General features: G+C 44.2%; 2 long non-coding RNA genes across 2 annotated transcripts; one reads left to right on the forward strand and one right to left on the reverse strand.

Annotated features, from left to right (window-relative positions):
• Positions 1-17,703: 17,703 nt before the first annotated feature.
• LOC122475522 lies at positions 17,704-30,020 on the forward strand. Its single transcript, XR_006295221.1, has 3 exons — positions 17,704-17,925; positions 18,232-18,379; positions 29,572-30,020. It is a non-coding gene; the product is annotated as an uncharacterized LOC122475522 (long non-coding RNA).
• A 22,960-nt stretch (positions 30,021-52,980) lies between these two features.
• LOC122467837 lies at positions 52,981-56,930 on the reverse strand. Its single transcript, XR_006293090.1, has 2 exons — positions 56,363-56,930; positions 52,981-53,210 (listed from the first exon to the last, which is right to left on the reverse strand). It is a non-coding gene; the product is annotated as an uncharacterized LOC122467837 (long non-coding RNA).
• Between the last annotated feature and the right edge of the window lie 15,159 nt (positions 56,931-72,089).

A 72,089-nucleotide genomic window follows, 5' to 3' on the forward strand; every position in this document is an offset into this window, starting at 1 on the left:
AAACATACGTACCGTTGACCCTTGAACTGTACACAGGGGTTAAGGGGCCTGACCCCCCACCAAGCAATAGAAAATCTATGTATAACTTTTGACCCCCCAAAACCTAACTATTAATAGCCTACTGTTGACTGGAAGCCTTACTGATAATATACAATAATGACACCAATGACAGTTCATTAATACATATTTTGTATGTTATGTGTGTATTATACACTGTATTTTTACAGTACAGTAAGCTGGAGAAAAGAAAACATTACTTAGAAAATCACACGAAAGACAAACTACATTGATGATACTGTACTGTAGTTCAAAAACTTCATGTATAAGTGGACCTACAAAATTCAACCTGTGTTGTCAAAGGGTCAGCTGTAGTTAGCTATTTTCCATGCACATATGTAGTACTATGTATACCAGGAACTATTCTATGCACTCTACAAACATGAACCCACGGAATTCTCATAACAGCCCTATGTGTATTCAAAAAAAAACATAACAAGGGCACTATTGCTATCACTGAGGAACAGAGACATTGCCTAACTCATCCTTTACATATTCTAGGGTGCACAGAGGAGTGGGAAGAACTCGTGGCTGGCAGTCAGCCAACTGTAGAAAAATCTGGCTCTGCTGTAATAATTGTGCGACCTCGGTCAAGTCACTAAACCTTTCTGGGATTCATTTCATTTATCTGCAAAATGAGAGGATTGGAACAAGCAGACCCCTAGGTCCTGACCAATTTGAATAGTCTGCGATTCTGCAAGCGTGAAACGTACAATCAAGTTAGTTCAATAAATGTGTTTGTATGTCTACAAATTCTAGTGGGGCCTATAGTCCTTTAGACATTGCCTATATTTTAGGAAATTATAATTTTTTTTAAACCTTCACACTGGTTTATTTTTAATTATATTTTCTTTTTTCCCCCCAGTGAACATTTCAGTTGCATGAATCAAAAACAAAACCAAGAAGCCTCACTTCTTATCATGATGAACACTGAGCAATGTGTAGAATTATTGAATCACTATATTGTACACTTGAAACTAATATTAACAGTATATGTTAACTCTACTGGAATTTTAAAAAGTCTCGCTTCTATCCCTGTTTCTCACCATTCAATTAGGTAACTATTTTTATTGGTGTCTTATCCATCCTTACAATTGTTCTTCATGCTACCAATTAATATCTTGAATTCTCTCTTTTTCTTATATAAAAGATAACATTATATATATGTGTTCATTCCTTGTTTGCTTTTCTCACCTCAGAAAACATGCTGGGAATCTTCCCATATTAAGACACAGAGGGCTTCCTCATTTTTTATTGCTGCATATTATTCCATTGTATTATGGACTATAATTTATTTAAACAGCTCCCCAACAATAAATATTTGGAGTGTTTCCAATATTTTATATTTATATTTTATATTTCATTTCTGTAATATAAATATGTATATATACGTATATATATACATAAAGCATGTAGAAGAGATTTCTAGAAGTAGGATTGCTGACTGGATGCATAAATGCTGCTATGTTGCAGTAGCTATGGACAGATCCCCTGTCATAGAGTAGCTCCATGCTGCATTCGCACCAAATGTAGGACATGTCTGCTCCCCCACGGCCTCACCAACAGAGGATGGGCCCATACTTGGACTTTTGCTAATCTGATGGGTGAGAAATGGTATTTTTTTGAGTAGTTTTTCATGTATATTATCTTGTCAGTGAAGTTGAGCACCTTTTCGTATATTTCAGGGCACTTTGCAATTTGTCTTTAGTGTCATATCCTAGGCTCATTTTTCTGTTGAGTTTTTGGCCTTCTGCATTTTTAGAAGCTCTTTATTCATTAGAAAGATTAATGAACTAAAAACATTTTCACGCTTCTTCTTTTGTCTTTTTATGGTTTTGAAATTATTTTAAAGGACTAATAACTGTTGAATAATTTGTTTGATAAATAAAAATCATGAATTCTACTGGAGGTCTCACCAGACACTGAATTTGTTGGCATCTTGATCTTGGACTCCCCAGCTTCTAGAACAATGAGAAATAAATGCTTGTTGTTTAAGCTACCCAGTCTGTAGTATGACTAAGACTATCACCCTACACCTGAAATATCTGAATAGGTATAGCATATGTAAATGAAACAGGATGCTAAGGAAAAGAACAATCAGAAACCAAGATAGAATTCTCAGAAATTAAAACATTTGATTGTAAAACATTAAAGTTTAATAGCAATGATAGAATTTAAAGTTGAGAAAATCTAGAACATAGAGGAAAAAGAGAATAATGTGGAAAATATGAAGGGAAAAGGCACGGAATATCAATTCCAAAGTTCTGACATCTGCTTTTATTTAAGAGTTCAAAACCGAGAACAATGAAAAAACAAAGGAAAAATAATAAAGGAAATAATAGAAGAAATGGTTCCGAATTTTCCAAACTAAAGGGCTACCAAATGCCTAGGTGGATGAAGAAGAAAAAATGGGGGAAGAAGGAGAAGGAGGAGGAGGAGGAGGAGGAGGAGGAAGAAGAAGAGGAGAAGGAGGAGAAGGAGAAGAAAGAAATAATGTTTCTAGAACACCAAGGATCAGGAGACTCTAAGAGATACCAAAGAAAAAAAATAAGTCCCTTGTTTTTCCAATCCAACTGTCATCAGGTTTTGAATCCAAACCCACAGATGCCAAAATGCCTTAGAATAAAATTGTTTAAAGTTCTCAGAGCCAAATTATTTTAAAACTAGAATTCTATATCAAACCAAATATTTAAATGTGAATGTCTAATGAACTCTGTTTCAGATATTCAAGAATGAAAGAAGTTACTCCCACATATGCTTACTGAGGGAGTTACTTAGTGTGTCAACTCCAGCAAAACTAAAGCAAAACTCCCAGAAAATGGGACATTTTCAAATAGAAGAAATAATACAGTTTTCTAAAAAAATTCCCGAATACCAACTGTCAGTGACCTAGCAAGCAATTAGTCTAAATTCAAAGAGTATCAATGGACCCTAAAGAAAAATGTTTTCAAGAAGAATGGAATGGGTTAAAATTAAAAAGTAAAGTGAGTAAAGGCTGGATATGATAAAGAAGGCATATGTTTCTTCTACCAAAAAAGATTACCAAAAAAAAAACCCCACTCAGAAACTCCAGGAAAAACAAAAAAAAAATGTACAAATAGAAACTAAAGGTGTAGTATTATTTTGAGCAATTGGATGAGTGTGAGAAAGAAAACTCTATTTGTTCTTGACACATTTTTCTCTGAGTGGTAGTCGGGTCACGACACTGGAACCATAGAAAAGAAATGTAATCATGGCGCACTATTTAGCTAGGTAACAATATTTACACAGCCATACTGTAAGCAGTGTTTTCTGGTTTTCAGTTTTTAGAATTGACTACAAACAAAGCAGGGGAAACTTCATTGTGGTTACAGAATAGACAGAATTGGGGAGGGAGAAGAGGGTAGGGAGGTGGAAGAAAGAGACGTTTGACTTCCATCTTCATTTTACTGAATGAGCAGTCAAAGGTATCATTGACTGTCGATGGAGCGAGAATTAGAGGTTTGTCTATAGTTACAAGAGTAACAGGGAAACCAAAATAGCTAAGGCTTTCAAAACTTAGGAGGGAGTGGAGCGACATAAATTAAAACCTTATCTACCCTAAAAGGAAGTGGATAGATAATGTCTACTCAGGCTGTTGATCAAGGCACAGCAGTGTAAACATATTATTTGAAGATTCAGAAGAAACCACAAGCAGAACTAAAAATGGTTAAAGTCTGTCATCTATGGGATGTGAATGAGGGTGAAGAGAGGTGGGTCAGGGTACCGTTTCTTCACATTTACAAAATCTTTTGGACCACGCGATGTTTGAATCGTGTGCATGAATCATTCTGATAAAATTTGAATGTGAGTCCTGGAGACCTGTTTCACTGCCACATCATTAAAAAACTAAAATTGATTATGAAATAAATGAAATATTCACAATAAAGTGAGAGAAAGCAGAGAAACTCAGACAGGTTAAGTGATTTTTCCAACTCACACTGGCCCGTGGCTGATAAGTAGGAGAGCTGGAATTTGAAAAGTGACTGTAGGCCCACTGGTCAAGCCACCACTGGGCCTGTATGAGAAAGATGCCGTCTCTGCCATCCAAGAACATAGAGTCTAAATGAGGTATTACCAGCCCTTCGAGGACCTTCCTTTTCTACACATCTGGTCCAGCTAAGCCCCCAGGCTCAGTCCTGAGCCTTGCACAGATTGAACCTCTTGTCTCCTTCCTCCTCCTGGACAAGATAGGCAGTCGCCAGTAGAAGTTGATCCTTCCTCCATCCTTTGGTGGTTTTGCCTATTAAAAGGGATCATTCTCATCCTGGACCCAGCCTCTCATCTGCGTTTATTGCTTCCTTGTTAAGCAAGAAGAATTAGAATATTGAGAATTTTTACTTCCAATGGGGAGCTTGACAGAACGCCTTAAAGACTATAATCTAGAAACATAAATCAAATATGTATTTAACTAGCTAGGAGGCCATTAGAGAAGAAATCCAAGTTCTTAGGAGGTAACATACAACCACCTAGTTGAGCCCTAAGAAAGAAAATACAGACTGACAACGTCAGAGTTTGGAGGGAGGGAGCCTCTTTCCTGAATGTTGGAAAGACTTGATGAAGTTTTTGAATGTTGGGTTTAATGTAGATCAGACGGGCCTGGAGGTAAATAAGCTTTGCCAGGTGGCAGGAACGTGGTCGCACTTCTGGGCGGGAGACTCATGTACGGTCATTAGCTGATGGGTGTTTTGGGCTCTGGGCAGGAGGGAGGTGACCTGGCCTTCCCTGAGTGTTGATGCGAAGCCTGATTGGAAAACCATCTGTTTTTCTTTAAGATCTCTCCTGAGGAGCCCTGCACATTGCCAGTAGATCCAGTGGGAGACGAGGGGTACTCTGGTAGAATGGTCCTCAGTCTCCTGCGAGGTTGCAGAATTTGTAGGATGCCAGGTGTTCGTGTACACATTCACGTGCAAAGCAGGCATGGATTCTGTCTTAGACAAACTACCTTTTCCCACATGTATATACATGCTCTTGTGATTAGTAAGATACAATAGTTTTATTTATTTATTTTTAAACACAATTTTTTTTTACTGTTTATTTTTGAGAGAGAGAGAGACAGAGACAGAGACAGAGACAGAGAGTGAGTGGGGGCGGGGGAGGGGGGTGGGCAGAGAGAGGGAGACACAGAATCCGAAGCAGGCTCCAGGCTCCGAGCTGTCAGCACAGAGCCCTGACACAGGGCTAGAACTCATGAGCCACGAGATCATGACCTGAGCTGAAGTTGGGTGCTTAATTGACTGAGCCACCCAGGGGTCCTTAAATACAAATAATTTTAAAGAATTATTCAATGGACAGCAATGTTTTACATTATGTGGTTTCACAAAGGACATTAAAAATACAACCATAGGTCTTTTCTCTGCTTCCCCTGCCCCTCATTAGTTTTCCATGTCACGCTCAGATGGCTATGCTTTCTTTTAAAGCACTTAACACAATTTCTAATTGTATTTTTATTTTCTTGGCCATTTATTTTATGTCAGTCTCCTACTAGACTATAAGCTTCATGAGGGCAAAGAATGCATCCGTTTTTCTCACAAATTGTATTCCTAATTCCTAGTAGAATGCCCGGCACGTAGTAAGTGCTCAGTAAATATTTGTTAAGCAAATGAATGAGGTGACAGGGCTGGGGAAGGGTGTTCAAAAATTTTTTTGTTTGATTATTAAAAAGTTTGGAGAGCAACAATCTGGTTATTTTATAAATATAACCAATACCCAGAGGAGCCAAGAGACTCACCAAAGAGACATGTTGTTTCGTTGCAAATATGGAGGCAAGCCCAGCGTAGTGATCTGTCCAACATCATTGCCAATTTCTGATAACATTTATTTTTGAGCTTATTTGCAAGTAATGTGATGCTGGACATGATTCAAAGCACATCAAGCAGAGGCTCAGCCTCTTTAGTGATTATAATCAAAAGAGTGTCCGGTGGATATTTTGGGTTGACAGTTTCTCCGAAGGTTTACCATAAACTGTATACTTAGTCTCCCTGACCCCAGGATATATAATGGTGTCAGTTACAAACAATTGTTTGCTAAAAGAGGGGACTCCATTTTTTGCGGCCCCCTCCCCACTCCATTTACCCTTGAGTCCCTTCTTGGACCCGAAATTAGACTGTGCTATTTATGGAATAACTAACACTAGAGAGAATTATTCTAGGTGCTGTGGGGAAATACACAGAACTTACTAGGCATGATACCTGCTTTAGAGGTGAAAACAAGCAAGTCTACATTTATTTTCCTTTGTAGCTGGCGTTCTTTCTCTCCAAAGGTCTATTCTGGGTACTCAGCTGCTGCAGAATTGACCTGCAAATAAATTCAACCACACTCACAGTTCCTAAAAATGACTGTGACCAGTTCACTCACAGAGGTGAGATGAGAAGAAAATGTTTTCAGAGAGAGCAGAGGTACATAAGAAAAAGTTGCAAAAAAGAAGTAAAAAAAAAAAAAAGAAAAGAAAAAAAAAGTCTCGAGATTGCATTGCCTAAACCCAACACAAATTCTTGGAGAAAAATCTCAACAGGCATCCTACATGGGGCCCTGGCAGCAGCCTGCAGGGTGTATCATTCCCCTTCTCCATTTATGGCCATCTGCTGCCATTGCTTGACAAGGAAAGTAGGTGGGAATACTTAAAGACTCAACACTCTGGTCCCCATGAACTGGGCCTCCCAGCTCTGGAGTCAAGGCTGAGAAATAGGGTGACCAAAACAAATTTTTTAAAGAAAAAATTTCCTTCCACTTTGATAATTGACAGCAGTATCTGAATTTCCCTTTTTTTAATGTTTATTTATTTTGAGAGACAGAGAGAGAGCATGCAAATGAGTGGGGAAGGGACAGAAAGGGACGGAGAGAGAGAATCCCAAGTAGACTACACATTGTCAGTGCAGAGCCCGACACAGGGCTTGAACCCATGAACCGTGAGATCGTGACCTGAGCCGAAATCAAGAGTCGGATGCTTAACTGACTGAGCCAGACAGGGCCCCTCTGGATTTCTAAAATACCTTTCCTCAGGTCATTTAGGTTGGCGTACTCAGAGAAGACGTCAGGGCAGAGAGTGGTATAAATAGCTAGGTTACTGGTGATGGCAAGGGGCCTGCAGCTTGCTTGGGTATGGGCTGCAAGACCGTGCATTTTGGCTACCTTTCATGTCCCCACACCCTGAGGACCCTGGCAGATGACACTGGAGAGGAGGAAGAATAATTTCAAAAGGAATTTTTCTTCTACCATTCTAAATTCTTAGCTGAGACCCCCTATCATAAAAAGGCCGATTAACAAATATAATTACATACATATATACATACATACATATGCCCCACAAAGATATGAGATTCAAAGGCGGCCTGGCAATTGAGGCTTATATACCATCCTGAGATGAGGAAAGGCATAGGGGGTCAACCTCTCTCTTTCTGTCTTCTTGGCTATTTGGGAGGGAAACAAGGTTCATGGGAGATCTGCCATGTGCCAGGAGCGGTCCTGGGCATTTTACGTATAATAAGCCACTTAATCTACGCAACCACTCAGTGAGGGGTTTAACATTCTCTTCGTCTCACAGATATTAAGAATAAACAAGTTCAGAAACATTAAGTTCCTCGCCCAAGGTCACACAGCTAATACATGGTGGAGGCAAGATTGGAAGCCATAGTTTTTTTTATCACAAAGCTAAGATTTACTTACAGGCAGGAACTGTGCTTACATCTACAAAGAAGCCCTCCAGACACCGTGGACACAGTAGCATTGTGACAGACTTTAGGGAGAACTGGGACCTTCGTGGACCCCCGTCTTTTGCACTTGAGGATTTGCTGCTTCCTGCCTTGCAGGGTAAGAGGGCAGAGCCCTGCTTTGGTTCCTCTGCAGAAACAAGCAGGTGCATGACAGATACAGCAAGTTCACTCTTCAGACCTTTCTGTGAAACTGCAGTATGTTCTGTTTCATGTTTCCTAAATTATTTGCAACAGGCAGCTGTGCTTGGTCAAAATCTCAGAGGTGCTGTGGGATTCCAGACAGGGTGGGGGCTGCTGCCCTGCTCCCTCTGGCTGGGAATAATACAATTCACAAATGTGGAGCATCTGGGGAATTTACGGGCTAAAAAGAGAAGCTCCTGGCTGGAAGTGGCTAAGATTCCTGGACCTTCGTGGTGTCGGGGAATCGTTTCAGGGATGTTTTGCTTCTGCTGTGGAGCTAATAATAAAGCAGCCATGTATTGACAGTCACTGTGCGCAGGCACTGTACGAAAGGACCTTTTACAGGTACTATCTGCATCCATTCCATCCATCCTGACTGCATTCAGCCTCTCAACTACCTTGAGAGGTAGACGTTAGCAAGGACACATTGCAGATAAGTAAATGGAGGCTTGGAGATCATCAAGAACTCGTTCAAGTTTTCACAGCTTTAAGGCCAAGTTGGGATTCAAACCCAGGCTGCTTGACCTGAATGTTCGTGTATTTTTTTAATTTTTTAACGTTGATTTATTTTGAGAGAGAGATGGTGGAGGAGCAGAGAGAGAGAGAGAGAGAGAGAGGGAGAGAGAGAATCCCAAGCAGGCTCTGTGCTGTCAGCAGAGTTCCCCCGCACCACCCCCCACCATGGGGCTCCATCCCAGGAACCGGGAGATCATGACCTGAGCCAAAACCAAGAGTTGGACGCTTAACCAACTGAACCACCCAGGCACCCCCTGAATGTTCGCATTTTTAACAACAGTAAATTGCTGCCAATGAATTTATTGTGAAGTTAACAAATACATCAGACAGGCTTTTCTCTATTTCATACTCTACCCAGCGAATGTTTGGGCAATTAAGATAGTTTGAGTTCACTTATGAGGGGAATGGAAAAACAACACTTGGGCTTGTCCCAGTTACATGAATTAATTCTGTCTTGGGGTTCTGATGGCAGCATAAACCAAAGAGCCCAGAATCCCATGATGAAATTATATCGTTAAAGTCCTTGGCAGCCTAGCTATTATTTTATGTAAAATATATGCATGGCTTCTGAGAATTCCTCTCCACCAGCAGACAGGATGAAAAAAATATTAGCAATGATAGGATTCTTTGCTATCGTGCCGGTATTTATGTGCCATTATTGATAGGAATGTTGCTTGTTTGGAATCTGGAAGGTAAACAGAGTTTCAAATTCCAACCCTCTATTGTGGAAAGTAATAACCCTGCAGCATGGCCATGCAAATTAAGGAACTCTGAAACCCCAAACCTCCAATCATAGCACCGGCACACCAACATTCCAAACACGCCTCTCTCCCCAAAGAGAGCCTGGCTCATGCCACGGAATCTTTTCAGAGCCAGCATCAAAGGCTGTGTGAGGCTCAGTATTTGGGACATCTCGTCGCAGCAGCAGTCCCAACGTGGGGTGAGGTCAGTGAGGGCAAATAACTAAATAGTTTTCTCCAAAACGCCATAGTTGGAATTCCCTCTCCTGGCTTGGGTTCCCTTGCCCCCCCCCGCCCCCCCGTCCCCCCCCCCCGTCCTTGCTCTCACACATCTCTGAGCCTTACAAAGTCTTTCGGGCACAGTGCCTGGCTGGTCCCCCACCCCACCCACCTGCCACACAGGGCATTGCCCAGCTCAGGCATAAAAGCACTTTCCTCCCACAGCGAGGGACCAAGCTCAGTGCTCAAGACACGCCCAGGCTATCTATAGAAAATCCCTCTGGGGGTTCTGCTGACAAGTCACTCGAGATCCCTCCTTGGGCTTTATTATGTCACAGGAACCCTGAATGGAATGCAGAGGATTAAATTCCAAGCCCTTCCCAGTCGGCTGGGTCTCCAAGGAGGGGAGCCAGCAGCTTTTAGCCTGGTTTAGTGGCCATCTGGGCTCTCAGGTGCCCCCTACTGAATGTTTTCGTACCTCTGGTCCTGACGACTGCAGAGGCTCAGTGCAACAATAGTCCAGGGCTCCTGAAGGAAAGCCTGGGGTCTGCCGGCAGCTAGACCCTCTGCTCTCTTATAGCCTCCCACATACATGGGCAGTAGGATAAGAGTGTAGTTTTGACCCTCAGAGCTCACTGAGTGGGTTTGAGCAAGTCACTACTCTCCCCCGAGCTTTGTTTTCCAAAAGAACCCCTGGCCCATGAAACTGTCAACATCACGACCTTGTGGAAGTTGGGGAGTGTATGCAGGCAAAGGGGAGATCTCAGCAAGTGCGGAGAGGGAGTTTGGAGACCCCAGTGGCAGGTACAGGTCCACACGCATTGAAAGATGACAATAAGATGCCAGAGCAAGGAAACACTTCAAGCTTGGGCTAATTCTTTTAAAAGGCAAGGGTATTGGTAGGTTACTTAAATCTAACAGCCCTGTGTATTCCTCATCTGTAATATGGGAGTACTAATGATACCTGCTAGATAGGTCTGTGGTGATGAATATATGAGTTAATTCATCAAAAGTGCTTCAAATGGGTGCCTGGCATGTACTAAGACACCTTAGTGTCTTATTATTCTATAATAAGAATAGATTATTATATTCTATAATAATAAGAATAAGATTATTATTATAATAATAATTTATTATCTTTATAATAAGAATAGATTATTATATTCTATAATAATAAGTTCTTCTTATTATTCTATAAGTGACTTATTGTTGTTGTTATTATTACAAGATCCCAGAGCTTTTATAGACTACAATACTTTGGAAAGTTCGCTAGTTTTGGTAACATTTATTGCACAATTATGGCATGTCAGTCATTCTGCTGAGCATTTAAAATAATCTACCATTCCAGAACAGCCCCGTCCAGTAAATACTATCATTTCCATTTTTTAACTGTGAAGAACCTGAGGTGTTAGTGACTTGCCCTAGGTCAGAGAGCTGGGAAGTGACTGGGCAAATGCGGTCATTCCTGTCCCATCAGAGCTTGCCCAGGATGGATTCCTCTCTGGCTGTTTGAACTTGAACACTCCCCTGACCTTGCTGGGTCTCCTATGCAGATAACAGGTCAGACATTAATACCTGCTTTCTTGCCTTCACACGGTTGTCTCCAGGAAAGTGCTGCACAAACACACGTTCTGCCCAAGAGTGGGAGGAATTTAATCTTCATACAGGAAGGTAAGTCAAAGGAGGAAGGAGAGAACTTGAATAGTCACAGGGGGCCTGTATTTTCATAGGCCTGTCCTGTTCCTTCTCAGAGAACAAAAAAAGAAACTAAGGGGACATAGTGCACATTTGATCGAAGCCAGAAGCCCAGGGAGGCTCCTGTAGTCCTGGGGAGGCCACTTGTGCTATGAAAAGTAGATGGTTCATCACTGTCAGAATCTGTCAGATCTTGAATCTTTCGATGTGTGCGCACGCACACAGGCACACACACACACTGACGTTCTCGGTAATAATGCATCACTGGCTTCCACCTTTAGCAGAGTATATGAAACATGTAAACAAATAATAAATTATGCCTGTGCCAACGGGGCATAGAAGCAGTAACTATAAAATACTACCCAGGGGAGAGAAAGTTTATTGAGACTGTGATAGAACACCCCAATCTCATTGCCAATGGCATTATTTCACACCCAGAGTAAGCTGGCAGGGTTGTTACTTCTTGAAGGAGAGCTTTGTCTTTTTCTTTTTTCTTAAACATCAGATTTTTTTTCCCCCTTTTAACAATGCAAATCTTTCCTTCTGCAAGGATCTTGAAGAGCAGATTCCTTCCATTGTTATAAAAGGGATGCAGGTTGCAAAGGATGGAGAAATTCCTGAGAGGAAGTTTTTAAGTACTGCTAATTTGGCAAGGTGGGTGTTATGGTGTCTTTCTTTTACATTAAAGGCAGACCTTGCTTGGTTCTTAGGGGGAAAAGAAAAGATCATGTCCCTGTTGGACTCTGGGTTGAGAGATGATGCCACATAGACTAGAGCAATGGATTCCACGGTGGGGTGTCATACCCAGAGGTGTGCTATCCCCAAATAATCCATTTGAAGTAAAGAAAGCATTGAATTTTTTAGATTTATTTGTATGCTATCAATACAAAACAATTTCTGAGGGGGGCTGTTTAGGTTTAAATATATATAAAGCATAGGGCACCTGGGCGGTTCAGTTGGTTAAGCATGTGACTTCAGCTCAGTTCATGATCTCGCAGTTTGTGAGTTCAAGCCCGGCGTCGGGCTCCATGCTGACAGCTCGGGGCCTGGAGCCAGCTTCTGATTCTGCGTCCCCCCCTCTCTCTCTGCCCCTCCACAGCTCATGCTCTGTCTCTCTTTCTCAAAAATAAATAAACATTTAAAAAAAATTGTTTAATAATAAATAAATAAATACATATAAAGCATAATGAACTTCCCATGTACCCATATGACCATCATCCAATTTCAAAAATTATCAATTCGTGGCTAGTCTGTTTTCCTCTATTCATCCACCTACCTGTTCCACCCCCTTCTCCACCCACATTATTTGAAGCAAATGCCACCCGATAGGTTGGGAAAGGCAGTCTTGCACATGCAGTCATTGGGCACCCCTCACCACCTCCCAGAACACTTCTTTATCAAGAGATAAAGTGCCCACCCAGCCTATGCTGGGGTTATTGCCTTGTGTGGGAGTATCTTTCCCTATTTTAGGCTCAGTGAATGTTCCTTTGTTCTAAGCATGCACATCAGTGGCCCTCAGGCCTCCAGTCTTCAGTATTTCAGACCTCATGGGGGAGAAGTCAGGGTCCTTCCACAGGATCTATGTGATCTATGATCACAGCTCAGAGCCTGGAGACTGCTTTGGATTCTTTGTCTCCCTCTCTCTCTCTGCCCCTCCCCACCTCCGCTCTGTCTCTCTCTCAAAAATAAATAAACACTAAAAAATTAAAAAAAAATTCTTCCCTCTTTAAAAATGTAACCACAATACCATATTTACATTCTAGAAGGATCAATGATAATTTCTCCATATAATTTAATATCTAGTCAGTGTTTACATTTCTTCAGTCATCCTATATATATTTTTTACAGTTTGAATTGGGATCCAAACCAAGACTGTATGTTGTGATGGAGAAAATATGTTCCTTATATCCCTTTTAATCCCAATCCCTATTGGTTCTTCGCTCAACCTCTTATTCTCTAATTTTGCAAATATTTGTTGAAAAACTTGGATTATTTTTCCTGGTTAACCTTGCAGAGGCTGGATTCTGCTGATTATACTCCCATGGTATCACTTACCATGTGTTTTTATCCCTTGTATTTCCTATAAATGAAAAATCAAGAGACTCCCTCAGGTTCAAATTAAATATTTCTGGCAAGAACACTTTGTTGAGGGTGCTATGGGCAACTGTTGGGAGAACATAATACTTGCTTGTCGTGTGTGTGTGTGTGTGTGTGTGTTTGTGTGTGTGTGATATCAGCAATCTGTGATGATCATTGCCAAATCCTGTAATTCACTAGGGATTTCAAAATGTGGTATTCTGATTCTATCTAGCTGTCCTCATTTATTAGCTGGAATACTTCGTAAGGAGAATCTTCTCATTAGCTTTTTGTTAACCCTGAGGCACAGTTCTGATAGGAAAGGCAGGACAAATGATTCTTTTGCTTTACTGGTTTTCAAAATAATTAGTTCCTTACCTAGTATTTTCTAAAAGTGATTACCACGGTATTTTTTAAGTATTGCTATAAACGTATGAATTTACATATATATAATGTGGTCTAAGCCATTGTGGTCCCTGCAAGTGTCCTAATTTTTGGCCAGTGGAAACCTATTCAAGTTGGCTCCTGAGTCCTTTTGGCATGACCCCAATAATAATTGACATCTTCCTTGCTTTCTCGTATGACAAGATGCTCCAGGAGCACTTCCCAGACTTTTCCAAGGAGCAGATTCCTTTTAATGGGAGATGGTATTTAGAAACCACAGTCTGTACTTAGAGTTAGATTGTCCTTTTATTTTAAATTCGAATGTACATAATATATTAATACTATGGTAGATACATATAATTTATAAATGACAAAGAAACACATATACCCAGTAGAGAGAGTTTAGAGACTACTTGTTTCATGTATATCTCTGGTAAAAGTGCTTGAATTCTGATACTGAGCTCTCTTCCTTTCTAGCTGTTTAGACTTAGTCAAGTTCGTTTTTCTTTCTGAATCAATTTCTTCAAGTGCAAAATGAACAACATAGTCATAGCCACTTCAGAGGATATTGTGATGACCAAATAAGATAGATAGTAGATAAAGATAGAGAGATAAGCAGATGACAGGTTAATAGATAGATGATAGATAGATGATAGATAGATAGATAGATAGATAGATATAGATACATACATACATACATGCCCTGACCTCACTCAACAAATGAAAGCTATTCATAATGTATCAACTAAGACCAATATTGATAGAGCCCCTCTATTACAGAAGATACTCTGTGTGCCCTCAAGGACCTTGCGAACCAGAGGACTAGAGAAGCACTACACACAAGGAAACTCATGCAGCATCCATTCTCCCAAAGACATATTGAGGAATATGAAGGTTAAGTCTTTTGGAAGGTCAGAGGAGAAACCCCTGGGGCCTGGAGAGGTCTGGAAGTCTTTGTGAGAAACATAGGGTTTTAGCTGTGCCCTGAACGCTCACCTGAAAAGGTGGGAGCGGGATGAGGTTGCAGGGAGGGCATGCTGGGGTGGGGGAGATGGTCAGGTGCACAAAGAAGGGGAGGCAACGAAACAGCAGTAGGTAGAGAAGCTGTGGGAAGAAATAGTCCCAGGAAGGAATGAGTGCTCCAAGGTCCCAACCCTCCACAGAGGTGAGCCAGGGGAGGACAGGAAACAGGACCCTGTTGGCTATAAGAGCACATTTTATCTCTCAGTGATGGAGGGAAGCCAGGCTGCATCTAAGAGGTAGAAAGGGGACATGGTGTGCACAGAAGGGCTCCTGGTGGTCGGTCTGTAGAAGGACAAAGCAGCCCATGCACAAGACAGCCACAGTGCCATCTAGAATCACATACACTGCCCTGGTATGTGGCTGGCATCCCCTGCCAGAAAGGAGATGCTGCAGGAAAATAGAGACTTTCAAAGTGGCTTTGATGACCCTAGCCCCAGGAACACCAAAGACGAGGCTCTCATCCGCAAAACCAATACCAGGAACAACTGAAACACAGCGCCTGCCTTTAAAAACCCTGGTAGGAATCTGGCTCCCATCTGCTGGGCGATGTCAGGAGCTCACATTCTCACGATTTCCTGCCAGGCACTGTGTTAAGCACTTAACGTGCGTTCTCCCATTTAGTCCTCATCGTCAGCCTCCAAGATAGATAAAGTGTTCCCATCTAACAGATGAAAACACTGAGGGTACCAGAAGTCCAGCAATTTATTGCAAGTTAAGTACAAACTGAAGGTTGGATTCAAAATCAAGTCTGCCTCTAAAACCCTTTCCCCTACACTTTCCACTTTCCACTATTACTGACTGGCCCTTAGAATGATGATCCAATTCATTCAGTACAGAATCTATGGTCCCTCATGTTATAAGCTGCTGTTTATTGAACATGTGCCCGGCCCAATCCACATATCTTGCATATCTTAACTCTGTCGGTTCTCTCACGCCTTATGAGAGACTCTTCTGTTAGTCTTATGTTGGGAATTGAGGCCCAGAGAGGTTAAATAACCTATCCCAGGTCACATAGTGTGTGCGGACAGTGCAAGGATTCAAACCCATCTGGATCCAGAGCCTGCATACTTGACCTTGTGCTGTACTCTGCCACACAGTGGGCGCCCACGTGGGCCAGGTGTCTTCTCCATCCCGTTTCCTTTCTAATGCAATCATGTGCCCACCCAGGAAGCACCGTGGGTGAGTAAGCAGGAAGGCTGGCTTCACTGAAATAGCCTGGGAACAAGATGTCAGAGGTGGCAGGTGGCGGTTCTATGCTAACGACATCTGTTTCCTTGCAGTGTCAGCTCCGATGCTAACGTGAGGTTAGTTCCATTCCTTTTGGCACTTGGTTTTGGGAATCTGAAAAGTCTGAGTATTTGGGGTAACAGTGCACATACCAGGGAGAGGGCCCATCCAACTACTCTGGCCTCAGAATTTTCTTTTTTTAATTAAAAATTCTTCTTGGGAAATTTCATAGGGAGAGTACGAGCAGGTGGTGTTAAGAGTGGGGGGAAAAAAATCTTCTTTGTCCCTTGGGGACTAAGAGCAACGCCTGTTCTACTGAGATTTGCGGTCCAATTTATCTTCCTTAAATGACCACATAGGAAAATGATGACAGCAGCGAAGCGACATTAGAAATGTGAAATGGATAAATAAAACGTGGGTGAGCACTCTGGCTGTTGAACCCACTTGAAAAATGGAGATCTAAATAGCACACAAACCAAACTAGAAGAGGCCTTTAGAAGGAAGGCACCGGAACAAATGTCAAATGTTTATCGGAACAAAAAGAGAAACTGATGTGCACAAGCCCTCAGGCCCCTTGCAGGGTCCTTTCTTCTTGAGCAAGGCTGAACATTTCCACAGGTCATTTCCCCGCAGTGGTTCTAGCTGCTTCTAGTAATGACGGAGCAGCGCGTAGCGATCGGAGCGGAAGGGGCCTTCGAGGTCACACTTTATAGTCCGACCACTTCACGCTGCAAATGAGAAGCCAGGCCCAGAGAGATGAAGTGACATGGCCTGATATTTGATGTGTGTTTTCTTGGGGGATGTTTACAGAAATCAAATCATCTCCCAGATCGGCGTGCGGGCTGAAGCAGCGGCAACCACCGACATCCGCGAACCCTACTACGGTCCGGACACCGGAGAGGGGCCAACATGATGTCATCCAGTCTTCACAGCAGCCGGTGAGACTGGTACTGCACAGCCCGCACTTTCAGAGGGCACTGAGGCCTGGAGGGAGATTAAGGGTCTTGCCCACGGTCACAAATGCTAGAAAGCGTCAAAACCGCATCTCAACCCGGCCCTGGCGCCCAATCCCCTGCTCCGGCTCTATTGCCTTCTGAGAAAATAGGCAAATAGTAGAATAAGCCACGACAGGGGCGCCTGGGTGGCTCAGTCGGTTAAGGGGCCGACTTCAGCTCAGGTCACGATCTCGCGGTCCGTGAGTTCGAGCCCCGCGTCGGGCTCTGTGCTGACAGCTCAGAGCCTGGAGCCTGTTTCGGATTCTGTGTCTCCCTCTCTCTGACCCTCCCCCGTTCATGCTCTGTCTCTCTCTGTCTCAAAAATAAATAAACGTTAAAAAAATTAAAAAAAAAAAAAAGAATAAGCCACGACATACCTCCTGGGATATTATTTTACAATTAAAAGTTATTACGAACTTTATGTTGTAACATGGTAAATGCTCATTATATGGTGTTTAGTGAAAGCTGTAATACTCAGTGTAAAAACATGCAGAAGAAAAGTGGAAGTAGAATGTTTAAATGCTAACAGTGGCTGCGTAGTACGATAGGCTGCTTCTTTTCCCTGCTTTTTACCCATTCTAATTTTTTTGTGATGTGGTAGAGATCCTTTGTAATGAAAGAAAGAATATAATGCTTTTTTTCTCAAAGAACTAGTATTATACTCTTAGAGCCGATAAGGAAAAGGCTAAAAGGAATAGTAATATATTTTTCTTTCCTTGGCAATAAAAGTTAATAAGTAATTGATTTGCAGTGTGAGATAGAAGACCATTGTACGAAGTCCATACATAACACAATTCTCTTTGCACATTTCTTCGGATGCAACAAAAACTAGAACTCGAAGAACTTAAAATGTGGAGCTACCCTATTTTTATGGCGTGCGTAGCCTAGTCTATTAATAAAACGAGATGATAACCTTCCTATGTTTACCGGGGTGGTGACTAATCATTCTTTCCTCTGTCTGTAATTGTGTTCCAGCCAACAGCGAGACTCATGGACACGCTGGGGGAGAAGATTCCTTCCCGTCCACTCCTTCCTTCCACATGTGGAAGCTCAGGCAGAGAGAAGTCAAGTCGCTTGCCCAAGGTCTGTGAGTCTTAATATTTAAATGCTGAAGATAAACTCCAAGCCCTTCGAAGCACTGCCCTTTTGATTTTGCGCCAACCCCCGGTGCAGCCAGTGAAGAACTTGTCCTTCACTCGATGAGTTAGAGCTTCACTGAGGGCACAGGTTGAAAAGTCCAGTTTAGTAAACACGGGCATTAGCAGTAACCCAATTCCCTGCGTGCTTCCTGGGTTCCAAACACTATGCTGAATGCTTTACAGGGGCGATTTAGCCTCCACCGTAAGCCTGCGGTACAGGTAATAGCATCAATCTTATTTCTGTTCTAAGGAATAGGAGCTCCAGAGGACTGAGCCTCGTGCCCCTAGATGCACAGCCAGCTGGCAAGCGGCTGAGTCTTAGCACTGGAAAGGACTCACAGCGCCAACTCACCCACAGGCAGAATTTTATTCCCAGAGAGTCAAGAAACTTGCCTGAGGTAAGAAGGGAGAGCCAAACTATAACAGACTCTTAAAAACTGAGAACAAATGGAGGGTTGATGGGGGGTGAGAGGGAGGGGGGGGGTGGGTTGATGGGCATTGAGAAGGGCACCTGTTGGGATGAGCACTGGGTGTTGTATGGAAACCAATCTGACAATAAATTTCATATTAAAAAAAAAAAAAAAGAAGAAGGGGAACTCAAATGAAAGCCAAAAGTCTGTAGTCCTGAAACATGGCCAAAGCCATTTTGTAGCAATCCGGTAAAAGCCTTGAAATGACCATCTCATAAAGCAACCAGCCAGACCCTCCTTCCTCCCACCCGAGGGTGCCTCCTGGTCACCTGGCCCTGACTTACTCAGCATGCACGCCCATTTTGAATAGAAACCATCATCAAATGCAAACTTGGCAACTCATTCAGCATTAATTCAACAAACACATGTCAGGTCTCAGGCCTCTGCAAGGCACGAGGTGAGGATGGAAGTGCAAAGATCCGTAGCGTGGAACGTGCCCTCCGGGTCCCTCAAGTGCACCAGCACTCTTACTTCACCAGACAGACATGGAGGAGCCTGAGAGGTGATGGCTTTTGCTGTTCCTCTTTAACAGTAAGCAGTGCGAGCTCATGTTTGCCAGAAGAACTATGCAAACATTTATATATCCTAATACCCATCAAGGCCGCCCCGAAGCAACCTGCCCTGAATGGCTTGAGTTCTATTTCCTCTGTTAAAATCAAGTGTCCCTGGCTGCATTCAGGGTACACTGTGTTAACCAGTCAATGAGCAGAGCCAGGAAACTCAGTTTCGAAGGAAAGGAGAAAAAAGGAATGAGCAGACATTTAAGGTGAGCAACTGGAAAGCACATACTTGGAAAGCAAATGCATCAAGAATGGCCTTTGGAGCCAGTTATGTCTGATTTGGATCTTGGCTCCCACCAATCACAGGCTGTGTGACGTTGATTAGTCCTGTAGTTGTTCTCAGGTTCCGCTCAAAATCACTAAACGTTGTACTAACACCCACCTTGCAGGGTTATTAGATTCATGATAATGTGTGCAAAATGCCTAGCACGGTGTCTGCTATCTTGCATTGTCCAATGCATGGCAACTGCCATTATTATTCACAATCACTGGAGATTTCCACTAACACTTGATTTGTCCCAGTTGTCAATTAAGTTGAAGACTTCCAAAAGTGAGGAAAAATAATTTCTTAAGGCAAAATTTAATAATCAGCTGAGTAAGTATCTGCTCTGGACTTCAGTGGGGGGTGAGGAAAGCAGGGAACACTGATTTTTCAATGACCCTGAGAAAATAAAATCACAAATTACAATGAAAACCGAGCTAAGAAAACTTATTTTCAAAACACTAGGATAAGCCTCTGTGTAGGCAGTGAATGAACTCAACAATTTGTTTCAGATCAAAAGGCAAACTGTAATGAACATGGATATCCCTTTGTCACCAGGGTTGACCATCTAAGTCTGTGCCAGAACCAGGTGAAGTGGATCAGGTAATAGTAGCTGCAATAACAGATAAACCCCAAAAGAAAATCTTGCTTTCTCATTTGCATAAAGTCCAACAAAGTGGGGATAGGAGAGATGTGAAAGGGGTCCTTCAGGCTAATCTTCAACATGAGGCTCCCAAGTCTGCCCTGGCATCAACATCCAGCCTACAGACGGAAAAACAGGAAGGCACTTATCACCTCTGCATCCACACTCCATTGGCTAGAATTTAGTCACATGGTCATACCTAACTGCAAAGGAGGCTGGGAAAACTCAGCCTGTTGGCTGTTTGCTCAGCAGGAACTGGGAATGGGTTTTCAGAATAGCAATCAGTTTCTGCTACACGGCACCTGCAAACACCAGGGATTCCATGTTTGGGAAATCTAAGACCCATTCTTTCTTGTTTTCATTCTTGCAACCCAACCCAAGTATTTAGTCCCCACATTCATAGTACTACAGGCAAATTTCACACAACACAGTGACAAAATAGGAGAACAAAAGAGAGGGTGGTAGATTATAAGGGCTCTAAAAGGGGAAAGTCAAATGAAATTTACATTCAGAGGCAAAATTCAACATTCACCCTCTCTGCTTATACAAGACCCTGAAGGTGAAGGCCCTAAGAAACTATAGCAGCATTCACAGAGCTGCATCAGCAGATTCTGCTGTGTTTTGACAGAGCTAAATTTAAGCTAGAACTTGAGTCTTTCTCAAAATGAGAGCCTTTGATTGGTTGTTTGAGTGTTATGACTCCTGGATATTGTGACTCAAATCTACATCCCCAAATAATACCATCTGTAATGATCACACCTTGTTCTGGAGAGTTCACCTCTTAGAGCTTCCAGACTTTGGAGAAATGGCTTCCTTTATTGGCATGTCCAAACCAAGTACTCACAACTTGGGCAGCTCTATCTCTGGATCACTGCCCATTTTCCCGGACTCCATGTGGCTCTGGCCCAGGCCACAAGACGCTCAGGCTGAAGCTTCCTGTCTCTTCTTCCACACCCTTCCACCTTCTTGCAAAAACTGTGTTTTGGAGCTTGTATCATCTCAGCTTTAATTTTTGTATCATGACCCACAACAATAAATAAATTTTATATTTTGACCCAGTACACACACACACACACACACACACACACAATTAAATCAAAAATTTCTTGAAACATTCGTATTTTATTAAGAATGATGCACTCTTGGGGCGCCTGGGTGGCGCAGTTGGTTAAGCGTCCGACTTCAGCCAGGTCATGATCTCGCGGTCTGTGAGTTCCAGCCCCGCGTCAGGCTCTGGGCTGATGGCTCGGAGCCTGGAGCCTGTCTCCGATTCTGTGTCTCCCTCTCTCTCTGCCCCTCCCCCGTTCATGCTCTGTCTCTCTCTGTCCCAAAAAAAAAACCAAAAAAAAAAACAAAAAAAAAAAAACGTTGAAGAATGATGCACTCTGATACTTTTTGTTCACTTCTGTTTCAATCCATTAAAAAATGCTTCTTGGGACTCACTAAATGTTTTAGACAAACCATCTTCTGTAGATTGTCTTGTCTGTAATCTACTAGCCTACAGTCACTGGCCTACATTAGCAGAACTGTTTTTTCTCTCCTTGAGGCCAGTGAACTTCATCTCTGCTGCACTTTTCCCATATTCTCCTAGAACCACACTCTCAGCTTTTCCCCTCATCACCTTTAAAATCTTTACCTCCAGTATCTCCTTGGACTTCCACCCTTGGACTTCCTGTTACACCCACTTTACCTACATTTCAAGCTTAATCAGGAGCTTTAGACCCTTACTCTTTCATTGACTCTTCTTTATCAGAATCTTCCTGGTTTTATATTTTCTGCAATCTACACAGACTCCATGATTACAGCCTCCTGATTTGTCCACCAGTCTACTACTTGGCATGAGATATTTTGGTTCTGTCCTCCTGATAACCAAGCCTACAGCTTGGCCATCAGCCCAATGCACATGGCCAAGAAAATGTAGGCACTAAAGTATCTGAGCCAGGCCTATCAATTAGGGTTGATGTCTACATGGAGTCACCACTGCTTATTTATTTATTTATTTATTTATTCCTTAGCCCACTATAATTTTTCCACCTCCAATCCTTCTGTACTGTTATATAGACTGAGGAATGCAAAGCATACTCTTTGGGCCTTATTTTATTCTCTCTGCATCATCTGAGACTATCAACCTTCAAAATCTCTCCCCATCACTTTGAGAGCTCCCTCTTCCCCAATTTTTTACATTCTCTTTTGCCACTCCTTTTCAAGCTTCTTTATAAATTCTTTCTCCTCTCTCTACCCCTTAACTTCTGGTGTTCTCAAGTTCCTCCCCTTTCAGCACACTCTACAACATTCCAAGGCAAAGCCATCCACACCCATGATTTCCACTTCCATCTGTATAATGATGATTCTCACAAATATTCTAAATCTTCAGCCCTCTGTGGCTTCATATCCAATGTCTACCGCATCCCTTCACCTGGATGTCTCACAGAGCCTTTCAAATTCAACATGTCCCAAACTGAAGTTGGATGTTTCTTCCTACTTAGTATTTTCCAATGGTTTTCCATTGCACTTAGAAGAAAAATCCATGAGGAGCGCCTGGGTGGCTCAATCGGTTAAGCATCCAACTTCAGCTCTGGTCATGATCTCACAGTTTGTGAGTTCAAGCCCCACGTTGGGCTCTGTGCTGACAGCTCAGAGCCTGGAGTCTGCTTTGGATTCTGTGTCTTCCTCTCTCTCTCTGTTCTTCCCCCACTCATGCTCTGTCTCTCTTTCCCTCAAAAATAAACATTAAAAAAATTTTTTTAAGAAAGAAAGAAAAAAAATCCATGATTATTGCCATGATCTTTCAAGTCCAGGGGTCTAAATGGTCTAACTTCTAGCTCCCTTGTCTACCTCATTATTTAGACTTTTTTCATGACTTACTCTGCTCAAGTCAAACTGGCTTCATTGCTGTTCTTCCAATAAGCCAAGGATACACTTATCGTAGGGTCTTTGTCCTGTTACTCTTTCTGCCTGAAATGCTATTGCCCCACATCAGATAGCCACGAAACTCTCTTCCTCATCTCACTCAAGCTTCTGTTGAAATACCAGCTGCTCATAGAATCCTCTCTGACTAATCTATCAAAATAGCATCCTCATCACTCTTGATGCCCTTACCCAGGTTTATTTCTCTTCAGAGAAGCTACCATCATATTACATGAATGTGTTTATTGTCTGTTTACCCAGTTCACTAGAATATAAAGTTTCTTTATTTAGCTGAATCCTCACCACCTAGAACAGGACTTGAGACAATGTAAGAACTCAATAAATAATTGATGAGTAAATGATTAATTTATTTCCTTCTCCTCTCTTACTTCATGCCCCCAAACTGTGTTTTCTCCGGGATTCTAGGTAAAAGGTACACGATTTTCCCAATCCTAGCCTAACGCAGAAACTTGATCTTTAGCCTCAACCTCTTCCTCTTCTTTCCACCCACATGCCATTTGTCATGCATCTTAGTGTATCTTCCTAAGTCTCTCTCCTATCACATCTGATTTCTCTATCTTTGCTGCTGTGGCCTTGTTTTCAGTGTAATGGATCCCTTTGTAAATTTGATAAAACCTAGGGGTCTTCTCAGGAAAATATTCATGGAAACATCATATTCTTCATAAAAGGGTTTCTAGATTTTCCAAAGCCCAGTGTGGACTTCCCTCCTCGGGTGCTACAATGTCCAAGGGTAAAAATCTCTGCCTTAAAGATTCCTTATTTCTTATCTGAATAATTGTGATGTCTGCTATGCTCTGAATGTTTGTACCCCGCCACACCACACCAGAAAATGCGTATGTTCAAATTCCAATGTGTTTCTATTATGAGGTAGTCTTTGGGGGTGATTAGGTCATGAGAGGAGAGCCCATATGAATGGGATTAGTGACATAGATAGACTCACCTCTTTATCCATGCGAGGTTATGTGGAGAAGGCAGTGGTCAATGAAGGAGCAAGCTGTCGTCAGACACTAAATCTGCTGGCACCTTGGTCTTGGACATCCAGCCTCCAGACCTGTAAGAAATAAATGTTTGTTATTTGTAAACCATCCTGTTTGCGGTATTCTGTTATAGTAGCCCAAATGGACTAAAACAATGTCCTCTGACAGGTGTCCCTGCCACCAATCCTACCCTTCCTTTCATCCACTTTCCACAAGAGCCACCTAAGTAATCTTTTAACAGTGTAGCTTTGTCCATGGCCTCCTATGTGTCCCCTGTAACGCCTGTTAATGGTCCTCCATCACCTTAAGAGCAATCTCCTCCATGTGGGTGCATGCTGCTCCTTATTCCTCCAGCCTCAGCCCTTTAGTGTTCCACACCCACCCTCAGCTGGAACTATCCTGAAAAACTCCTCTCTCATACCTCTGTGCCTTTGAATGTGAAGGTTCTTTGCCCTACCTGGCCCCTCACTTCCATCTGCTTGGCTACCTGCTACTCATCTTCTCCCAAACAGTTCAAGGATTATCATGAAGGCACTCTCTCATCTCTTGGGGCTTAACTAGAGGCTCTTTCCTCATATCAGACTGTTGTGTGATCATCATCTTGTCCATTTCCCCTGTCAGATGGTGCAACATTGAGAACAGGAGCCATTTTGTTAATCTCTGTGCACATAGTGGGTGCTCGATGAAGGTGTATTGAATGACCAGATGGAATAATCAGGTAAAAGAAGGGAGAGGAGGAAGCAGCACATTTTAGATTCATATAAATGGGGCAGGTGTAGCCAACACGGCTTCCAAAATAGGAAAATCCATATTTACAGAGGAGATAAAGCTGATAGTTCTTCCATTTACAAAAAGGATTCACCACAAGGGGCCTCTAAATAGCGGGCATTTTAACCACCCTATGTAAGTGTTTGTTTACAGATCATTAATCATTTCACAAAGAAGCCAAAAGCTCAAGTGCACCCAATCAGAGCCTTTAGAACTGGATCACAAGGCTTCTGAAATTACAAGTTAATGATTCAATGTTAAGCTATACAATTAACACATGACTTATCAGGAACAAGCCAGAGAGAGAGAGAAGGAGAGGAAGGGACGGAGGGATAAAGAGGAGAAATAATTTTGAGAAGTCTGAAAGACCCACGAATTGTCTTAAAGCAGGACATCTCCCCTCTTGTGTGGCAGGTGGATGGTTGAGGGTAGGTGGAGGGGGGGGTTCCAAAATGATTAGACACCTACAAGTAGGCCTTCATAGCAACAGGAGAAATAGCAACAGGAGAAATAATTTTGAGAAGTCTGAAAGACCCACAAATTGTCTTAAAGCAGGACATCTCCCCTCTTGTGTGGCAGGTGGATGGTTGAGAGTAGGTGGGGGGGGGGGGTCCCAAATAATTAGACACCTACAAGTAGGCCTTCATAGTAGTCAGTAAAGACAAATTTCTCAACTTCTAGTGAAGACTAGGATACAGAGAGATATTGTCTTGGCCGTCAGTGTGCACTTAACAAGTCAAATAGATTTACTCTGGCACAAACCCTAAAGTTCACTCATCTATTCACCAAATATCAGTTGAACATCAGTCGAGCACTTGTCACATGTCAAGCAATGTGAGATAAAATGCTGACCAAATTCTAGGCAATCCCTTGCTCTCAAGGAACTTGCATTTTAGAGGGAGGAGCAAGTGATCAATTAACACATGAGGTAATTTACTACAGTGAAAGTAGTAGCAAAGGAGTAAGAAAGTGATGTGACACTGAGGGTGGGGATACCATGAGATTCTCTAGACAAGGAAGGCTCTCTGGGAGCACATTATCAGGGCTGAGCCTGATGGACGAGGAGGCAGCCACAGAAAGATCTGGAGAAAGGCACTTCTGGAAAAGGGACCATCAAGGTCCAAAGCCTCAGATGGGAAAGATCTAAGGGCCAAAAAGCCCTTAAACCAAAACAGGCCACTGTAACTGCAGTTCAATGAAGGAACAAGGCTTGGATGAGGTTGGGAGGCAGACTTTGCAGAGCTTTGTAAAATGAATAAGGACTACGGAATTATTCTAAATGCAATGGGAGACCATTATTTCATCAGGAGATGATGTACTTAGAAATAATCACTCTGGTGGCTATGTGGAGAATAGGGAAGAAGGAATAAACTAGAACACTAGTTAGGGGCTGTTGCAGCAGTACAGATAGAAGACGACAGTGGCATGGAGCAGGGTAGTGGTAGAAGCAGACAGATGTGGACAGATTGCAGATCTAGCTCATATGGGGCACAGAGATATTGTGAGCGATGACAGGTGGGGCCTCTCTAAGTTCCTTTGCCACTCAAACATCCTGTGACTATTACTTGGCTACCATGGCCATCAAAATGGAGCTCCTTGTTGAGGAAATCTGCCTGTCATGAAAGCTGGGCAGAGCCATAGTTGGGTCACACTGTGATCATCACAGGCCCATGACTTTGGGGTAAGAATTCCTATAAACCCATCACTTGAGAAACCCAGAAGAAATCCATTCTTTGCATTCTAGAAGTTCTTCGTCCCGGAGCTAGCACTGCTGCATCTTCCTTCTTGCCCTGAGCCACTTACAGTCTCTTGGGAATTCTCTATTTCAGGGAATGGTGTCACCCATCCAACCAGAAGACAGCAAACCATTTTTGACAATTCTGTTGCAAACTGACCAAAGTCAGGGTGGTTGGTCACAATTACTCTGCATTGGGTAGCTAATGGCATCTCTCAAATATTAGAATATAGAGGCTATATGTCTCTTCCCCAACAACCTCACAATCAGAGCATGCCTCAGACCAGATTCTGCCTCACGGACAGACATTTATTAGCAGACAAGCAGAAAAATGAGCACACAGCTAGGTTTGTGATCCCAAGCTAACCCAGCTTCCTATCATCTAAGCACGCAAAAGCACTTTGCATTAAAAGTTCACCTTGAGACAAATGCGACCATACCCCATTGCAGGATTCAGTTAACTGGGACTAGTTAACTGGACATCTGGGTTCTCAACCAGAGCAGATTTTGTCCCTCAGTTTTTTTCTTCCAGGAAATTTATGGAGATATTTTTGTCTTTAACAACTGGGGAAATGCTCCTAGCATCTAATGAGTAGAGGACAGGGATGCGGCTAACCATCCCCAGGGTCTATATGTATACCTTTCTAAATAGGTATAGAATCCATCTCTTGCCTCTGCCTTCTACTGCCCTACTTTGGATCTTCAGCATTTCAGACAAAGACTTCCTCCCACCTGCTTCCCAGCCCCCCTGTTTCTTCTGGCCCAATCTCCCACCCTGCTGTCAGACTGATCTTCCCAAACTAGGACTGGTATCCTCCTTTTTTTTAATTTTCCAGTGTCTCTTCCATGTACAATAAACTAACTCTTTGCTTTCTTTCCTGCCTCTTCTCCCCTGGGCATTTTATTTCAACCTGCTACAGTTGCTTTAGTATACCAAATTCTTCCAAATCTCTGTGCCTTTGTACATGCTATTCCTCTGCCTGGAAGGCCTTCCTGTCTCTCTTTCTTACTCCCTTCCACCTTTCTATGTACCCAGAGCTTGAGCCTAAACTCAAATACTGCCTCGTCCTTTGGCAACTCCAGGCCAACCCTGGGCCTCCTTACTGACCTTGCCTTATTCTGTACAAATCTCTACTGAAGCCAATGTCCTAGTTGTCTTTCTGTACTGCAACTATTTGCCTGTCTACTCCCCTCCTAACTCTGAACTCCTATATGATTAATTCATTGGGCCCAGCATGCCTACACAGTAGGCAGCAGCTAAATATTTGTTCAATAAATGATCACTTTCTATGCCCTGGGTAGTCTGTTTTTTGCTTTTTGTTTTGTTCTTTAACAGATTTTAAATTCTTCAAATTTTCAGAAGATGAAGTGATACAAATGAGGTACTGTGGTTTTCAAATCTCAGTGTGCCTAAGAGTCCTCCTAAAGACTTGTTTCAAAAGCAGATTCAGGGGCCCCAAATACCCAGGTAGTTTTTAAAATTAATAAATTTTTAAAAAGTGAGATTTAATTTACATATCATGAAATTCATCCTTTAAAACTATACAATTCAGTGATTTTGTAGTATATTCACAAAGTTGTGCAATTGTCACCACTATCAAATTCTAAAACATTTTTATCTTTCTAGAGAGAAAACCGTATTTATTAGCTGTCACCCTTTGTTTACCCCTCCCCCCAACCCCTGGCAATCACTAAATTCCTTTCTGGTCTCTGTGGATTTGCCTAGTCTTAATATTTCCTATATTCCTATTTCCTATATTGGGTTGTTTTGGTATATTTGTTGTTGTTGAGTGGTAGGGGTTCTTAATATGTTTTCGGTATTAAGTCCTTAATAGATATATGATTTGCAAATATTTTCTCTCATTCTGTGTGTTATGTTTTCATCTCTTGATAGTCTTTTGATGTATAAGCGTTTTTTAATGTGAAGAAGTCCAATGTATCTATTTTTCTTTTATTTCTTGAGCATCTGATATCATATCTAAGAAACCATCGCCTCATCCAAGGTCACAAAAATTTATGCCTATGTTTTCCTCTAAGAGTTTTATTAGCTCTTATATTTAAATCATTGACCCATTTGAATTAACTTTCATATGGGGTGTGAAGGGTCCAACCTCATTCTTTTGTATGTAGATGTCCAGTTGTCCCAGCACCATTCCTTAAAAAAGGCTAATCTTTTCCCCATTGAAGGGTAGAAAGTCAACTGATGAGAAATGTAAAAGGTTTGTTTTTTTTTTTTTGATTCTCAACCATATCTCTTTAATATACATGTACTTATTTCTATGCTTGTACCACACACTCAAATAGCCAAGGAGCCGCATTTGGAAGAACCTTTGTCTAACTTACAGTTGTTATAAATAAGAGCTAATCCAAAACAATGGTTCCCAACCAGACTGAACATGACAATCATTACAAGGGTTTCAAAAAGAAAAAACTCCTGATCTCCAGGTGTTCCTCTGTCTCATCTCCCTCTCATCCCCTAGGGTTTGGATTCAGCAGATGGCTCTGAGGCTCAGGAACTGCTGTTTTTAAAATGCCACTCTCGTGATCATCCAGAATTGGGAATTTCTGGTCCAGGTGATCATTTAAAGTCCTTTCCAACACAAGGGACCTATAACGTTAGGAAAAGAGAAAATTTAAGGTAGAAGTTTGACCCCAAAACACGTTAAATGATCATCCTATGTGTATTTGGCCTACAGAAGGCATTTCTCTGGTGAAATAAATTTGGATATGATTTTATGAAAAACAATTGAAGTCAAAGGACCAGTATTACTCAAGATGTCTAGATTAAGAGGAGCTATTTCATAGTATTAATGCAGATGTGGGAACTTGCCCTAAGGCCAGGCACAGTGCCTTCCTTGGGCTCCCACGGCCCCATGCTCTGTCGATGAAGTGTCTGTCTCCCTCACTAATCTCTGGAACTTCTTGAGCAGAAACAGGATGTTTTCCATTTTGGATTTCCAACGTCCATCGCTGTGCCTAGAAAATTGCAGGTACTCGATAAAATGTCAAATTAAACTAAACATAGTTTCTATATTTAATCAAATGCACAGATAAGGTCAAATAGCAGGCTTTATGTAAAAATGCTAGGTATGTGATGCTTTGAAAACAGAACTGGAAAGGAATTAAGCAATGGGATTAAAAAGATTATTTTTTTAAAAAACCAAGCAATTATTTTTGCATCATGTTTATCATCTTAGTCCTTACCCGCCTGCTTACTGACTGTATTTATTCCTCTGGGTCCCAGCAGGAAACAGATGGCTCACCAGAGTTGAATGGAGAAACTATTTCCAGGGGAGTGGGCAGAATTAAGGGGACAACAAGAAATGAAGCCCGTGGGACTAGCGACAGTGAGATGTCCTAACCTTCTCTAGGCCTGAAGGGACCAGGGAACAGAGCAGAGTGGCCAGAACCTAGTGAGAGCTGGAACCCAGACAGAGGGCCGCACAGCAGGACCTGCAGCCATTGGCACGAAATGGGCAGAAAAGAGCACAACATTCCTCAGGAAGGTCGACTGGAAGATCGCCAGCATACTCACCCATGAGGAACAGAAAGCCATGGACATCAACAATAATCCATTGGAAAAAACCAGAAATGTAAGGAGCTGAGGTGCAGAAATCAGTTAATCTTCTTAGTCTTCAGCTATTCTGACCTTTCTGGAACGTTGCGCTTTCATTAATTCATTTATCAAATACTTGAGTCTTTTTATGTTGTCAGCACTGTTTTTGGCCCTGGGGATACAAAGAAGAATAAGACACATTTTCTGCCCTCACAAAGTTTTCACTGGGGACTGAGGGACACAGACAAACAATGACAATACAATATGATAGTACAATGGTGGGTGTATTTGTTGCCTAGGGCCATCGTGACTTGCCCGGTAACAAAGTACCACAAACTGGGTGGCTTACACAATGGGAATTTACTGTCTCACTGTTCCGGAGGCTGGAAGTGTGAGATCAGGGTGTCAGCAGGGTTGGTTCCTGCTGAGGTCTGTGAAGGAGAATCTGTTCCAGGCCTCTCCCTTAGTTTCTGATGGTCTGGTGGCAATCTTTGGCATCCCTTGGCTTGTAGAAGCATCTTCCCAATCTCTGCCTTCATCTCTACATAGCACTCCCCCTGTGTGTGTGTCTATATCCAAATTTCCCCTTTTTATAAGGATACACTAGTTATACTGGATTAGTGGCCCACCTTACTCTAGTATAACCTCATCTTAACTAAATACACCTGCAACGACCCTATTTCCAAATAAGATCCCCTCTGAGGAACTGGGGTTTAGGACTTCAACTTTCAATTTTGGGCACAGAATTCAACCTGAACAGTGGGGATAGGCTCAGGGTATTGTGAGAACACATACAAAATGGTTATGGAGGAGGAAAGAAGAGAAGGCAACTTTGTTGGTCTTAAGGGGATGGGTAAGAGTCAGCCAAATGAAGAGATGAGCAGAGGAGGAAGAGGAAGGGGACAAGGTACATGGGGAAAGAAGAGACCGCCCTGGTGATTTGGTGCTGGAGCAGAGAACTCAAGGCTGCAGAGAAGGAGCAGCCCCTCTGGTCACACAGGACCTTTATGACCCACAGAGGGTCCAGACCAGGGAGAAACAATGGAAGGCCTTTAAGCAGGGACTTGACAGGTGCAGTTTTGCCTTTCAAAGGGGCCACTCTGGCAGATAGGTGGAAGATGGTAAGGATTGCAAATGGGGCAAACATCTGGGAGGCTGTGGTGTTGGACCAGGGGAGAGAGTGGTAGCAGGGAGAGCAGGAAGAGAAGGGATAGGTTTGATGAATACTGGGAGGGACTTGGTGATTACAATGCCTGAGCATAGGGGAGTAGGGGAGCAACATCCCCACCCCTGCAATGAGGCCACAGTGTCATCAGCAAAGTGCAGAAGAGGTCGTTTTTTCACAGGAAAATTGTCCCTGATTGTGGCTCTGGTAATACTGGATTAGTGGTGCCTATGGGAGAAGATAAGGGTAAAGATCTTGATTAGAAAGAGGAACTTAGCAGTCAGAGAAAGACAAATATCACATGACTTCACTCAAATGAGGACTTTAAGACACAGAACAGATGAACACAAGGGAAGGGAAGCAAAAATAATACAAAAACAGGGAGGGGGACAAAACAGAAGAGACTCATAAATGTGGAGAACAAACTGAGGGTTACAGGAGGGGTTGTGGGATGGGGGGATGGGCTAAATGGGTAAGGGGCACTAAGGAATCTACTCCTGAAATCATTGTTACACTATATGCTAACTAATTTGGATATAAATTTTTTAAAAATTTAAAGAAAAAAAAAGAGGGACTTAGGAGTTCTTTGCAGGTCCCACAAAAGAGAACGAGCTTCACCAGGGTGTGTGTGTGGCAGAGGAAGATGTGCTCTGAGTCAGAACAGAATCCTGGAGAATACCCCATGTGCCTACCCCACATGCCTGTGATAGGCAGAAGAAAGGAGGCCTTTCTGAGGGATGGTGAAGAATAGAGAATGTAACATGGAAGTTAAAGAATTGGGACACTTCAAAGAAAGGCAATCCGTATTCTTTTTTCTTAAATTTATTTATTTTGAGAGAGTGCGAGCGAGTGAGGGAGGGGCAGAGAGTGAGGGGGGAGAGAGAATCCCAATCAGGCTCCTTGCTGTCAGCATAGAACCTGGCATAGAGCTCGAACTCATGAACCGTGAGATCATGACTTAAGCCAAAATCAGAAGTCAGATGCTTAACCCACTGAGCCACCCAGGCACCCCGGGGTCATCCATATTCTTAAATGCTTCAGGAAGTTCTAGTAAGAAAAGGACTGCAACTAATCTGTTAATTTGCTGCCAGGGAAGTCGTGGGCCACCTCGGCAACAGCAATGTTAGTATTGTGGTGGGTCGGAGCGGAAACCAGAGGACAAAGAGCTGAAGATGAATGGATGTGTAGACAGCAAGACGTCTGGAAGAGAGTGGAAGACAGGAAGTTTTGAAGTGACTAGAGGAAGACGTGGGGCGTGAAACTTGAGGATAATTAGAGGCTTAAAGGGAGATGGAAGAGATTTCATCAAAATGAAATAGGGTAACCACCAAAGTGTGTCAGTAGGCATCAAGGGGGAGAGTAAAGGGCACAGAAAGAGGAGCACGCCTTTGAGCCTGAAGGTGCGGAGGGGTATGCATGTGTAAGTGTTTGTAGAAAGTGGGCGGGACGTTGTGGGAGAATGAGCCTGATGACCTTGAACTTGGGGACAAGTGTGTCTGCAGAGTATGAGAGAGTCAAGGTCGAGCAGGAGCCTTGGTGAGAGTGTTGGAAGATGTGAAGTGGTCACCCAGGGGCACAGAGAAGCGAACTCTCTGAGGACAGGGCAAGGCGACATGGGCAGCACGAGGACCTGCGGAGGCTGGGGACCATGAACTTGTGGTGGCCTAGCCGATGCAGGAGTGTCCATTTCCCCAGGAGTGTTCAGTCTCTAAGACAGAGGAAAGACAATGGGATGAGGGCTTCTGTGCATCCACGTCTGGATTTTGCTTGGTGACAGTTGTGGGCACCTCAGGGATCTGGTGAGATCTGTGAGCCACTGGGCGCAGGTAGGGGATGAAGGAAGAAAGGGCAGGCGAAGCCTGATGAATGGGGAGAAGATGGAGGCGTCAGCGGAAGTACGGATGCAAGAAAGCTGGAAGGACACACAGATGTGATCCGAAGGGACATACGTATCCTGCTTACGGTTTTACTGAGTGTGGTGTACGAGTGAACAGCAAATCTTCACACGAACGAATCCGTGATCCCTTTGCAAATTGCTCATGTAAAACCGTTGAAGCTGGATTAAAAGGGAAACTACATGAGATGCATCTCAGCTACTTTGGTCAGGGCCCTTTAGGCTAGGTCCCGCCATGATGTCATGAATTATTGTCCTTGGGGTGGGGATTGTTTAGAAAATGAAAGAAGGGGCCATCTGGTTGGTTTTTTTTTTTTTTTTCTCTTTATCAGAATCTGGTGAAGTAGTTTAGCCCTCTTTCAAGACAGTGTCTTTCAACAGATACTGGTGTCTTTTCACGAATAATGAGTCCCCACTTTACAGGAAGAGTGTGGATGAAGGGTAATAAGTTGAGGGCTCTAGCGGAGTCTCCAGCTGCATTTTGTGAGCTGGGCGAGTGACATCAATGGCAGAGAACGCTGCAGTTGACCAGATGCAGTCATCCCATGCTGGGCGCACGGAGACCCGAGTTCTGATATGCAAAGAGAGTCTGGGACTCTTGTCAAATCACCAAACAGGATGTTGGCCATGCAGCCAACAGGCCTGCAAGCTGTTGACAGCCGAATGTCAGGCTGCCAGAGCCGAGCCCCCCCGCGTGGTGGGCATTGCCCCAAAGGCTGGGCAGCAATCTGTATTCCGACACATACCCTCCGCCACGCTGCTGGCGCTCCAGCCCGACGCATCAAGCGATGCCCGTGCTCTGGGCCCAGAGACACTGTTGTTGCAGCATATACACAGGCCCCTTTGTTCAGAAACACCGCGGGCATGAATGGAGGCAGCTTCCTTTGGTTCCTTCCTCAAGGCCAAGAAAGAAAACCCTCGTAGTCCAGCTGCCTGACTCGTCAGCTTCGGGAGTGGAGGGGGCTCCCTGCTGAAGGCTAGTTGGTTTTAGCACATCCAAGCACAGAGCTTCAAGACGCTTAGCCAGAATCGTGGCAAAACCCCGCTCAGGTGTCCCCAGGCCTACGTGGGACTGGCCGGGAGCCCTTGGCAGCCCCTGCTCGTTAAATGGGTTAAGAAAGTGTCTCTGGCAGAGAAGGCTCAGTCAACACCGATGCTCTGGTGCGGTCTTTTCAAATGACAAAGCCCCTCGCTTTGTGTGTGGAAAAAGCTGGAGAGCAGGATAGATTCAATACGGGGCCCAGGAGCAGTAGAGTCATTACCATTTTCTCCTTCTGTGGCTGCTTCATCTCCCCTGAAGTGATCTTCTATCCGCTGAAGGACACTTGGTGATCCAGTGCAGGGCTGTTCTCTCTCTGCCTCCACTGTGCCACCGGACACATAGATGCGGGAAGCAGCCAGCGGGGAAGATGGCGTTCTGAAGACCAGTGTTCTCTGACCCTAGAAAAGTACCTAGATCATCACCTCCCAGGTGTTGGTTAGTGCTGACAAATAGGCTCCATCCGGGAGGAAGGGAGACCTAGTTTCAGTTCACAGTGAAAAACCATTCCCCTTTTAAAAAAGAAAAAAACCTTTGGGCCCCTGAAGGAATGATTTCCTTATTTTTTGCCTCCAGAAAGACCTGCTGCAGAAAGCGTTCGAGTAATTCCAAAAGCTTTCTGCGTGGCCAACAACCTGTTTGGTGATGTACCATTTCCCAGCAAGGAGGAAGGCCCAAGGGAGTCCCCGGAGTTCCCGGCACGAGGTACCTTGGCACCCACAGGCCAGCGGTGATCCCAGAGCAGTGGAGAGAAAGGTGGCGGTATGAGTTTTGCCAGGTGGCAGGGGCTGCGTTCTTCCCCGGCCAGGGTCTGCGACATTGCGCCCTCCTCCGTGGGTTTTCCTGATGAAAGAGAAGTCATACTCCCCCCCTGCTTGGGCTGGTGAGCTCAGGGTATGATTCATTTCCTGTCACTCCAACACCTAGTGCAGCACACAGCAGGGACTTCGCAGATATTCAACGGATGGACAGATGTTTTAGGGACTGAGAAGGCATGTTTCTTTGTATTTTAGCTCTAACAGCTTTGTTTGGAGACATGGATCTCTTGAAAGTCTCCCGCATCTTGAAAGCTGGGCATTCTTATACCACACTTCCCGGTACCTCAGCAGGGCCCCCCTCAAGGAGAGACCCATGCAGCTGAATTGAGCCTAGATAAAGAGCACCTCCTTCCCTCCGCAACCCCATCCCTGAAGTTGGCTCAGGTCCAGGAGCGTTCTAGGACTTGGGATAGGAGCCCCAGGAGTTAGAAGGCATACCATAATTTGGCTCTTCTACTTGTTCTCCCTGACTTCTAAGAAAATGTGAACTTCTCTAGGGAGCTAGCCCACCCCTCCACTGTTGACCTTCATACCTTTCTCCTCCTTGCTTCCCACCTTACATTCATTCAACACACATTTATGCAAAGCCTACCGGGTGTTGAACATTGTTGGTGACTAGGAATGTAAGATGATTCAGACCCATCTGTGAGTTTACAAACCACTGGAATAGGGAGAGATGCAAATATGCAGCATTAGTCTTAAAGTTGCTGACACATGTCCACATGGGGGCGCTACACTGGTGGGGGCACCTCACGACAAAAAAAATCCCAGACCTTATTTTTGCATTTGGGAGATTTGGTTTAGTGGTTCCCCCCGATCGCCTTGAATTGATATTTGCACCTTATAATAATTTGCACATTACCTCCTCTATTCCTCACAATAATCCTGAGATCAGAGATTTAGTCTGGTTTACAAATGAAGAAACTGAGTCACAAACTAAGTGTTAGTTCGGCCTCAGGACTAACAGAGGCTTTGAACTCAGGATGCCTGAGGGCAGTGCTGGCTCCTCCTACTCCACAGAGCTGCCTTCCCAGTGGGCTAGCAGCCCAGCTCCTTCAGATGGGGAACCTGGTCAATCCTTTTATTTTTTATTTTTTTAGATTTTTTAAATTTTTATTTTTTATGTTTTAAAATTTACATCAAAATTAGTTAGCATATAGTGCCGGTCAATCCTTTTAAAGGGGATGAGAAGAGAGCTCCAAAGCCAGAGTGTAGCCCCCACTTTTCTTTTTTTGGCCTCAGCTGCTTGTCTGTTTTTCAGTTTCCAAACTATGAAAAAGAAATAAAAATAGGGATAAGAGTGTTCTGTTGCTTCCTTAATGAACCCACCTGCTGGCTATTGCCAAAAATTCCTTTAAAGAAGCACAAATCCCTTCATTCTGCACGTATAAATAAAAAGCTTAAGATGCAAATGCCTGGAAGCCTTAACACACAGATATAAATAAGTTCCACTCAAGTCCAAATGATAATAGAGTATTCTGTCCTTCTTGTTCTGAGCTAGAAAGCAGAAATAAAAAATCACCAGTGGTCCCAAGGCTTTGCAGTATTTCTAAAGGCAAAAAGTATATAGATATAATGTTTTTCAGCATCTACTCAGTACCAGGCACTGTGCTGGGTGTTAAAGATTCAATGGTCACCCAAATAGACATGGTACCTTCTTCCATGGCACTGAGAGTTGAGAGAGAAATGCAAAACTTAGGCGAGTAAACAAGAGCAAGCTTATTGTGAAGGGGACTAGAGAGAGGTCTTCCCAGGCAGAGTGAACAACATTCAGAGGCTCCAGGCTCAGTGTGGAGCATGTAAAGGGACCCAGGAGTGGAGAGCCGGGATGGGCAGGTAAGGGTGGCAGCAAGGTATGAGAAAGGTCTTTGGTGAGGGAACTTGAGACTTGAACGTAAACTTACAGGGCACTGAAGGAGAGCTCAAAGGGCAATGGGAAGACAGTCAAGGGCTTTATAGCAGGAAGGATAATAATATGATTTGCATTTTTTTTCAATTTAATTTGCTGCAGCATCAGGAATGGGTGGGACTATAGTAAGAACAATGCCATTTGCAGTCATTTGGGATGCTATGATGGAAAAGTGGAGATGGGGGCATAGATGCCCCAGAGATGTTAGCATTTTAGAGTCTTGGAAAAAGAAATCAATGAGATTTGGTGATGGGATGTGGGGATAATGAAGAGAGGAGTCCAGGATGATCCAAGTTCCTGAGGTTAGGTTGAAATGGGCAGGGGACAAGGCTGCAGGTTGACAGAAGGGCCACCACAGAAGAAGGAACAGGCCTTGGAGGGAAGATGATGAACTTAGTTTGTGGCATGTTAGGTTTAAGTTCACGTGAGCATGGAGACACGTGGTGTTCACGTGGCATTTTGGCCTTTTAGTGGCTAAAACTGCCTTCCCTGGGCCATGTGGCTGGATCACCTCCACACCCAGTCATTCTAGTCTGGTCCTTCCTTCTATCTTCCCTGAATCCATAAAACACAGCATCTACAGACAGCGGAACAGAAACGAACGTTCCTCACGCGTTCTGTGTTCTCTGTGCGGTCTTCGTTCCCCGGCAGAAGAGCAGAGGGAGAAGCCAGTTTCTGCAATTTGCACATTGGAGATGTTCTTCTTTACCAGATACCCGCTGCAGAGCAGATCACTGCCTCTCAGCAGCCTGTCACAGGCACTCGTGCCAAATGTAGGATTCCAGAGAGCCAAGGGCAGGAGGGGAAAGACTGCCTGCCTCCGTCGCCATGTACCTTTGTGAGCTCTGCATGTGGGCCCGGCCGATGGAGTGACGGGCTGCTATTGACACGGCCCCATTTTTCAAAAGGCAAATAAAATTAAACCACCACGAGAGAAGCAATGCAGATAAAAAGTCCATCTCAAGACTCCTTATGCACTCTGCAGTTCATTTTTTTCTAAATCCTTTCATTGACTATGAGAGAGAGACAACAGAAGTCCTTCACAGTGGCTAAACTGTGCCTGCTATGATGTCTCCTTTCTGAGCAAGTTTTTAGTCAATGGACAGAAAGGAGCCTTTTCCGATCTCCTCCCAGCCTGGAAAAAGCTTGTCAAACTGTTCTCTCTAAATCCTACCCCCATGAAGATTTCTGTGCTCCAGGCCTGGTCTGTTTCTAAAAAGCTGGGAACATTGTATATAGGCAAACAGCAGAATTCCCCTCCGGAAATGGGCTTTTAGGAGCAAGTGAGAGACTCTCTGTCTCTCCTCTTCCCCTGCCTCAGAGCTTCTCTTCCTCCCTCACACCCTTCTTAAGTGAACAACAAATGTAAAGGCCACAGTTAGAGATGCCTGAAATCCCTGTGAGGAGAAGTAGACAGGTGTGCCTGGATCTCACAGGTCTCACCCACAGATCTCACCCAAATGTTTGGGCCCTGGTCCTCTAGAAAAGCAGAGACGGGGGCATAAAAGTGAGAGGTCAGGGGGTGAAATGAGAGGTCAGGGGGTGAAGGTCAAAGGTGGGCAAGGTAAGTCAAGGTGAGAATGGATTTCATACCATGTGCTTCTACTCTGGCCGGTGCTAGCTGAGAAAAAGAGCCGGGGGCTTAACAGAAGCTCTTTACTCGACACAAGGGACTTCTCTGGAAAGGGCACAAGGAGAAAGGCATCTCATACTCAGAATGGTGCACAGGAAAGAGAAAGGAGAGAGAACACCCCACCTATGTCTCACCTCCCATTTGTCAAGTTTCACCCCAGAAGAAGCTTCTCCCCCCCCCCCACCCCCCAGACTTCCAGATTATGTCATTCAGATCCTTATCTTAGGAGTGGAATGCCATACCTTCCAAGGCTTCCATCAACTGCGAAAGTCGGGGGGGGGGGGGGGAGTGCAAAGTGGGATATATGGGGCACTGAGAGGGAGAGAGAGAAGAAGGAGAGGAGGAGAAGGAGGTTGAGGAGGAGGAGAAAGAGAAGAGGGAGGAGGAAGATGAGAAGGGAGAGGTGGGGAGGGGAGGGGAGGGGAGGGGAGGGGAGGGGAGGGGAGGGGAGGGAAAGGAGGGCGTGGCAGCAGCTGTAGCTAAGGAAATCAGAGAAGGAGCCTAATGTGTCTGTCCCAGTACAATGGGTACAATGGGTGATACCCTTTTCTTTCCATGGAATAGGTTTTAGTAGAAATGGAAGGGAAAACACAAAGGAGGACCTGGGAGGGGTGTTTATAACAAAGGTCTGAAGGATATACTGAGTGTGCCTAGAAGGAAAGGATTGAAGGAATAAGGCTGGTTATGCCTGTGCATTTTGTATCAGGAACCCAGGGACAGAGAGCTGTGAGGGGGCCTGATGGAGGGAACCCCGGAGCCAGGATCTGCATTGTGGAGGATTAAGTACTCAAAGAGGCACATAGGTGCTTGCCCACAGAAGAGAGTGCTTATAAAACCAATCACAATGATTGGCGATGAGAAATGCTGCTCTACACCCCAACCTGCCTGCCCCAGAAAAGGCCCAAGGGGATCTAGAATGGTATAGAAGGACTCACTGTCTCTCCAGCTCGTCCTAAGGATAGATTGCACATTGATATGGGGGAGGGGGGGGAGGCAAATGGAAGAGGTCAAACTGAGTGCCCCTATTTCCTGGACAAGGGCAGGACTGGACCCCTCTCCTTGGCAGAGAGGGAAGGAACCAGGGCCCTCTTTAAAGATGTTCCATGGCCCATTCCACTTACCTGGCCAGAGGAACAAGAGCACACCCTGCCATGTCTTTTCCAGGCCCCATGCCTGAGTGGGATTTGCTGACAAAGCACTCATTTCGGGGACAAAGTTTTTGGGGTCCCTCTGTTGGCCACATGTTGCTCTCTTGGGAGTAAGTTTATTGGCTTTTTCCTGGCAGAGCCCCATTCCAAGCCTCCTAGAAGGTGTGCTGGATCCCTGTGAAGTCAGTTACAAGGGAGCCAGGGCTTGGGCAAGATCGGGGTATCCATTGAAACAGGCCCATAATGTTTTGGACCCCTCAAGGCTAAACCTCGGTGACAATAAGTATTATTCGTCTAGCACCCCACAGAGTGCAAAATGCCTTCACCTTCACTTTCTCCTGTATTTTTATAATAACAGAACTTAAGTTGATGATAAACAATCCAGGCTCATGAGGTTATTAAGAGTTCCCAAGGTCACACAGCTGAAAAAGACTTGAACCCGGTTCTTTTATTCCTAATTCTCCTCCGATTCTGTGTTGGAAACCTAAAGAGGAGCCTGAGACATGAGACTTGTGCACTTTGATTATTCTAATTCAGAAACATGGTTCTAAATTCCTGCATCTAAGGTGGCAAGGGAAAGTCTTGTAGGCCTAGGTCTTTAGACGGCACCTACCCCACACTATCATGGGCAACAGCCCTGAAATCCTCCCTATCAGGCATTTTCAGTCCTCACCCCCCCCCCCCCACCCCTGCCTGAATTATTTCAAGAGGAACTCAACAAGCATTTCCCAGGCTGCTTGTCTCTAGCTGGCTTGCTAGCAAGCTCTCTCTCTCGCTCTCTCGCTCTCTCGCTCTCTCGCTCTCTCGCGCTCTCTCTCTCTCTCTCTCTCCCACACACACACACACACCCCTCCTGCTTCCCCCCACCCCCCAACACCCCCTCCAAGTGCTGCCAGCAGAGAGGCTCCCTGGGAATTTTAATAGCATCAATCAGCCTCACAGCTGGGGGCAGAGATAAGGGTGCAGCAGTCCCTCCCTTAAAACCCTTTCCCTGGATTTGTGAGTCTAACTCTCACTTCTTCAATTTGGGAGCCCTTCACACAAAGACAAACACGTACAATTACCAGTCTCAATGTGGAGAGAGGGGAGGAGAAATCAGCCCAGCTCCCAGCCCGCCCGTTTATCTCCTTATCACAAGGATCCCTCCGTTTCCTCCAGGCAGCCTCCAGGTCCTGGTCTGGGGGAGCCAAGCTAGGGGAGGAGGTCTGGCGGGGCGGGGGAGGGGGGGGGGTGGTATTCCTGGAACCCAGGGAAGCCCTCTTTGAGGATCTGGGTCACTCCTGGACTTGAGGCTATGGTGAACCCAGAGCAGCAAACTGGGCCTGCTTCCTGACCTTCCTCTTCCCTTGGATGTCCTTCAGACCAAGCAAGCAGAGGTGCTAACCTTCTTCCTGAAAATACTTGTTTGGTCCTTTCTTGTCCCTTCTTTATACAATAGGCATTCCTGGACTTTCTTCCTCCATCTCCCAGATTTTACATGGCTTGAGGGAGAAGACACTGGCTTTTTCATTATTATATAGTCCAACCTTTCCAATGGGCTAAGTGGCCCCATGATGTTATATTACATCAGAGGAACTGTATTAAAATACGGGGGTTTATTTTCCCCTCACTGGCGTGTGTCTAGGGCCCACTGCTTAACCGCTTTCTGCCTCAGTTTCTCCATCTATAAAATGTGAATAATTACTATCTGGAAGAGTCATGGTAAGGACTCAATGAGATAGTGCTTGGGGAAGTCATTGGCCCCCTGAAGGAGTCAGGCATAGCTCCCTTCCCTGACACAGGGTTCTCGAGCAAGTTTCCAGTGTCTTTATGCTTAATTGAAAACCAAAGAAGAACACCACCCTTCACTCTGAAAATCACTTTGTCCTTATGGTTCTTCATTTCTTCTCTTAAAAACATACTGTCAGGGCACCTGGGTGGTTCATTCGGGTAAGTGTCCAACTCTTGATTTCGGCTCAGGTCATGATTTCACGTTTTGTGGAACTGGGCCCCGGGTCAGGCTCTGTGCTGACAGCAAGGAGCCTGCTTGCAACTCTCTCTCTCTCTTTCTCTCTCTCTCTCTCTCTCTGCTCCTCCCCTGCTTGAGTTCTCTCTCTCTCTCAAAATAAATAAAAATAAACATTTATAAAAAACATACTGTCATAAACACTGAAGACTCTTAATTCTTTTTTACTGTATTCATCCCGTTTCACTTAAACTGCAGGTAAAAAAAATCCACCTCTTTTCTAACTCCAAGTCACCAGGGAGGGCAATTCTGGTTTTCCCTTCTTCCCATACCTCCCTCCCCTACACACACATGCACATACAATTGGGAGAGAAAGAGGTCAGGGAATGATCAGCTCATTCATTCATGTATTTGTAACCACTCTACCTCCAATAGGGTTTCAAGGAAGTCAACGAGTGCCTCTACAATAAGATACATATTTAGTCTGAGTTAAAAGTAAGCCGGTGAGGACTCCGGGGCAGGGGGAAGAGAGTGGTTGGAGGGGTAGGAGGAAGGGGCAGTGTGATGTCAGCCCACAAAAGCAACTCAGTTCCAGAAGCAGCTCTCAGAAGAACTGGAGAGTTGACAATAAGCCACAGGCTTCTACTCCCTGCCCAGACTGACGCTTTTGGGGGGAAACGATTGAAAAAGAAAGCCCCCGAAAGTGACGATCTTGGCAACATCCTCTCCATGGGGGAGATTCTTCATGGGGAGGAAAGTGTGTCGGAACCACGGAGGTATCTGTGTGGAGTTAGGAGGAGGTAAAACCGTGGCTGCTTTCTGGATAATCTTCTGTCAGAGGTGGGTCACATGTTGGACATCTAGGGAGCAGATACTCCCAGTTTAAATCACCAAATCGAGATAACCTGGGGCTTCACTTGGACAATGCAGTTCTACCCCAAATTCAAGCAGGCCCTGCCTTTATGACGTGGGACTGCTGTAGAGTCATAGTAGCCCAATAAATTAAACAACAAACTGTTATCAAGTTGTCCTCAGAATTCAAAAACTATGGCGACTCAAGACAGGCACGCCTACGTACACACTCAGGCATCGTGCAGGTCCACTTGGAGTCCAATGAACTGGGTCGGGGGAAGGCATCGAGAAGTATCTGTTGTAAGGGAGGATAAAGTTTTGTTCGGCCCTCTGAGTCTGGGTCTAAAAATTAAACTGAGAAAGATTCATAAGAGAAAAGCATCAATTTTATTGAGTTTGTCTACGAAAGTGGGAGCCGTCACAAGAGAATGAAGACCCAAAGAAATGGCCAGAGCAGAGAGGGCTTTTATACCTTTGAGTCCAAAAAAACAATATATTTGTGAAGAATTGGCAAGACAAAGGGGTTTGGGTGGGGGTGGGGATAGTCCAGCTGGGTGTAGGTAGACTTTACCTTCCTTAATTAGGAAGATAAGGGTTAGTTTAACAAGGTTTGTTTGTAAATTCCTCTGGTGCTTTTTCTTGTCTATTGAGAGTCTCTCTCTCTCCAGCAAAAGGAGAATTTATTTCCTGCCTTTGGGAAGAAAAGGGGGAGCTTTTTACACATTTCCTGCTTTTAGATTGCCTTCAGCTCGGGGTGCCCTGGTGGCTCAGTCAGTTGAGCATCTGACTTCAGGTCATGATCTCATGGTTTTGTGGGTTTGAGCCCTGGGTCGGGCTTTGTGCTGATAGCTCAGAGCCTGGAGCCTGCTTCGGACTCTGTGTGTATCTCTCTACCCCTCCCCTGTTTGCCCTCTGTCTCTCTCTCTCTCTCTCCCTCAAAAATAAAAATAAACGTTAAAAAAAATTTTAATTGCCTTCGGCTCAAAATAATTCTTGTGTGAAAAAGGCATCTTGCGGGGGGTGACATATACTGGTTTCCTTCACTGCCCTCCTTGTGGGGATGAAGTCCCCAAGGTTACTGGTTTGAGCTGTCATGAAGACTAGGAAGCAACGTGGAGACTGGCAGAGCTCATGATGCCCATTCCAATATGTGTCTCTCCCACATTTCTTTACCTTATTTCTTGACTCAGGCTTTTGGCTCTGCCCATCCCACTCTCAAATTCCGATCCTCACCTTCCCATCTTCCCTCCTCTCCCACACTGACCCGGCCCTGCAGCGAAGCCACTGCTGGTATTTTGACTGCTCCTTTGTGGGAATGCGACAGTGGGGCCCTCAGAGGCCACAGCACCAGGGGGTTTGCTTCTCCCCTGTTTCTAAGGTGATACCTGGATTATTGGCAATACAGGTGTTTACAACACATACCCAGCATTCACGTTGCTTGTTTCTGTTAAACTATTGATTCTTTCTCTTGGCAGCTGACGGGAGGCTTTGATGTGGGGCTGTGTTGTAGTTTCTAAAAGGAGGGAGAAGTTGGTGGGAGGATTTACAGCTGTTTGAAGCATTCCTCCGCCCTGGCAATTGTTCTGGAGGGAGGAGCCCCGTTGATTTTCCCTGCTGGGGGCAGCTTTCCTGAACCCTGTTTCTCTCCGAGAAGGAGAGAAGGGAAATTCAAGTGCTTCCAAATAAAGATCTGAGTAATGAGATTTGATCTGAAGGGATTTGTTCTTAAACTCCAAGAATTTCCAGATGCGATCCGTAGCACCAGCAGATTCTGTTCCTTCCAGACGGGGCAAAGGGCAGGCTGTGCTGGAGATGGGGCCAGAGGGGAGGGTATTTATCAACCCCTTCACCACCCCATTCCCCTTTAAAATTTTTCTGCCTAAGAGAAGTCCCCTGTCTTGTTGCAGCAACTCTCAGCAAGTGAACAGTGCTTTCTGGGGACCTCGTCTTTGTTAAGCAGATCTGCAGTGATACAGTAGAGATTTTAATGTGCAGTGCTGTGTTTTAATAGACTATTAAACTACAGCATTACACATTAGCTGGCTACAGCACAATTGCAGAAATATCGAAGATGTGCTCTCAGGAAAGCACTCTTTACTTTAATGGCAAGATGCTGCAATAGACTGAAAATCTCTGCAAAGAGAGCAAAGGGGGAGGCAGGGGGAGGGAGGACTTGGGGCCTGTCACCTGGGCTGATACAAACCCTCTTCTTACTCTAGGACCTGAGTCTGGGAGGGCGACCCTCATCTATCTGTAACCAACCCAGGACCTTTCTTCTTGTAACGGAAAGGTTGGCTTCTTGTAATGGAAAGGTTTTTGCCAAGTTGTGAGTTTCAAGGTCATTGGGTGCTCCGGGTCCCTTCTTCAACGTTTATTTTATTTTTTGAACAGAGAGAGACAGAGCATGAACGGGGGAGGGGCAGAGAGAGAGGGAGACACAGAATCGGAAACAGGCTCCAGGCTCTGAGCCATCAGCCCAGAGCCCGACGCGGGGCTCGAACTCACTGACTGTGAGATCGTGACCTGGCTGAAGTCGGACGCTTAACCGACTGCGCCACCCAGGCGCCCCAACTCCGGGTCCCTTCTTACTGGTCTCAAGGTTGGAGGGACTTTGAGGCATGTGGTCATTTGTCTTCGTTTATCGGGGGCTGGAGCTTTCATTTTTGTGGTTTGCTCTGTTCTCCGTGGCCTGAATGACAGGAGTATGAGGTGGATAATGTTCTTCTTTGGAAAAGTCATTTTGCTCCAGGATTTTCTTCTCCCAAGCGCTCCCCTCCTCCCTCACACACCCTCACAAGTACCTGCACCCACACCAACCTCCTGTCTCAGCAGTAAATAAGGAAGTCAGAAATACGAGTCGGTTCCCCCTCATCATTTCAGAGGAGGCTGGGCCAAGTCTGTCCCCAGGAGAAAACGAGCAGATTTCTCATCAGCCCTATTTTCAGAGATGGACTCAGTAGCTAGAGGACCCTCTCCAGCCATTATGCAAAGTAAAAGTCTAGGCAGGTTGCTCTCCACCTGTGTTATTGTGCAGCAGAAATAAACCTTGAGAGCAGAGCCATCCAAGCCTTACCAGATGAGAGCTATGAACAGCATTTTCCAAAAAATCTATCTTATCTTATAAGCCTTTTCCTACTGTGCCTTCCTGCTGTACAGCAACATTTAAAAACCAAATTGCAAATTCCAAAAAGAGGCCAGTGCCTTCCCAAGATTTGCACCCCCAAAACACACTCTTTATGCAAACGTAGGCCCACAGGAAGCCTGGAGGAGGCAGGAAGAAATGGAAAGACAAGGGAAATAACCCCCAAATCAGTAGTACAACAGGACTTCCCCCATCTGCCTAAATAGTTTGCTCATTCAGCCTTGGAAGTAATCGCTTTCTTACTCACTCAGTGACATTTTATTCTAGGTGAGCAGACGAGAATGTTAATTTCATTCATGCTGTCTCCTATGTATTATTATGAGGACGGGTGAATTGCATCCTTTTTCTCTTTTTAAATGGAAGCCTTGTGAATAGGGTAGGCAAGCCACCGTCCACAGGGTAGGATTTGCCTTCTCCAGCCGATCCCTGTCATGCCACCTTTATAGCTTCATCTCTCTGGGGCTTGAAAGTGCACACGCACACCCACCCATGCGCACACACGCAAGAATGGAGTTTCACACACTGCATATTTAAGCCTTTAAAAATATATTCTACAAACAACATGCATGTGCCTGAACTTTTTCCCCAACAACACAGGGAGGTATAAAATATAAAGGAAATACCTTTTTCATCTACTTACCTCTAGACGAACTCCTCAAAGGCCACTAACAGTTTGTTTTTAATTCTTTTGATACTCATTATAATTTTATTTAAATTTTTCTTAATGTTTATTGATTTTTGAATGAGAGGCGGGGTGGGGGAGGGGCAGAGAGAGAGGGAGACACAGAATCCAAAGCAGGCTTCAGGCTCCGAGCTGTCAGTGCAGAGCCTGACGCAGGGCTCAGACCCACGAACTGCGAGATCATGACCTGAGCCAAAGTTAGACACTTAACTGACTGAGCCACACAGGCACCACCGATAGTCATTATAATTTTAAATTATATGTATTGTTTATTTCAATTCGAGAAGCTCTATACCCATTTCCTAAGAGGAAAGGAGACAGAGATATACCTCTCCACCTTGGTTGTCCTACTTAAATTGGCTCAACATCTCAGGCAACACTTAGAAATCGCTTGCAATCTTAGCAACAATTAATTAAGAGTGAGCTAAAACACACTTAGGCTAGGTGCTGGGAGGGGGTCCCGGGGAAGGCTAGGGGAAAGGAGGGAACTCCAGGAGGGGGGAGAGAAGGAACCATAGATGAATTTCTTTGACTACATGGCCTTGTCAGATCATGTAGCTGCTTTCTCCCCATTAGTTAAAGGATTACAGGTATGGGAAGGAGAGCCTTGATGGGCAATGTGTGCGCTTGCTTTAAGAAACCCAGCTCTCTCTACATCTATCTTCATTCACTCAAAGAACAGGTATATTCGTGTCAGCAATAAAGAATTTCCCCCTGTGGTAGATTGCATCAATGGCCCAATTTGATACCTCTCCCTCTCTCCATGTCCTTTGCCATGTAACTTTGTAGTCAGAGTGAAATTTCCATCCTGGGTTGAGCCATGGTCTTTTTCCATTGGCCAATGGGATATTAGTAGACAAAGCGCAGGCATACTGGTATTGCTCCTTCTTGGGCTTCTGCTATCACCATGAGAAGGATGAGCCCAGTCTAGTGTTTAGTCTCCAGTGGTGGATGAGAAGAAACCCATGGAGTAGCGCCGTCCCCGCTAATCTGCCCCGGCTGAGGGCAAAGACATGAGCCAGCCAGCCCAGGGGACATCAGCCGTGGCCAGCCCAGATCAGCTAGACCCCGCAGACTTGTGAAAAATAAACATTGCTGGTGATAAGCCACTGCCATTTTCTAATTTGTGTTATGCCACTATTTTGTGGCAACAATCATGGACCCATACCCCTGCAGTCTTCCAGGAACTGTACAGCCAAACTCCGGAGGAAGCAGCAGGGAACAGAGCAGCCAAACTCTCATGGAACTTATATTCCAGCCGAACACTTTACCGTTTACACACACATCTTACCCGTTTCGTCCTTTTGACGGTGAGTAGCAGTCCGATTTTTGAGATGGGGAAACTGAGGCTCAAGAAGGCTAAATAACTTACTCATGGTAATAACATAGTAAGTGCCAAGGCTGGAATTTGAACTCATGTCTGCTGACTCCCAGTGCTTCACTCTTTCCACTACTCCAGAGCAACCTGCACCTCCTGTGGAGGTCGGCGCCTCTCACTGGAGATCCAGAGGGACCTGATTTTGGTGGGAAGACAGATGGGAACAGCAAGTCTGACCCAAGGAATACTGCTCTGTTATCGACAAAATGAGAAACAACTCTCATTTTTATCCCCTGAAATTGTTCCTCCTTGCAATTAAACCAATCTCTGTTTACAAGTATTTAGCATGATTCTAGAAATTACATTTTGAAATTATGCGAACAGAGAGAGAAGGCAGCCCACACAGTGAGCGATTTCTTGTGGGTAATTGGCTGCTGGTTCTGGCTCCAATGATGCCTTCTCTTTTAGAGCATAATTAGTGATTTCAAAAGAAACTGTTAGAAATGGCCTAAGTCTCCAAAGAAAGGCTTTTCTAGCTCCTCACATTAGGAGATCTACTCAAAAACATGCTGACAAATTTCCCTTTTTGTTTTTCTCCTTTTTATAATGACCTCCCAAGCTATTTTTCAAAGGTTGAAAAGGTTGTGGGTGTATAGAACTCTTCCAGACATGGGAGAAATCCCAGACTCCCATCAGAAAACACAGAATCTCTTTCTCCTTTCTTTCTGTCTCCCCATCCTTCTTCCTGGGAAATACGCAGAGTATTTGGAATTTAACAAGGTGCATTCATTAGGATTAGATTCAAAAGTTTAAACGAAATAAAAGCTTACGTCTCTCTCCTATAAGAAGAAAACATTTAGGCACTCATGAACTGCTATCGTGGTTCCATGTTCAGCAAAGATGAGCTTCCGGAGGGATCTTTCATCCTCAAGGTCGCCTCGTGATCTGAGATAACTGAAAGATAGCTGGAGATTCAACCTTGACATCCACATTCAAGCACCAAGAAGGGGGGAGTGTTAGCTCCTCCCAGTTGAGTCACTTTTAGGGACGTTTGTCCGAAGTCCCGCAAAAAATTCGACTTACAATTCATTGGCCAGAACAGAGGCCCATGGCCATATCTAGCTAGCTGCAAGAGAGGCTGGGATCAGCGCAGCTAAATAGAAGGTTCTGTTACTAAGGAGGAAGAAAAGAATGAATACTGGGGCAGGAAACTAGTTTCTGCCACAAAAGTAACAGTGGAGAGATGGCGACGTGTAAACTGAATGAAGGCATGGCTTGGTTGGTTTGCAACTAATATTAAAACCAAAAAGATATGCTTAATTTGTCAGCATCATGCTAGGAGCTGGGGATGTAAGAGGGCTTTATCTTTTGCCCGGTTCTGTTCAACAATGTTATCCATGTTTTGGGTGAAGACCTTGAGAGCTCTCCCTCTCTGCGGATGGCATGGACCAGCAAGTTTAGCTACCATGTAGGATAACAGATAGGATCAGGATCTGGAGCTCTGGAAAGACTGAAGTGTCAGGCAGGAAATAAGAAGAGAAAATTTAAGAAGGAAAGATACAAAATGCAGTATTTAGATCTAAAAACAAACTGCACAAATGCAGGATGAAAGAGACCTGCCTTAGCTGTAGATTTAATCTCCATGTATTAAAAGTGAGATGTGGCTATCAAAGGACATAATTGGTTCTGGCCTTTGGCAGAAAGGAACACGAAGCTAATATTTACAGAACATCTACAAATGCCACACCCTTTGATGGGTCCTTACAATGATTCTGGAGGGTAAGTGTTTCTATCCCCTGAATCACAGACCAAATAATGGCCCAAGTTCACACAACTAGGAAGGGCAGAGCTCTGTTCTTTCCTCTCTCCACAGACAGGGTCCCTCTGGGGGAGGACTGGAGGGACTGAGAAGCCCTGTTGTTTACTACCGGCCCTATCTGAAATTCCCTTTGTAAGGACTGCTCCTCAGAGGACAATTCTAACTGGCTTGGAGAGCACTTTAGCCAGGTAGTGTTAACAGCAATTAGTTCATCTGATTAAGCAATTAGCAGTCTTTGTCACTTAGCAGAGATCAGGAGCCCAGAGGAACCAAAGCAAAACATAAACTATGAAGGGAAAAGATGGGAGGGAGACAAGCCAGGGAGCAACTGAGAATTGCGGGGAGAACCAGATGCCTGTGAAGAGGTGAGGAACCACAGAAGCGTAGCCACACTGAAGACCCACATCACCTCCACAGTATCCTTCAGATGAGGAAATTGAGACACAATGGCGAACAAGAATTTCCCAACTGGTGGGTTCCAGCTGGCAGGTTGAAATGGTTCTCCGCTCTTGCTACACATTACCTGAGAACTCTTAAAATATCCATACTGGGGCTCCCCTGCAGACTAATTAAATGAGAATATTGGGGAAGGGGCCAGGCACTGGTGTTTGTAAAAAGCTCCCAGGTGATTCTATTGTGCAACAAGAATAGGTAGGTTTGGAGACCCATGTGGTGGGCTGGTCAGGCAGGAAGTACAGCTCCAGCCAAGGATTTCCCAGGGCAGGGGGTGTAGGGCCCTCCCCCTGGTTTGTTTGGGAATATCATCGCTATCACACAACCTGCTCTCTGCTTGGGAATGAAAGCACTGCTTTATCAAAGGCTGAGAATTCCAGGGGAGCAAAGGATCACAGACCCTGGGGCCATTCATTCTGGCCTCATCCCAGGAAAAAAAAAAAAGTGGTCTCTTCTTAATCCCTCCCTGGCTTCATTTCTGCCTAGAATGCCCCACTCCTCCATAAGCCCTCTTCTGAAATACCCATTCTTCCCCAAATTGTTCCCAATTTCAAGAAACGGAGGCTTTCTCTGCTTCTCTTACTTTGCAGGATTGTGCAAAGACCTCAGTACACTTTTTGCCGTTGTGATCTATCCCAGGTTTTACACCTGGGCCGAGCAAAGACTCTTGGGGCTTACCCCCAAAATCCAGGTCCAGGGTGGGCTCAGGAATCTGTATTACCAAAAACACTGCCCACTTTAGCTGGCTTTGCTCTTTGGCTATTATAACATGGTTCAAAATGTTGAGGAGGAATCCCTCCTAGACTACTGTGGTTTTGTGCAGCTATTTGTGTATGTTTTGGGGGTGGGGGGTGTTCAATTGTGTCACCTGGGAATCACCGGGTATTCATATTTCTGCCCCAAGAGGAGGGGAAGTTGAGGAAATTAATTTTGATTTTATACCCAAGTGGGAAGTGACGTTTTCCACCAAAAAAAAAAAAAAAAGTGAAACTTCTCTTCCATCTTCACAGTGTGGAAAGCGCTGAGTGTAGCAGAGGGTGAAAAGAGAATACAGACCCTGAGAAAGGGAGAGAAAGGGGTGAGCTGTGGACAAGCAGAATTTTGTAGGGGTTTTAGAAAGACTAACCTTTAAAACAATTAGTTGATAGTGATTGTAAGGTGAAACTCAAGATTTCGTGCTAATACGAAAGAGATACACCAGCTGAGATCTCTACAAGATAACCATATCCTAGGATGTGTGAAAGGGGGGATTGGCAAAATCTCCATGAAGAGGACTGTAGATCAGACAGAAAAGACACTATTCTCTGACTCACCAACTACAGGTCTGTGTATGTTCCCTGAGGAAGAATAATTAGAGACTGATATCAGATCTTCAAGGTACGGTCTACATAACTGTATGTGAACAAACACTGGAGGAATATGTGTTTCTAAAATGTTCTCATTCATGGGATGCTTGGGTGGCTCAGTTGGTTAAGCAACCCACTTGGCTCAGGTCACGATCTCGCGGTCTGTGAGTTCGAGCCCCACATCAGGCTCCATGCTGACAGCTCAGATCCTGGATTTTGCTTCAGATTCTGTGTTTCCCTTTCTCTCTGCCTCTCCCTCACTTGAGCTCTCTCTCAAAAATAAATAAACATTAAAAAAATTTTTAAACATAACAACTGGGAAGCAAGCCAAAAATACAGAGAACAAACTGAGGGTAGCTGGAGGGGAGGTGGTGGGGGGATGGGCTAAATGGGTGATAGCATTAGGAGGGCCCTTGGGATGAGCACTGGGTGTTGTATGTAAGAGACAAATCACTGGGTTCTACTCCTGAAACCAATACTACACTCTATGTTAACTAACTTGAGTTTAAATAAATAAATGTTTAAAAAAATAGTAACACTGAAAAAAAAAATTAGAGACCTGAAAAAAAATTTTTTTTCTCATTCTAGAATGTGGGCTCAGTGGTTGTCTTTTTGTCTTAGAGTAAAAAATCTCAAGATTAAACAACAACTTCAGGCACTGATTATAAATATGAAGATTGGGGCGCCTGGGTGGCTTAATTGGATAAGTGTCAGACTCTTGATTTCAGTTCAAGTCATGATCTCGCAGTTTGTGAGTTCGAGCCCCACATGGGTCTCAGCGCTGACAGTGCAGAGCCTGCTTGGGATTCTCTGTCTTCCTCTCTCTCTCTTTCTCTCTCTCAAAAATAAATAAATAAACTTTAAAAATAAATAAATATGAAGATTAAGATATTAACTTCATTATTACTGTCAAGATGTAGTGCCCAGGAAAGTAGAAAAACAACAGTCCTTCCAGACCATATTCCCAACAGGGCTTATTTATATATGGACCCTGCTACATGTTTGATGCATGGAGCAAATGCTTTATCTAAGAGGACATTGGATGGCACTTAGCCATTGTTTTGACCGTGTATTTCTGTCAGTAGAAACTTAAACTGAAAGTTCTTTGAGGACAGGAATTATGCTCAGCTCAGGCTTTTCTCTGGTACCATGCATGGGCTAGAGGCTAATCAGGTTTAGAAAAATGTTCCCCCACCCGCAGTCAGCTGTTTATGCCTGGGACTCAAGCAGCCCTTCTCCACTTCATCTAGATCTCTTTTACGGGTAGTAATCTTCCTCCTTTTCACTTGAATTTTTTATGAGAAATGGAAGATTAAACAAATATAGCCAATTGGGAGAAATAAAGCCTATGGCTAAAATTGGATTGATCTACATTCCTTTGGGTTTGGTGGCTCATTCCCCACATTTCTCTAAGAGTTGAATCTTGCCTAATTATTTCTCTGGGAGGATTATGATCAAGAGTGAGTATAGGGGTGCTGGGTGGCTCAGCTGGTTAGGCGTCCAACTCTTGATTTTGACTCAGGGCGTGATCCCAGGGTTGTGGGACCGAGCCCCACTTTGGGCTCTGTACTGAGCATGGAGCTTGCTTAAGGTCCTCTCTCTTTCCCTCTGCCCCTCTCCCCCACTCACATGCACTCTATCTAAAATAAGAAAGAAAAAAAAAAAGGCGGAGCACCTGAGTGGCTCAGTCGGTTGGGCTGTGATGGCTCTGACTGACTCAGGTCATGATCTCATGCGTCATGAGTTCAAGCCCCACATTGGGCTCTCTGCTGTCACCTTGGAGCCTGCTTTGGATCCTCTGTCTCCCTCTCTATGCCCCTCTCCCACTCACACGCATGCACACACACTCTCTCTCTCTCAAGAATAAAAATAAAGAAACATTAAAATAAATAAGTACAATAAGAAGAAAAAAGAGTGAGCATGTTTGGAGGCACAAATAGTCAAACAAATGTTTTATTTGTTGCGTACAGAAAACCAGATAACCAAAGGAAATCCAAAGTGGAGAAGGGAGGCCCAGGAGAAACACATCAGTAGAGGGCTGGAGCCTGTTTCAGATAGGATTTGAATTCTTGTTTTGGAGGGTGGAGTGGTTAGAAGATATTCCTAAATTCAAGTGTTGAATGTGCTGGTCTGCAAGCTCTGAGCTGAGCCTTTTGCCACCGAAGCCCTGTGGAAAGCAATCAGAACCATTTAAATTTGACATTTCACAAGCTAAAAGCAGCCGCTTCATGCTCCTGTGTAAGTACCTAGTGGCTTTGCCCAGAAGTTTTCTACCAGAGAGAAGAATCACTGCAGAGGATGTTTGCATCTATTTTGAAATTCCTAGGTGTGCAAGGACTCGAGGTCCCCATGATGGGTGTCCTCTCCTTCTGGCACTTGGGGAGGCCCAACACTCTGGAGACGTCCTTGAACATTTTCCCCCAATGTCAACTGTTGGTTTTCCCAGAAAAGATCTTGAACTTCCACCTTCCTCACTTTTCCCCTCGAGAGCCTTTGTAATATCTGGTTGCTAAATGTACTGTCCTTCATCACAAGCTTTCTGAAGATAGGTAGATTCTACTGTCCTTGACGATTCTCTGGCAGCCCTTGGCATCTCTCTCGGCAAACCTCTCACCCCTCCTCAGTCATCTCAGTGTATAGTGTGTAGAAGTACCAGTATCATCTTTCTGGGTCTGAAATCAGGTGTGAGGTCAGAGCGATCCAAGAGAACACTTGGGTGTTCTCACCCACTTGGATGGGTGGAGTGGGGGAGACTGCAGTGCTGGGAAGGGGCTGGGTTACTGATGCTGAGCTGGTATGACATTCACCCTAACATTTGGGGTCATGAGGAGGTCATGACTATCCAGGGTGGACAATGGGGTGTTGCATAAAGAGCTCCCCAGGCAAAGTTTTACAGGGAGGGAGAGTCAAGATAATAATTTGATGGTAGAAATCATTTGAAACATTTACCTAGATCAGATATTTATAAATGCAGTATACAGGAGTGTTCTTAACCTGAAGAGGAATCGACAGGGCTCCATGATAGACTTTAGGTAGTCTATAAAACCTTTGAAATCATAGTCAAAATTGTGGGGGGGGGGGGGGCGGGGAGGTCCATAGCTTTTATCAGAATCCCAAAGAGGTATAGCACATGAATAGTGACTGGTGCTTCCAGCATCTCTAACCAGCCCTCTAGCAGCAGGAGACTTCTGGGAGAGCAGAAACCATTCCTCATCAGTGTATCATTGTTAGAAATATTGCATAGCCCAGCCTAACCCTCAATGGGAAAGACTTCTAAGCAAGACAAGAAACACAGGAACCAGAAAAGAAAATATGGACAGGCTTATTATAGAAACTTTTTTAAAAATTTAATTTATTTGTTTTGAGAGAGAGAGAAGGCATGAGTGGGTCGAGGGGGCAGAGAGAGAGGAGAGGAAAAATCCCAGGTGGGCTCTACACTGTCAGTGCAGAGCCCAGTGCGGGGCTCAATCTCTCAAACCATGAGATCGTGACCAGAGCCGAGATCAAGAGTCTGATGCTTAACCCACTGAGTCACCCAGGCACCCCCAGAAAAGTTTTTATACAGGAAAAAAAAAAACAACTTGTAAATAAAATGAAAAGCAAGTGATAAGGTTTGCTATAAAAATATTTGTAATCTACATAATAATAAAAAGTTAAGTCTTAAAATACAAAAAAAAAAGGTTTAAAAATGGGGAAAAGACTTGGAGAATTCATTTATAGATGAGGATATTCAAATAGCAATAAGTATTTTAAGAAGACCCACAAACCTCCCTAATGATTAGATATGCACAAACCAAAACAGAGACACATTTCTCACCAGTTAGTTTCGAAAAATGGAGATCAATGGTGTCTCATGTGGTCATAAACTGTTGTGGGAATATAAACTGGTGAAATATTTTCAGAGAGAAACTCAATAGTTTCTAATTAAATTTAAAATGCATGTAATTTTTGTTTCAGAAATTTCCCTTATAGGAATTTTGTCCTCAGAAAAGTCATGCAAGCATGTACAATGTTTACTGAATCAATGTATTAGGAAATATCTGACAGCAACATAAATATTAATTGATAGTAGAATAATTTACAATACATTATGGTTGATCTATACTGTGGGATATTATGCAACCATCAAAAAAAAATGGTGTTGCTTTCATGTCATGACACGGAAGAAGGTCCATGTTATATTACCATGCTCAAAAAACAAATTTATACCATAGTAGGATCCTATTCTATTATAAACTACAAAACAATGCATATATGGTTGAGTAATGTGCACGTTCATGGGTACACATTTCTTATGGGCATAGCCAAAGTTCTGGAAAAATACATATTTATCTATTAAATTTATCTCCCTGTGATATTTGGGACTCACTGTTAAAATCTGTTTACATGGGTGCCTGGGTGGCTCAGTTGGTTAAGCGTCTGACTTTGGTTTGGGTCATGATCTCACAGTTCGTGAGTTCGAGCCCCATGTCAGGCTCTGTGCTGACAGTTTGGAGCCTGGAGCCTGCTTTGGATTCTGTGTCTCCCTCTCTCTCTGCTCCTCCCCACTCACGCTCTGTCTCTGTCTCTGTCTCTCTCTCTCAAAAATAAACATTAAAAATTTTTAAATAAATAAAATCCATTTTCAGTGTGTTGAATTCTCAACCTCCGTGTACTACTTTTGTAATTATAAAACCAAAAACTCTCTTTCAGAGTTCATCTCAACACAGTTGTGATATGGTTTGTAGAGAGGCTGTTCTGACCCAGTTTTGAGGGCCTGGATAGAGTTTTGTCAGGTCCCCTTCTTAAGCAATTAATTTCACAACCCCAACCACCTCATTTATGGGGCTCTTCACTCCAGACCGTTATACACTTGTGCTAATCACCCCAGGGCAGGGACCAGATGATCACGGATAGCCCCGACGCCCCAGAGCCTGGTTACTCAACCAGGCAATCCTAGACTGGTTGGCCTCGTTTCACATATTCCTTCCCACAGAAACCACAAGAATGTGGAACTTTCCCACAGTTCTGTTTTCTTTCTCTGCCTTGTGACTGACCCTGGTGCTTCCCCAAGTGGTTCTGAGTGGTGCACTATGCTCTTCCCAGGAAACTGTGAGTATAACTATCAAAGACTCTCCAGCTTCTCTCTCTTGATGTGAATCTGGCCTTACTATATCTCATCCGAGGTAATATGGTTAAAACATTAGTAAAACGTGCTTGGCTGTGCTTTCAAGGGACATCCCATGGGTAGATGCCCAGTGGTCATAGAGTTAACACCAGAACTACCCCTATTTTATCTGCCTTTGCCTGGCATCTCCCCTTGGCTTTCACCATACTGACCGTTGCCCGGGTTCTGATGCTTCTTCTCTCCTGAGCTTGCACCTGATGCACCTTTGGCTCCATTTCCTGGCTCTGACTTTACCTCTCCCATCTGGTCCAACATCTCAATGGAGCAGTTATTGGCTAATGACCTGCTGTCTGGCCCAGCTCCCAGCAAACGTGACCCAGCTTCATGGACAGTCCTATAGCAAACATGGGCAGTGAAGCCCAGAGACAGAGCAAAACTCTGAGACTATTAGACCTGGTGCAGGCTGAAGCTTGGGTCAGAGAGCAGGCAGATTGTCACAAGTTTGGAAACTTGGGAAACCAGCACTTATCAGCAACCTCTCTGAAGCCATTCCTATAAATAGAAACGTGAGCACATTGTGGACACTGGAGCTGAAGCAAGCGGGGTTTTAGGAGCCAGATGGACACAATGAAGGGCAAAGCAAGGGAGAGGCAAAATGGGTGAGTTGACTAGAAACCAGCACACCCATAGATGAGGCAGTGCATGTAATAAAGTGAGAGGGATTTTTAATAGCTCAGGTTTGAAACCTGGTTCTCCATAGGAGACTCTTAAAAACTGAGAATAAACTGAGGGCTGATGGGGGGTGGGAGGGAGGGGAAAGTGGGTCATGGGCATTTTAAGGAGGCACCTGTTGGGATGAGCACTGGGTGTTGTATGGAAACCAATTTGACAATAAATTTCATATATAAAGAAAAGAGACATGGTTCTGCTGCTTCTGTGCTACCTGCACAGACGTGGACACTTAAACCTTTCAAGCCCTAATTTCTTCATCTGTTAAGCTGGACGTAATGATGCCCACCCATGCCCACCTCACAGATTGTTGTGAATTCCATGCCCTGTGTCTCTCCTCACCAGAGACCAGAGATCTAGAAGGCGTGAGAACTGCCAGTGGGAAAACAATTGACAGGCTCCTTGTGGGGGATACCTTGATTAAGAGCCAATTAGCTTCTTACATGTCTCTGCTCTGGCCCTTCTAAGGCCCTCTGAACAGGAGCTGTCATGATGTGGTGGCCATTGCTGAGCCATGGAGAACCTGAGAGGGAGGGTCCTGATACTTGGTAGGGCATGAATTCTATCCCTTTCGTTTCTCCTCATGTTGCAAGTCTAGCCTCCACAGACCTTCAAATCCCATGCCCTTCCCCTCAACACCCCCTGCCCCACACACATACCAACTTTCCTCTCATCCCTCGTTGGGGCTGATGAGTTAAGAGTTACACATCTGTGTCCAAAATCTCAAGCCAAGACGTGAACTCCCAAAGCTACCTCTGCAACCCCATCTTGTTCACCAATTCCTCAGGAATCTCAAGCAATTTCCATTATTGGCAGACACGGTGTTTCCTTGTTGCGTTCCACTTTCATACAACTGGAGTTTGTAGACAAGAAAAATACAGCTGTTACGCAGCACTAACTGGGCTTTTATGTCGCTTCACAGGCAGGAGACTGGCTGTGGAGTGCCACACACCTCCTTATCACGGCTTGCGTGCTGGGACCTCTATTCATTTTATGCATTGTGTATCTCGGAATTTTCCAGGATGTGGTGAAGTCGTGTTGCTTGCCCTCAGAATTATGCAAAAAGCTATTCTTTTTCTTGAGCAAGAAATCGTAGGCACTCCAGAACCCTTTTGACTCAGGCAGAGCTATGGGGTGGGTTTTCCACAAAAGGCAGAAGGAATGAATTGACACTGACTATGTTAACTAGCCCTCCCAAGGGGAGTGGGGGCCCCTGCTCCAAGCCAAGTATGAGGGCCATTCTGAGGCAGGAAGCCTTTAAAAATTCACAGTGGAGGTCAGCTCCTTTAGCTTTGGGGGTCCATTATGTATTGGCTGGGAGAGCTGTAATCATCAGTTGCCTATTTTTTAAATTAAAATAATTAGGCCAATGTAATGTTCAGGAGAAGGCCAGAATTGACAGCCTCGGTTTGTCAGCAACAGGGTCCAGGAGGAACTGGAGCTGTGTAGGCCCTTTGGGACTAGCATCCTGTGAACTGAGAGTCAGAGAAGATATTACCCCACAGAGGGAGGAGGAACAGAGGCCTTCATCCTGGAGGGAGCCCTTGGCCTTCTGCAAAAGGGGGATAAGTCATGCTTGTCCAGCCGTTGGGAGCATCTTGGGAGGTTCATGCTTCTCTCTGCTGCTTTCAGACCTCAGGACCCTTATCAGTGGATACACACACTGATTTGCCTCCACGGGTAACCACTGTAGCTGCAAGTTCCCTGCAGGTGTTAAGGGATTCTGCTCATTTCCTCTCTGTAAGTATTCAGGATGTAATAGAAGGAAGGATGAAGTGGAGGAGGAGAAATGAAGCAAAGTGCTTGAGGAGAGAACCTTCTGGGTGATGGCAGAGCACGGCAGCTTCCGAAGGGAAGGCCTCCTTACCTCTGCTAGGGTCACTTTGAGCTTTCACCACTCAGGGGGTTAATATTTCTGCCCCCAGAGTAGGCTACAGGGAGTGGGTGCTGCTTTTGCACTGTGGGTGTCCAGCAGCTCCTCCCCCCCCCCCCCCCCCCCCCGCCTACCACACCCTCCAAAGTTTGGGGTGGAACCGTAGCCTGTGGGGCTTTCATCCCACAAACTTCATTAGGATACAAGCCCAGTCTCATTACTTGAGCCTAACTGTGCCACGTTAACCTGTAGATCGGACGTTCAGAGACCCTACTGGGCCCACATCTAACTTTCCCTGTTCTCTGTTTGTACTGGCTCCATCTAAATCAGACCCTTTTGGACACTGAGTGAAGATCCTCTTGTACCTCTTCTAATATCCGATTTCGTGGCTCTGTGGAATCTTATACACAATGTCCCTAAATAAGACCTCAACCTTAGCACAGAGCTCAGCCCTCTATTATCCCATCCCTCTTCACGCTGGGATCCACAGGCTCGTCGAAACATTGACACATGACCTCCACCCCCACTATTAGACGTGTACCCCCAAGAAATGCCATCTTAGACTTCAATTTTCCATTCTTACCCAAAGAGCCTTCCAGAGTGAACTATTTTGTGGCCTGTTGCCTGTCCCCAATATCAACCAGACACTTCCTGGGAAACTGATTCAGGGTCAGACTGTACAAAATGAAGACATACAAAATGGAAAAGAGAATTCTCTCTCCTCCATCTTTCCATTCCACCCCAGAGAAAAGATGTTCATTCTTGTAATTACACCATAACTATAAATAATAGGTTTATTTCTTTATCTGGATTCACCAACTTCCAGCTGCATCTATTGCTCTAGGTAATGCTTACAACACAAAACGTTGGGAAAAGTTGGAGACATTGCTCTATATCTGTACTTGTAAGTAAATCTTTTTTCTTACAACTGCTCCCTACCTCCTAATGCCCCCTCTTTGATGCACTGTGTCTTCAAAGCCAGTAGGTGTTTATGAATGTGAGGGTTCACGTTGGGATGGGCTTTGATGATGACTGGCAACGGTGGCCATTTGGGACATGTGTTAAAGGAGAGGACAGACGGCAGAGTAAAGCTGGCATTCCCCTGCAATTTTGCACTCTTCCACTATTTCACCTGCCCAGACAGCACTGGTCTAGAGCAGGGTCCTAGGCCTGTGGGTAAAAAGCAGATCAAACACCACCTTTGTCCTCCACATCCGGCAATTGCTGCTGGTGCGCCATGAGCTGCCAGCGTCCCTTCCCAGCCCCACCTGTTCTCACACCAGCCAAGGGAACTGATGGGCCACAGACACTTCACAAGCATCAGAGACTTAGAGAAATGAGGCAAACCTGAGAGACGAGATGTGGCGGGGAGAAATATCTGGCCTGAGACTCCCTGCTCACCCTCTCTTCGGCCGAACCAACCTTCTGCCTTCCTCTTCCATTGTCCTACAAATCTGATGTCCTCCTCTTCCCTTCTCAGCTCTGCATCGTGCACTGTCATGACCCAGGGAGGAAAACCAAAAGCCTTCAGCCATCCTCCACACAGGCAAATTCTCACTGGCTGTTTTCTTCTAAGACTTCTACTTGAATTTACTGGGGCTTCTCCATCTGGATCTATGCTGTCCAGTAGGATTGTCACTAGTCACATGTGTGGCTATTTAAACTTAAATGAATTAAAATTAAATCAAATTAAAAGTGGTCAAGAGCTTATGGTTAGTGGCCACAGAACTGAAAAGCAGAGAAATGAAGCAGTTCCATCCTTACAGAAAGTTCTGATCTATACCTGACTCTGAGCTCCCGACTCCCCTTTCCTCATATTTCCATTCCTTTGTAATATACACAAGAAAACACTTTTTTTTTTTGTCTAAACCTCTTCCTAGTCAAGGCTCCACTCATCTCTGTGTAAAGAAAGTTTGTTCAAAGATTTTCCCTACGACAAAGCCCCACCATTCCTCCTCTGATAAGAATTGCACCTCTCTGCTGGAATGCTGAAACACAGGACTGAGTTCTCTTCTGCTTTCGGGACAGGGATGGGATGCAAGCCAGCCCCCAGGGGGCCCAGCAGGCCAAGGCCAAGGAGGAACCTGAGTGCTGGACTTAGATGGGCAGTCTGGAAGACTCTGTACAGACACTGATGATCAGAGCTGAGCAAATCGGAATCAGGCACTTGGGCAAAGCGTGAAAGACCATATCTAAAGATTAGCAGACCGAGAGAAATAGAAGCGAACAGTGAGGTCAGTGAATTCAATTCTCTTATCTGAAGAGGAGAACCCTGAACTGGTTAAACAACCGGCACAGCTGATGATGAAAGGCCTCAAAATCTGTGTAATGCCGGAATGTAACAAACAGATCGACTCACAATGAAGTGCAAGCACATTAAAGAAAGTGCGTGGTGCTGCGGGGAGACCTCACCAATGAAATAAGCACGCTTCAGAAAAAGTTTACTCTAGAATGGAATGGTTTTAAATAACTCCCACTTTTCTTTTGACTTTTGGCATAAAATGGGAAAGTTACCCTTCACAACACAGCAAGAGTTGAAACTCACGACTCCACGTGAGTGCGTGAGTGTGTTTGTGTGTGTATGTTAACTAGGAAAAAAAATCAAGAACTTTTGTTGCTGTTGTCAAATACCAACAATACTCATGTTGAAAACAATGCATTGGTCTACCCAGAATGAAAGCAGTGAGGGGCACGTAGTAAGCAATCAATGAGTACTTGTTGATTGATCGAAAATAAATCACAAAATAAAAATATAAATTAGGAGTTTGCGCCTCTGCTGACCATCCTTTCCCTAGACTAATGAGTTGTTTATTTCGCTGGCGACAGCTTCCCCTTAGGGTTTGTTAGTGCAAAATGGTGTTTGCTGAGGCTGGGCATGTGCTAATCAGTGTTAGAGATTAGTCTGTACCTCGAACAGTGGTAACTCCAGAGACAAGACAGCGGGGACAAAACTTCATTTGTTTTCATCTCACAGTGGGTCCTGATTTAATTCACGAGTCCTATAAACAAGGAATTCTGTGATTGGCATCTCAGTAAGTGGAGGGGCCCTGTACACTTGGGACATGTCCTGTGTTTGAAGGGCTAAGAAAGAGGCACTGGCTGGTTAGGAATTTCAAGCCAGACAGTCAGGTCTGTAAGCAGGAGCTGTGAATACTTGTACTGCATGTGGCTTGTGCATGATGCTCACATTGCCAATAATAGCAACTGAATGGGCATTTGTTGTTTTTACTGCTAAGTGTCCATTTCTCCTTCTTCAGATGAAAGCGATCTTACAGATTGCTTTGGAGGGAGTGATGTTTCTCTTCCCGCCCCTCGTGTTAAAGCGATGGCTTACTAGCCATAAGGAAGACACTCCAAAATGTAACATCTCAAAAAAGACACAAGGTTATTTGTCTCTCATATGACAGACAATCCGGAGCCAGGAAACAGGCTCTGCTCCACGCGGTCAGCCCGGGACCCAGCTTAGCAGGGCAGATCCGCCATCCTCATGGTTGCCAAGATGGCCCCAGTCTTTGCCATTTCCACCCAGCGGGAAGGACAGGAAACACGGAGGAGTGCCAGTCCTGGAGGTGTCTACATATCACTTCAGGTCATATTCCGCTGGCGTGAACATTGTCCTTGGCTACATTTGGCTGCAAGGGAGACTGGAACTTAGAGTTTCCAGTCAAGCCCCGTGTGTTGCGGCCATACTCTAGGCAAAAGGCAAGCACATAATCAAAGCTAAGGCAAAGGACGCCGTCCCACAAACACTCTCCCTAGAAATTTGAATCTTGAGCAGCGTGGCAAAAAGCCTGGAAACGGCTGGAGCCGGGCCAGCTCAGTGGCAGCATCCTGAAGAGATCGTCGACTGATTTCTGCCGTCCACACTCCTGGAACCACCCTAATCCTTGTCTGGCCTTTTCACCTCTCCCCATGGCATTGCTGTAGGTAGCCGTTGTTGTTCTGCTAACCCAAGTAGGTGTTCACTGCTTCCAAGAAAGACGCACCTGATCCAGCTCCCTCTCGTCAACCACCTAACGTCTGTCCCAATGACAAAGATTTCCCGCGTGTCACCTGTTGCCAGACAACGTTCTAGGCGCCGGGTTCCATCATCGCGCCCTCACTGAGCTCTGTCTGCTTCACAGCCACATCCTCTGATTTCCTGTGAGCAAACCTCCTGGCATTCAGGGCCCTCTCCTCACTTTCTCCCCGGCAGCCTGAGACTCCGGATCGCACTCTGCAAGTTTCCCACAAGGGCAAGCGCGGGTGAGGAGATGACCAACGCGGCTTGTGCTTTCCATGGGCATTCTCACTTTTATTTTGCCTGGTTTTTTATGTTTGCAATATGTAAATTAATTGCCAGTGCATCTTGCAAGTAGGTTATGTCCGGGCAGCGATCTGACTATTGCTCTGCAGCCTCAACAGCTCCACCAGCCATAGGCATAATTTTGGTGACAAGCTGGAATTTGCATATTTAGCAGGCATCAGTGCACTGCGTTCCGGTGCACCCAAATGAGAATTCCATCTTCCTTCAGGCTATTATTACCCGCATCCAATACCAACAAGCACATTCAAAAACAGATGCCTTCATTAAGGTCTCCCCTTCACCTCATTGTCATGCAAATAGCCCAAATCAAGGAGTCTAGAAAGTGCCGGAGAGGTGACAGGAGAGCATCTTAAATAAGTAGCAAGTCAGTGTTCAGGGCATTCCTTGATTAATTGGGAGTTATAGCAAAGTGCTACAGGCTTCAGCCAATGGGAGCTTGCTGACACCAAATTATCTTTGAATACCTCCAGTAACTCTGAGAAACTCCCTCTCGCTACTTCTGTCGAGACTTTGTGGGGTTTCTTGTTTTCCCCACCTTCCCTTGAGGCGTGGAGGTGGGATGGAAGCAGGGTGGGGCTTGGAAGGAGTTGCCTTTTGCAAATATTCCAGCTAATTAGCGGAGCGCCGGGCCCGGTAGCCCAAGGGGCAGGTGTCTGGGCAGTGTCTCGAGTCTGGAGTCTGATTCGGGTGGACCCTGAGCACTCAGTAATAGCCCTCTAACAGGTTTCAACCCTAAAGATATGTGGTGGCATGACGGCATGAATAATTCAGTGAGCATGAGGTCTTGAACCCACGTTTTTCTCTCATAAAGAGGAAAGCCACGAGCCTCAGGTACCAAGTTTCCAACTTCTCAGAGCTAAATCTCGCTCTTTCAGAGCTTGGTTACTAAGTGCTGTGTAGGTGTGAAAAGCCTCATTACCATGTAATTTTGTTGGGAGCAGACTTCCAAGTACCTGCTTTACTTTATATTCACATACACAAAAAAGATCAAAATGCATTTTATTTCCTAACAATAGCCAATTTGGCTATAATTATTGTGGAATACTGAATTTTAAGGCATAGCACCCAAGTGACTCCCCACGTCGCTCCCTTCCGTACGTGAATATATTCTTATTTATTGCCTTCCCCATAATGAACTTTGAGATAAACAACAGAAAAAGTAATTTGTTTTTTGACAATGCTGAACCTTTGAATAGAGAAAATCACACAGTTAAACACAGAGCGCAGTCCTGTGTGGTAAGTGGTATCCATGGCAACCAATAGATTTTATGCTAAGTCTGGCCTTTAAAAACATTTCACGTTTACCACTGAGAAAAAGATGGCCTTGATTTAAAAATGATACAACAAGTACCTCGAATGGGCATGCTTTCTGCTCTGAGCTGCAAACACAATTAAGAGGCATCTCCTCAGCCCAGATCACCTCAATAGTATCTGTGTCATCCTTGAGGAACATCACCGGCCAGCTGCAAAAAAAAGAAAGAGGTTGAATATTTTGTATTCTGCTGCAGGGGCTGCGAGGCAGTTTGTTTTGTACTTGTTCTCCTTGTATTTAACACCAGGAGTAAAAAATAGGGAGTAAAAATAGCGCGTTTCCCTCTTATCTTAGTCTGTGATCATGGCGACAGTGAAAATATTATGGCCTGCTTATCTTGGGAGTAGCTCCAATCACGCCCGCTTATTATAACTTGAAATAATGGATGGAGAAATACCTACCATACCAACTTCAGACTGAGCGACGCTAAACTAGTTTCTGTTCACATTTAGAAAGTTGGGTACCAAAAATGGAATGCAGTTGTGGCAAAGAGAGGATGTTGCCTTAATAATACACTTGAATAAAATGAGAAAGGACAAGCCCCCTTCTTCTTTAAAAGGAAAAAAGAGAGAGATTTGATCGATGATGCATCAAAGGAAGGAAACATAATTAATGTCTTTGGGAGGAGTTTGTTTTGCTGAACTATTTGTAAATGCCTCCATAGCTCCCTTCAGATGGCATTTCTACATTTTTTTTTCCCCAAGATGAGTTGTCCTTTATTCCTCAAAATGGGATTATCTTGACCATATCAAGAATTAGAGAAACCTCGATATATTTCGTCCGAAGGTATTTTCAGCTGGAAGGCTTTTGCAATTGGCTGGTGTTATGGGCTGAATTGTGTCTCCCCCGAATTCGTGTGTTGAAGCCCTCACCCCCAGTAGCTCAGAATGTGACTTTATTTGGAGATTGGGCCTTTCAACAAGTGATTAAATTACAGTGAGTCTGCTGGTGTGGGTCCTAATCCAATCCGACTGGTGTCCTTGTAAGAAAAGAAGATTTGGACACACAGAGACACACAGGGGATGTGCATTCACAGAAGGAAAATGACGTGAGGACACAGCGAGAAGGCAACCATCTGCGAGCCGAGAGAGGCCTCGGAAAAAACCAAACCTGCCAACACCTTAAGCTTGGACTTCTAGCTTCTAGAACTGTGAGAAAATCCATTTCTGCCATATAAGCCACCCAATCTGTGGCATTTCGGTATGGTAGCCCTAGCAGATCAATGCATCCAGGGCGGGAGTGAGGCATCCTTTTACAGAAAGAACAGCTTTCCAGAAGGTGTGTTAATCAATACATTGGGGAAGAAGGTCAGGATGGAAGAAAGCCTCAGTTGTTCTTTCTTCCCTGAAGCATGGGGGTTTTCTGGGGGACAGTATTTGTCTACTTCACAAAAACTTCTCCCACCTCCTCTGACTCAGTCGTTCTTATTTGTCAGTGGCAAAAAAGACAATTTTGTGACACCTTACTGTCACCTTTAATTAAGCAAGGATGCTTTCTGAGCCATCCACATTTCATAAAGACAACAGCTTACACTTCTCTCATATCGCCAAATACCTGAGCAGTGACATAGACCCAGGAGGGTGGTGATGCCAGAAAGGAATGTGTGTGTGCCACGGGTGAGGTGGTTGGGGTGGGGGCGGGGGGTTGCTGTACTTTGTTCCTAACATTCATAAGCTTTGCTTGATGCCTGGGCCTCAGGCCCAGGACCACACATCAGCCACCTGCCCAAAGGCATGGGCCATTCATCTTTCTGAGATAATTTTCTTCTTTCAGTCCACAGAGAGCTCTGGGCTATCTTTGGTCAGGGAAAGAATGTTGACTGTTTCACATACTGAAACATAAATCACTCTCTCTAGGCCTTGTTAACTTTTACTTATAAACTGTTTTAATGTAGAACTGTCAGGACCCTGTGAAAATAATGGGTGGTGACAGGTTTAGGATTAAAATCTTCTCAGGTAGTTAGGATGGTGAGTCAGGTTATAAATTGCTTTTAAAGAGCTGAGGCATGGACTATGAGCTTCATATGCTTACTCCAAATGGACACCAATGAGGCAGCTGGGACAAGTACATGCTAGTAATTCATCTTAATTATTTGTCAGCAAAGCCATCATAATAAGAGATGTCTTTCATTTTGATTAACATGACCCTTGGTAATCTCTAAAGGGTCTTGTCTGAAAAGCACCAATGAAAAAGAGAAGTTGAATCTTCTGGGGCTTGGGATTTTATGTCTCAAGCAAGGAGGCCTGAATCCGAAAAATATACCAACGGATGTGAAGATATAGCTCAAGTGTCCAATTATAGACACATCCATAATTCTCTCAGATGACCTCATTTGCTTCAGTGCCAGGGCATCGGTGGACTCATAATTTCTCTTAAAACACATCATGTCTCAGGGCTTACTGGATAGGGATGGCTGTTTATTCACAGAGAGCTCAGGCTTTGAGGAAGCACCAGGACCTGTCATTATACCCCACAGAGAAGGTATATATTGTCTAATGTAGAAGTTCAATGAGTGGACAAAGCAGACAGCAACCATCTCCAGCCATAGTGAAGCGAACAGTTTTCTTGGGGGGCTCAAAAGAGTGTATGGAGGGCCATCAGGGGAATGAAACTTGAATGGGAATCTAGGCAGGAACCAGGTTAAACACTGGGTGAGTTGAGAAGAGCAGACCCGCACTGCTTGGGGAACCTACGGGAGGACAATGGCCACACAAAGTCATCTTCAAGGGGTCAGACTATCAGAATCTTCTATTCGTTCATTCAGTAAACAGTTATTGCATGGCTACTATGTGCCAAGACTGCTCCAGGGCCTGTGTACCTCTATGAACAAAACTGACAAAAACCTATCTTCTCGTGGAACTTACATTCTAGGGGAATCTGTTACTCCACAGGAAGCCTCATTCACCAAATGGGACGAAGGCAACTTATGTGGTTTGTTCCTTGTGACAAGAGTTGCCTGGGAAGGACAGCCTCAGGCAGCTGGGAAAACACTTGCCAGGAAATGAGCTGGAGGGGTTGGCTGCCTCAGAATCACACATCCTCTCTGTCCAATGCTTCTGGTGGAGAAGCCTTTCCATATCTTGGAGAAGCTCTACAATTCAATAACAATTCACTAAGATGTTTCTGACTCTTAAAACATGTAACTATAGCTACAGACAAACTGCATTACAGGGCTTCAGAGAACCATCTGCTAGACTTTAATTTGCTTCTTAGGACTGAGAGGATTATAAATCATGCAGTAACACATCTAGGAACATTCTTTCCTCCATATTTCAGCTTTAAAAAATTATACATAGTAGTATCAATTACTTTACCCTCACCCAGAACCTCTCATCGATGGACAGAAACAAAATCTCATTAATATAATGTTCAGTTTTACTAATATGATATGCTAATGCAAATAGAAAGTAATTTGAAATACTTTTCCATAGGAAATTTTTAACATTTTTTTTCTCTGTTAAATCTATAAGGCTATGTCCATGTCATTCCAAAGAGTCATTAGCAGACTTTGAGACTTCACAATTGAAGGAACATCTAAAACTCATGGAAAAAATTATTCAGGAAAGATAAGATTTCCAGCCCACTATCCTTAGGAAATGCACTTAACTTTGTATTTCTAATAATCAAATCTTCCATTTGCAAACATTTGCTGAGCACCTGTATTATGCCAAACCCAGGCCCCTCTTAGGAGCTCTCAATTTAGTGGCAGAGAAAGATGTGAACATGAAATCGCATAAAATACGATACGGCATAAAGAACTGTGTTTCAAGATACCACGGATGCACAAAGGTGGAAGTCTTTTTTTTTTTTTTAATTTTTTTTTTAACGTTTATTTATTTTTGAGACAGAGAGAGACAGAGCATGAACGGGGGAGGGGCAGAGAGAGAGGGAGACACAGAATTGGAAGCAGGTTCCAGGCTCTGAGCCATCAGCCCAGAGCCCGATGCGGGGCTCGAACTCAAGGAGTGTGAGATCGTGACCTGAGCCGAAGTCGGACGCTTAACCGACTGAGCCGCCCAGGCGCCCCAAAGGTGGAAGTCTTTAACTCTGCCTGGTATGTGGTTCCCAGAGGAAAGGACATTTTCACTTCCTTGGGGAATTCCCAGAAAACACAAACCGCATATGTAAAAGAGGAGAAAGAAAGAGCATGGAACATTCTGGCGACTACAAGTGCTTCAGTAAGAATAGAGCCCAGGGTCCATGAGGCAGTGATGAGAGATGAGACTGGAAATATTGACTAAAACCAGATCATGGTGAATCTTTTCAACTCTACTCAGGGATTTGTACTTGATTTTAAAATAAGCAGCCTTTAGAGGAAGGTTACTTTTTCTGATTCACCTACCAAGTGCGTACTCCATCATCTCTGAAATAATGAGATTTCAAAATGGTACACTCTGTGCCCATGACACAGAAAGAAGTTAATGTATCCATCTAAGGATCAAACCTTGTCCTTGTTTTTTATGGATCCATGCCTTAACAGTTGCTTTGACTTAGAAAAATAGTGTAGTGATCTAGGAAAGAAGGGGCCTATCATATAAAAGGACAGTGGTCCCGTCTATGGCCATACCACCCTGAATGTAGCCTATCTCATCTGATCTCAAAAGGAAAGTGGTCCCAACTTTGAAATCCAAAGTATGGGTAAGGAAGATTAGTATCTTTCTGACCTCAGAGACCTGAGGTTTCTGCATCTGAGGCTCATCCGCCCAAACCATATCTCTTAGGGAAGCCCCTAAACTGTACAGCTATGAAACTTGGAAGACTAAAGTTAGGGATGAAGGAGGGGGCTGAGAGCCAACTACTACATCCTGGTTTTTCTATGTCTCTTTGCCCCTTGTCACTTAAAAAAAATCATATAAAGAATAATGTCCAGGGAATGTTTTTCTTTAGATCTTGCCCGAACTACTTTCAGATGTGATGAGATGGCATTCTGCCTTATTTAACAAGCCTGGAAAAGAGGAGTAAATGAGTTGATATGACTGGAGAATTTTGAAACCCTCTCTTTAAATGGCACTCATTTGTTTTATAGACTGGATGGGATGAAATTTAGCAAATCATACTTGCCTTTCATCGTGGAGAAGATTGGAATCTGTTGACAGAACATTTCTACTTGGACTCTCATGGTTTTACCTCAAGCATCCATCAGTTGCTCTGGGTGCTTTAAGTTTTCCTTTCACTGTCATTTGCTGATTTCCACCACAGAGATATTTTAGCCAACTAACACTTCTGTGGAGAGAGAAGGTGTTGGCGGATTGAAGAGAGCCCTGTCAATTCTCCCTATTGCATTCTGAGCTCTGACAGTCTCTTGATTTGTAGGGTGGGACAAAGCACTTAACCTTTGTGTCTCCAAAAGCAAATGATAAATTTTGTCCCATTTACACTGTTTATTAACAGATGGGAGTTGCACATGATTAACTGCTTGGTTCCTTCATTTCTTTGACCTTAAGATGCCAGCCTCGCACGAGGGGTTGCTATGCAGAGATGTATAGCATGCAGAGCCTCGGAGGAGGTGAGCAGCAAATGTTTGATGATGATAATGATGATGATGAAATTCACTTGACTTCTTAGCAAATGCCAAACTCCCTGCAGGATAACACATGTGGAAGCTAAGCCTTATCTACTATGGAGCCCTGGAGGAAGCTGTGTAAAGCAGAAAATGAAAGTGAGGCCTCACCAAAGCTGAACATACCCTATTTTACCATAGAAAAGCCACTGATAATAACTAAAGTGGTTCAAAACCAAATGACAGGTCAGATCTTTGATAAATTACTAGAGATTAAATCAGCTAAGTGCTATTGACACTTGGCCACTAAGCCCAATGGGGATTCTTTGACCCGGGAAAACACTCATCACCACTATCTTGGCAGTAGAGGAGAGAAGCAATGAAGTCATGGAGAGTCTAGCCTTCCATTTTCCATTCACTTTATGAATCTGTTTGTCAGGTTGCTCCCAAAGTCTTCTGCATAGCAGCAAAGGATACTTCTTTATCCCCAGATGAACTATAATTTTCTCCTGCATTTGTGTGTGTATCTGAATCCATATGAAGTTGCAGGGAAAGATTTAGAGCTTTCTCTAAACTCATATTTTCTAAAATGTGTTCCATAGAATGCTAGTTTCAAAGATACTCTTAAAATTAAAATTCCTTCAAGTAAGTTTGGGAAATGTTTTCAAAACGTGTTTCCTAAGTGCTGGGGATACAGTGATGAACAATTCATTCAGTGCCTGAACTCTCATGGATCATGGCATGAGGTAAGGTCAGTAGAAAGACAGAGATGGATCATGTCAAGTCTTATAAACCATGGTAAGAACTTTGGCTGTTATGATTAGAAAAGGCAGTCACTGGAAGATTTTAAGAAGCTTTGATCCTGTATATAATGGAATACTAAAGTCTTCAGGAGCTTCTGAGAGGAAGAAATCTGTAAGACTTTCTTTTACGTAATTATTCCAGTTTACTTGACTTATAACACCTACTAAAACATTGGGAAACACAATGTTGAACTTAAGAGGAGGATCGCTTTGCCCAATTTTGATGCCCTTGCATATTGTGCCTATTTAATACTAAGATGCTATTCCTGGTCCAGAATTTTCACTGCAAAATTGTTCCCATTTTGAACCTTGACTACTCTATGCTTTTTCCCACTCCTCTGTTCACAGTCTTGAATTACTGTTGTGTGGATTCATTTATTTCTTCCCCTGTATTTGTGTACGTTAAGTGCTATCATTAATAGACCTAGAAAAGTATACTGGCTCAAGTATCATAGAAATATATGTCTTGTTGATATAATAACTATAAAAGGCAGGTGAATAAGTCAGCGGTTATCCTTTCTCCACACAGTTCCACACAGTCATCCAGAGACCCAGGCTGATGGAAGTTTCGCCATTTTCAATACATGGTTTCAAAGGTTTCTCTGGGACTCATCTTTATTCTAACCAGAGTAGAGGAAGAGAGCATGAAGAAGTATATATATGCAAGTGTGGGGGGGGGGGGAGAGTCATGAGACAGGGCTGGAAAACACCCAACACTTCTGCTCACATTTAGAACTAGAAATTATCAGATACCTGAGTGGCTCAGTTAAGTGGCCAACTTTGGCTCAGGTCATGATCTCACGGTTCATGAGTTCGAGCCCCACTTCGGGTTCTGTCCTGACAGCCAGATCCAGCAGCCTGCTTCAGATTCTGTGCCTCTCTCTCTCTCTGCCTTTCCCCTGTTCACACTCTCTTGCGTGCATGTATGCATGCTCAAAAATAAAACATTAAAAACTTTTTTTTTAAAAGAACTAGAAATTGACACATGACTCTACTTAGGTGCAAGGAAGTTAAGAAATGTAGTCCCTGCTTGTGCAGCTATAGTCTATACTATGGATGGCTTGCCTGAGGTATGTTGAACAGCTACTCTTTTCTGCTACACACCTACCATACTACTAGCTCTTTGAAAGATGAACTGTAAGTTTTAACTCATTCATCTCTGTTAGTTTCATAAATATATCATGGTTCTGGCATAAAACATATGTCCAGTAAATTCTGGTTGAAATAAGCAATGGTGTACCCCCATTTTAAATATCTCGACCAGGAGGATGGCAAGAGTTGAAGAGTCACCGGCAAACAGAATTAGGTAGGTATCTGGTATTTCAGTCCCAAAGAGAGATACATTGGCAGAGAAAGTGGTTGAACTTGAAGTGTAATTTCTCCCATGATTTATCTAAAGGAAGCCTTAAGCAAAGC

The sequence above is a fragment of the Prionailurus bengalensis genome, chromosome B1 (assembly GCF_016509475.1).
Source record: "Prionailurus bengalensis isolate Pbe53 chromosome B1, Fcat_Pben_1.1_paternal_pri, whole genome shotgun sequence".
Taxonomy (NCBI): domain Eukaryota; kingdom Metazoa; phylum Chordata; class Mammalia; order Carnivora; family Felidae; genus Prionailurus; species Prionailurus bengalensis.